At 40.4% G+C, this 60,215-nt stretch overlaps 3 protein-coding genes across 6 annotated transcripts; 2 read left to right on the top strand and 1 right to left on the bottom strand.

Annotated features, from left to right (window-relative positions):
- Window positions 1–5,144: 5,144 nt before the first annotated feature.
- SLC26A4 (solute carrier family 26 member 4) lies at window positions 5,145–29,007 on the top strand. 2 transcript variants are annotated; one of them, XM_053944044.1, is made up of 20 exons: window positions 5,145–5,299; window positions 5,636–5,775; window positions 7,896–8,006; window positions 9,633–9,823; window positions 10,262–10,426; window positions 12,981–13,133; window positions 13,245–13,327; window positions 14,287–14,434; window positions 16,653–16,766; window positions 17,522–17,599; window positions 17,792–17,887; window positions 19,344–19,450; window positions 20,776–20,845; window positions 21,154–21,246; window positions 21,349–21,444; window positions 22,300–22,530; window positions 24,020–24,074; window positions 24,394–24,539; window positions 25,683–25,766; window positions 28,856–29,007. In XM_053944044.1, the coding sequence occupies exons 1-20, from the start codon at window positions 5,145–5,147 to the stop codon at window positions 28,886–28,888; spliced, it is 2,349 nt and encodes a 782-aa protein (XP_053800019.1). In that variant the 3' UTR covers window positions 28,889–29,007. The 2 variants fall into 2 exon arrangements, with proteins under 2 accessions (XP_053800019.1, XP_053800020.1); XM_053944045.1 differs by lacking the exon at window positions 28,856–29,007 and adding an exon at window positions 26,255–26,525.
- Window positions 29,008–29,963: 956 nt separating this feature from the next.
- CBLL1 (Cbl proto-oncogene like 1) lies at window positions 29,964–36,338 on the top strand. Of its 3 annotated transcripts, none has more exons than XM_053943400.1 (6): window positions 29,964–30,011; window positions 32,572–32,739; window positions 33,088–33,185; window positions 33,428–33,511; window positions 34,321–34,394; window positions 34,892–36,338. In XM_053943400.1, exons 1-6 carry the CDS (start codon window positions 29,999–30,001, stop codon window positions 35,931–35,933), a joined length of 1,479 nt encoding a protein of 492 aa, XP_053799375.1. In that variant the 5' UTR covers window positions 29,964–29,998; the 3' UTR covers window positions 35,934–36,338. The 3 variants fall into 3 exon arrangements, with proteins under 3 accessions (XP_053799375.1, XP_053799373.1, XP_053799374.1); XM_053943398.1 differs by having other exon boundaries at window positions 33,085–33,185; XM_053943399.1 differs by lacking the exon at window positions 29,964–30,011 and adding an exon at window positions 30,489–30,538 and having other exon boundaries at window positions 33,085–33,185.
- A 7,833-nt stretch (window positions 36,339–44,171) lies between these two features.
- SLC26A3 (solute carrier family 26 member 3) lies at window positions 44,172–58,205 on the bottom strand. Its single transcript, XM_053942895.1, has 20 exons — window positions 58,075–58,205; window positions 57,140–57,279; window positions 56,917–57,027; window positions 56,668–56,825; window positions 55,749–55,913; window positions 54,902–55,054; window positions 54,065–54,147; window positions 53,115–53,262; window positions 52,870–52,983; window positions 52,680–52,757; window positions 52,171–52,266; window positions 51,341–51,447; window positions 51,014–51,083; window positions 50,833–50,925; window positions 49,274–49,369; window positions 48,427–48,660; window positions 46,628–46,682; window positions 45,981–46,126; window positions 45,152–45,217; window positions 44,172–44,561 (listed from the first exon to the last, which is right to left on the bottom strand). The coding sequence occupies exons 1-20, from the start codon at window positions 58,203–58,205 to the stop codon at window positions 44,538–44,540; spliced, it is 2,268 nt and encodes a 755-aa protein (XP_053798870.1). The 3' UTR covers window positions 44,172–44,537.
- Window positions 58,206–60,215: the final 2,010 nt, after the last annotated feature.

Raw genomic sequence — 60,215 nt, 5'->3', positions numbered from 1 at the left:
CTCTATTCTTGGAAAGAAAGCAGGTTTTGTAAAATTATAAGTCTAAATAGTGTATCTGGAAATTCTAGTAGATGGCAAATCCCTGTGAATACTTTGCATTTGCATTATTTCGCATTATATGCTTTCAGGGCTTGAGAGTCTGGGTTGATCAACTTTAACTATAGTTCTCTCACTGTTAATGTTTTAATTTATGCTTGATATACAGGGAAAGAATTAATGAAAATTTCATGCTTTTATCTCCTGATTTTTCAGGCTGTTGGGTTACATTTTGGTCACTTGTGCATGTGTTGTGGGAAAGAAGTGGAAAAAAGTTAAATCTCCACTAATATTGGTGGAATCAAAATAACTTTTGTACTCATGTTGGACAGTTAATTTATTCTGAGTATGTCTCGAAAAGTAAGAATTTGGAGCTCTTTATACTCTAAATAATGTCAAAGTAATTGCCTGGTTGCTTCAGAGCCTTTTTTCCCTCTTTACAAAAGTATAAATGTGCATTTTCCATACTTTGATGAGGAAGCATGGGAGAGATTATTCTAAAAATATTTGCACAGGTTTAACTGACAGTAGCGTTCGAAAAAAATTTGAGGGGTGTTTCCATATTTTTTTCATAAACCCTTTTTTCTGCTGAGTCAAGAAAGCAGTGAGGTCATGGTGGGTGCATGAGAGCTGACTTGAATATTAATAGACCTGGCTACATGCTTTGGTGTTACCTTAAATGAAAGCACCTGTAGCTAGGCAGGATGTTTTTCCCTGTTTTTATTTTTGCAACAAACATGCAACAATACATCTTCCTTAATAACAAAAATTGTGCAGAGTCTTTTCTGAAAATGCACCCTTGCATTAGCGCACTCTGTGTGTTTGCTGCCACAGTAGTCCCTGGCTACATAGCCTCATTGAAAAGATTGTGCTTTCCTAGCTTCTTGTAAAGGGTGAAAGCTCAGCTTTTCTCTCAGCATTGAAATAACATTTGTTTTTCCAAATGTGAAGTTACTGTAAAAGTACTACATGACTGCCTCAATTCTCAAGTGCTTCTTGAAATTCTGAATTTATTCTCTGGGACAGAAGCCCTCATTTTGCCTTGCCTTTGGACAGTGCTTATCCTCCTGTCAGCTGTAATCTGTGTCCTGTTACAACCTAAATACAAGTCATTTTACAGATAAGTTGGAAAATCAGCTCAGTTACGTCATTCCTGTCCTTCAGTACTCTGTGCTGCCTATTGCTGTGTGCATTAATTGTGGAATGTCTGAAAGCATAGTTCTAGAACTGAGCATCCTCAGTTCAGGAATAATGTGGAATGTTTTTATTTTTCTATTATAAAATGTAACACTTGTGTTTTATTTATGAGGTAATGTACAAATAGGGACAAGCATTGCAAGGTGTGTTTGTGAGGAAAACAAGAGTCCCTCTAGTTTTGTGTCCACTCTGAAATGCAGCTGTGGTCCAAAGGAAGTTTTTCTGCCACCTGCAAGGGCAAGTGCCCTGAAAAGATTTTGCTATTCTGTCTCTAGCTTTGGGAGAGCTAAGCAGAGAGGGAAGCAGACAATACAGCCCAGGACTGTACATGCTAAAAGATTCCCTGCAGGACTGTGTGAAGGTGTTCTTGATCTGCATGAAGAGCATCTGGGATGTTTGGATTCTAAAACATACTTGGGTGCACCAGGGTTTAGCGAGTGGGAACCTGCCCACTATGTTTAGTGACTAGGAGGAGTTAGATATTAGTTGTAGTGTGTCTGTTGGAAGGGAGATGCCAAAACCAACTACCAGGGAACATGAATATGGGAAGGATCTTCCAAATGAAATTCAAAAAATTTGAAATTTTGTCTGGAAATTGGACACCAATTACTGTTGTCATAAAAGCATGTCTGCAAGACTCCTGACATAAATAACTATTGCTTTAACCCTTTATCCTGCTGCTTGAGGTCAGACTGTCTGTGTAGCCTGACTTGATTTATTCTTGTTTTTGAAAACACGGCCAGAAGAGGCAGTAGCTTTGGTGATAATTGCTTTTTGCAGATAGTGTAATAACTTCTCACCTAGGTGGTGAGACCATATGCTACATCTTACTAAGTATGAGGTTTAAATCCCTGTTCCTGTGACTATGGAAGAAGAAGGTGCTGAACTATTCCTTTCTTTGTGAGTTTAACAGGGTATGGAATGGACAATGTGAGAGGAAGGAAGAGAAGAACTGTTATTCTTGGCTAGTAAACGCAAAGTCTTAGGCTTTGATTCTTCTCCAGACAGGACTTGGGCATTAGAGGTCTAAGGAAACAGAGCATACAGTGAAATAGGGTCCTGGAAACAGGCTGTGTATCTGTCCTAGGTTGTTTGTTTCATACCTAGTACAAAGTGAACATGAACTAATTGGAAAATAATAGCAAATAATGAGGTAAACAAAAGGATTCAGAAGACTGATGCAGATTTTAAGCCAAAAAACACTTGAACACCCTTCCCCCCAAAAAACAAAAGACCCTCCGCAAAAAACAAACAAACAAAAAAAAAAAAAACCACAACAAAAAAAAACCAGAACAAAACAAAAACAAACCAAAATAAAACAACCAAATAAAAAAGCTAAAGTTGAAAAATGAAAAACTAAGAGCCTGTCCTCTGGCTTGAAAGGTAAAAGGAAGGGAGATGCACCCTGAGTGGGGTCAGGAACATCACAGTTCAGAAACATGTTGCATCTGACTTGACACAGATGTGTCTCTGTGTATAGGATCCATTCTGAGCAAGGGTTTTTAGCCTCTTCCTCAAATAATTGTTTTTTCAAATTCTGGTAAATGCATTGTGTTACACAGATGGAGGTTTTGTTGGTTTGGGTTTTTTTTTTTTTTTTTTGGTTTTTTTTTTTTTTTGGTTGGTTTTTTTGTGATTTTTTTTTTGTTGTTGTTTTTTGTTTTTTTTCCTTGAAACCTCTTGTCTTTGAACTTGCATACTTTTGCCCTGCCAATACTCATGGTCCTACAGAGCTCTCATCTATACAACACCTGCAGGTGCTTCTACCACATCTCATCACCTGAGGTGCTGAAGCTTGGAGTACTGTTCAGGCAGATGTGCTGCAGGAAACAAATTTGCAAGGAGTGTGAGTTACAGTCAATTCAAATTCTTCTGACTGTACCCTTCCTGTGTTAATTACTTGTTCAGTACTATGCCTTTTCCTCTTGATAGCAAGCAGTTCTCCTCCAAAATCATAGTTATATAAGTAATACTTTTGTGGATATTCTAGGAGAAAATATATGTAATAAACAGCCAGTCCTGAAAACTGAGTTTATGTAATAAGTGTAGGGCATCTACATTGGGTTCCTGCAAATGATTTTGCTGATGCTCTTTGCTTCTATGTTTAGCCTAGAAGCCATTATACCTGCTGGAGTAATTTCATTGTCTTTGTATTGTATTAATTGTATTGATTTTAGAACTAAGCATTTAGTAACTAATTGATACTAACTTGTATTAATTTTAGAACTAAGATGATCTTACCACAACAGCTTTTTAAAGTTAGTTTTCAAAACTGCTTTTTGTGGTGCTCCATTTTTATCTGGCATGGATTCTAACCTAATACATTACTCAGGTTTGATGCTAGCTCAGTTTTCAGTATGTGCCTTAGAATATGTCTAATATGTCTTTTCCAATATTGTCTCTTTCCCCATACTATTATCTGCTGATAAGAAAATCTGAAAGCTTTCCTACCCTGGATTAAATAACATTTACATCAGACCACTTTCCTTGCTCCTCTGGAACAAGGCATCTTTTACTGACTCGAGTACCATGCTTACAGGTTTCTACAAAACACTGGTACTTGTTTTGGGAGGCTGGCTGCTTCACTGTGGGATACAACATTGCTCAGATCAAAACAGTTCAGCAGTTTACCCAGATTTCCTTACAGTGCAACAGAGGGGAAGCTAGTTGCAGAATTAGGAAACCTGAAGTGTGTTAACCCTACAAAAAATATTTCAGCAAATAGCTTCTTTCCATTTTAGTAATGGAATGAAGTTAGGACTGTACTTAATTGCTTTGAAACCAACTCCATGCCTGAGTAGTTAATTGGACAAATACTTTGGCTTGATGCTGTACCCTCAATGTGTGCCCTCAGCACCTCTTTGGTGTTGGCTGAAACACTGGTACTGATTCTTACTTCAGGAAGAAGTGAGGTGAGAAGGACATGTGCTTCACTTCACTCCTGCAAGATCTGTGCTAGATTGTCTTCCATATGTAAGGCAGAAGAGCTGAAATGTAGCCAGCAGTTATTCAGCATGCAGGACTGACTTTTTCAGCCCCAGTCCTATCTATGATCCTAAATTACAGCAGGGCTGCCAAGAAACTCATTCCCTAGGAGCCTCCTTCATCAAACCAGAAGCTGCAGCCCTGGGCCGCCTTCTCTCCTTTCAGGTGTGACGCAAAGAACCTGTGGGGCCTGAGCCACTTCTTCCCACCAAGGCTCCTGCGTGAGCTCGGGGTGGTTGGAGAGCAGGTGCTGTTTATTAGGCATTTATATTTATGCATGGGGACGACTCCAAAAACTTGGGTCATGGGATACAGCAAGGCTGTGGGAACTCCAAAGATGCTTCCGTGCGGGCCAAGCAGTGTGCGAGAGTGTCTGGTCCTATCTCGCTCCCTCAGGCTCGCCTTAACAGCGAGCACTTTGGCCGGCCGCCGGCAGGCAGGTGGCTCTGCGGGGCAGCTGCTGAGGGGCAGAGGCCATCACCTGTCGGCCGGGTTCGTGTGCGTGCGGCAAGCCCCGCTCCGCAGCCCCAGAGCCATTCCCCCGACGCCTGCCCGCGGGCCACCGCCTTTGAAGTGCAGCCCCCGCCCGAGGGGACGGGCCCTGTCGGGGCGGTCGCTCGGGAGCGCCGGCCGGAGCAGGGCTGACGAGGGGACACCGGGGCGACGGGGGGAGGGCGGACGGAGGCGTCGCCCGGGCCGGCCCGGAGCCGGGTCTCTCTGTTTCCCCGTAAATAAAGCGTCGGGCCGTGGGCGGCCGTATAAATGCGGCTGCGGCGGGGCCGGCTCGCCCTGCCCCAGGCCGGGGAGCGGGCGCCGGCAGAGCCGTCGGAGCCGCGGTTCAGGACGCGGACAGCGCTGCGGGGCCGCGGGCGCGGCGGGGCCTGCAGGGGGGGCCGCGCTCGCCGCCCGCCGGCTCAGGCAGGGCCATGGCCGCGGGCGGGAGGGCGAGCGAGCCGCTGGCCGAGCTCAGCCACTACGTGGTGGCGCGGCCCATCTACAGCGAGCCCGGCTTCCAGGAGGAGAACGAGCGGCGGCCGCCGCTGCCGCCCACTCTCCGCGAGCGGGCGCAGGCGGCCTGCAGGTGGGTCCGAGCGGCGGGAGGGAGCCGGGGGGCGCCGCAGGGCGCGCCGTCCCGGAGCCCGCAAACTCCACCCGCCGAGGGATGAAGTGCCCCACACGCCGGACTGCGAGCAGACACATCCCTGCTCCCTGCGTATCGCCGCTGCCCACGGCGTGCTTCTTCAGGGAGCGCGCTTGACACCAGTACGTGCCCCGTCCCTGTCTGGAAGACAGGGCTGTGACAGTCACTGCCCCTTAAATTTAAATATGCATCAGCTCAGCTCTCTGTCACTTCGGGGTTCTTGGGGCGTTCCAATTGCAGCTCCGTGGGGTGTGTTCATCACTTGTTTTCTCGCAGATGTTCAAGGAAAAGGGCCTTTCAGATTGCCAAGTCCTTTCTGCCCATCCTGGAGTGGCTGCCCAACTACCGGGTGAAAGAGTGGCTGATCAGCGACATCATCTCGGGGCTGAGCACCGGCCTCGTTGCCACCCTGCAAGGTAAAGCCAGGCACGCCCGCGCTCCGCTCCCCAGGACGTCCCTATAAGGGAGCCGGCTGAACACCGGGACGTTATGCAGATGGAATTACAAATCTGAGGCTTGTTATTTAATACTAGATATTAGGTATTATTTTGCAATAAATAATTTATGGTTTTAATGTATTCCTTTTTCTTTCCTTGGCTAGAAGATTTAAATTTCCTGTGATGTGCTATAAAGATGCATTTAACTTTTCTTCCAGGCGTTTTACCCAAAAAGTATTTATTTTGATATTTAAAATTTTAATTACATAGTGATAAATCAGATAGGTTGTGTGGTCTTATTTCTCTTTCTTGGTTGCCTAAGCCTATAGTTCTTCTGCAACTGCCTACAAAAATCTAGTTATTCCCTTAAAATAGTGCAACCTTGATATCTACTCCTCTTTAAAATTAATCTCATAACGTTGTTCAGGTCTCTGCAGAAGACAACCCTCAAGGAGGTGGTGATGTATTCACATTTTTTTAAAAATTAAACTTGATGGATATTTAAAGTACATGGCTTGCAATATTAAGTTTTCCTTACTTCCTTATTCCATTTATTAGTAAAGCTTTCAGTAGATGAACAAATATGAAAGGGTCAGAAATAAGCAGAAATTAGTTCAAATAAGCTACTTAAGGAAGACTCAGAGAGCAGAACCATCCTGCCTGAGGAAGCAGTCTGAGACAAGACTGACTATAACCCTGATACATCTAGTAATTTTAACCTCAGTAGAGTTCTTACACTATTTTCACAGTTTTTTCGGGACTGCAGCAGGCAAAACTAGCTGTGTCAACCCCACATTTTCCCCCAGTGGAAATTGTTTGCAGAAGGGGACAAAGATTTACATTGGGAACAAAGAAAGCAGTTTACGCATTCCCGATTAGACACAAGTACTCTCTCCGGTCTGTTCCCTTGGAGCATGCTAGGAAGGCGGAGACTGGCACAAAAAAAGCATTACAAATTTGTGCCCCAGGCAGGAGGTGACCTGAGAAATAAAGTGATTCTTTCCCAAAGAAGAGTGTCATAGCTGGAAGATCTTTGCTGAAGGTAGTGGCACAGTTACATGATCCTGTACCTTTTTAAAATGAACTGGGCTAGACAGACCTTTCATATTACTTATAACAGCTATTGTGCTCATACTATAACCTCCTTAATTTTTTTCAGTGGCCTGATTTTATCTTAATTAGAATCCATTTGTAAAACAAATTTTTTAAATATACTGTCTAGTCTCCCACCTGTGCATTAAAAAAAAAAAAAAAAGAAAATGGAAAAAACCCAAATTAATGTAAATCTACACCTAACTGTAATTTCAAAAAATCTGAAATTTTAGAACATTCATTACGGGAAAAATTGGCCAAAATATTTGCAAAAGAAGAGGCTTCTGGGATCTTGAGGTCCCTGAAGTCCCTAATTCCCAGCAACTATGTGTGTTGCTTGCAGTCCTTCAATCAGTCACAGTAGTATGACCAGCACTTCAGTTGTTTGAACTCTGAGAGGTTTTGGAGAATATTTGAAGGAGAACTCTGGCTAACTAGGATATGATTTTGAAGGCAATTTTTTTGTTGCTTGCTGGATTTGACAGCTTGCACAGGTATGCAAAGGAAGAAGAACCAAGATTCTCAAATTTGTGTGACTTACTATTGGTAGATTAGATTTTAAACTGCTGCTGGGAAAAGAAGTAGCCCTATTTTCACAAGAGCTGAAGATACTGAAGCATGTTTGTTGTGCAGTAACTCGGAGTCCTGTGCTTGAAATGTCTGTCTGAAACTAGAACCTTCACATATCCTCCTTTTCTCTCAAGAAGCACACACTCTTGCAACAATGTTATCCACTTAGATTTCCTATCTCAGCCTGTGTATTGGGCTACCTGTGCAAACATAGGAACATCTTTCAGTACTTACTCATTCAGCCACCAGCATGGGATATACAGTCATTTACAGTCTTTGATACTCACTCACATGTGTGCCTGCAACTGACTTACAGACAAAGCATTCTAAATTGCATCTGGACCACAGCAGTAAATCGTTCTGAAAGTCTATTCTAGACGGGATAGTAGATAGCTGAGAGATTTTAAATGTGATATTTTGATGATCTATCATTTCAGGTTTGGCATATGCTTTGCTGGTTGCAGTCCCTGTTGGATATGGTCTCTATTCTGCTTTTTTCCCCATCCTGACATACTTTTTCCTGGGAACATCAAGGCACATCTCAGTTGGTAACTGCATGTATTCAAGTTACAGTGAATTATCTATTACAGTGTTAATCCTTACTTTAGACATTCATATTTTATACAATATAACTACTTTCTGAAACAAATTGTCTATGGCGAATATTAATATTGGATCTCGGGAAATTAAGGCTTATTTCTTCTTTATACAGGCAACTGTGCATAATAGCTAACTTCAGGTATGCCAGTGCTTTTTGCTTGCATTTGTGCTGAAGTTCAAATCTTGTAATTTCTTGCATAGAGTGTAGCCAAAGACAAGATCATACTGCCTCAGTAGGCAGTATGAATGACAAACATTTTGTCTATCAGCTAAAGCTCAAGATGGCTAAAACAGAGCTCCTTAAAGTCTTCTCTACAAGCCTTATTTGCTGCATCCTTTTTTCATTACTGTGGACAGTATCTTCTTGCCTGTCGTGGAGACCCAGAACTTGTGTATCCACTCCAGCCTCACTCTAGGTCCTCACATCAAGGCTATTGGTAAACCTTGTTGATTCTTCCTGAATACTTTCTTTAAAATATGAGGTTTGTTTCCTGTCAGTTCTCGCATTTAAAATTCTTGTTACAGCTTGGTCACTGAAGTTCCTTTTTCTTCATTCTAACAAAATCTAGTCTTTCCTTGATCATATCTACCAAGAACACATTGTTTTCCCCTCCCAGAGCTTTGGCATGATACTACATTTTTTCATCAACTTTCTTCTCTGCTGCATCAAAGGCTCTGTATGTTTTCTCAACTTTGTTAGCCTCTTCCTACTCTACCAAGCAACTCACATTTGCTATCCAGATCTGATTTGTTATGTCAACTTATGGTGCCATTCCTACTTTCTAGATTATCAAACACTCATTTTTTATGCTTTTCCCAATGCTCTTATTCTTGAAGTGTCCTTTAAGGTATCTGTAAAATTAACTTAACCTTCTCTAAGACATTTTGTGACATTTTTCTTTTCTGCATAATTTTAGTAAATAACTGCAACAAATATGATTACTTTTAGATTGTGTTTTACTGACACAATGATCACTTTCTCTGTATCTTGCCCAAAGTATAGTTTCAGTCATCTTTAGCTAATGTAATAGCAGAATACTGCCAAAATATATGCTCCTACCCATTGGATCATGTTCCTGCCACAGCTGTGGTGTTGGGAAACCTGATCATGTGGCATGCTGGATCAGCTGCAAACTAACCATGACAAAGAGACCCAAAAAACCAACCAACCAAAAAAACACAAGCAAACAAAGAAACCCTAAAACTTAAAGAAATAAACATTGCTTTCACCTGGATTGGTGATCTGTGTTGTCTGGTTGTGATGCTGATGCAAGGGAGATGGTTGGAGCGTGTTGAACATGTTGCCCCTTTTGACCTTGGTACAGCCTTAAATTGGCTCAAGCAAAGCATGAAACTGCACTTGTATGTGTATGTACAACATAAGTTATTTAAAGAAGGTGCAGTGTTTTTGTCTCATGTATGCAGTGCCTGTGGCTCTTGGCCCCCTAATACTACCAATGTACCCCAATTACAATATTACATGGCTTTTCTGACCTAGAGTTTCTTGTCTAGTCTGATAAATGCTTTTTTTTCAATGTGTGTTAAACTTTAGTGTGTTCTGTTTTTCATTACAGGTCCATTCCCAGTAGTCAGTTTGATGGTGGGATCTGTTGTATTAAGCATGGCCCCTGATGAGAATTTTCTCATAGAAGGCAGTAATGCTACAGGAACTAATGTCACAGGGGTACTGATAGACACCGAATCCAGAGATGCACAGAGAGTGCTGATTGCAAGTACTCTCACATTCCTGGTTGGAATTTTACAGGTAAAATAGTTGACTTGAAGACACAAGGTTGACACTGCTTTAATGTTAATGGCAGAAAAATACCTACTAGAGCAATCAGACATTTTCCTGTAGTAAAACACAAAGATGAAGGAAAGTTATCACAAACTTTTAGGAGCTTCATATCCTGTGTAGAGTCTCTGCCAGCATGACTGGGAGCAGAATAGCCCTGTGATTGCAGACCAGAAGACATGAAACTGAGTACTAATGATGCATAGCCTGGAGCTTCTTTTCACACTTTCACACATTTCTTCAGGTCTCCTTTTTTTCCTTGGATGGACAATACTAAGCTACACTAGGCTGAAATGGGGGAAATAAGACTTGCATCAACAAAGAGAGAAAACAAAGCATAAGAAATCTCCAAATAGAAGTGAACCTTTTTTTTATTTAACAAGCTGATAGTCTTCATGATTTTTCCAGGTTATATTTGGAGTTCTCCAGATTGGTTTCATTGTGAGGTACCTTGCAGATCCATTAGTTGGGGGATTCACAACTGCAGCTGCTTTTCAAGTGCTTGTGTCACAACTGAAAATAGTTCTGAATGTTTCAACTAAAAATTATAATGGTGTCCTTTCCATAATATATGTAAGTATGCCCTTCTAATCTGTTTTGGTATTATGACAGATATTTTTATATAATTGCTTATCTTCTGCTTCCATTTCACACAGGGATGGTCCATATATATATGGTGGTAAGTATAGGGCATTCCTTTAGTTCTCACTTTCATTAAGATCTGCAGCTGTTCATTTATAGCTGTGGGGCTCTAAATAGCTGCCTTTGGGGTTCCCCAGTCAGAAAGCCTAACTGCCATCTTCATGTCTTTTTCAGACAGAGCACTTCTTCACATGAAGTTTAAATGCCAAGCAAACCAGTTTTTCACTTCTAGAGACTACAGTTTGTCCCATCCCTTGCTTTCTCACTTATTGTGAAGGACATTTGATCATTTATTAACCCTGTCAGGTCATCTCCCAAACTTGGCCAGTCCCAAGGCTCTTAAACCAGCAGGTCATTCTGGTAAAGGGCATCATTCTCCATCTCACACTGTAGCCATGAATTCCTAAAGGATACAGATTCCCACCCTTTGGCCAGATACCTGTTGGTTAGCAAATGTGAGGCTGACTGTTACAACTCCATTTGTTGATTTGATAGAAAATGCTCAAATGAGAAATGTTTTGGCTGTGTTATAGAAATACTGAATTCCTAGAGGTCTTGTATTACAGAATAGTATCCTTTCCCAGGAAAATTATTCAGTTGTGTCACTGACTTCATCAGGAAACTGTCCAGGTTCACAGTATTTTAGATGTTCCATAGCAGTTCATATTAGAATAACAGATTTCTAAAAGAGGCTGTTCTAGGGAAAAAAAAGCATTTGGAGATTTTGCATGCCAGTTCTGGCAACCAGACTAAGAAAAATACAGCAGACATCTAGATTAACAATAATAGGATGAATATAACTATAAACAGCAAAGAAAAAATAAAAAAGAGTTCTGGAGGACTATTTGTGCAGGTAAAAAATCTATTATCTTATGGGCCTCTTCAGAACTAATGAAAACTCTTTCCCTCAGAACAAGGTAAGTTAGATGAGACAAAGTACTTACTGTATAGTAGACCTTACAGCAGACCTGGCAGAATAATGGATTTGTTAATCCAGCATTTTTTTCCATCTGTTTTTTTATTGAATGAATGGTATTTAGTATAATACACTTTTTGAAAGGACTACATGGTTCTTCCAGCCCCAGCAAGGCTGAGTGGGATACTGACATTTTAGGTTAAAGTTCAAAGCTTCTGTGTTCTTGCAGGTGAGTCAGGTCAATGTCTTTGCAGGTGCATGTAGAGCAAAGAAATTGTTATTTCTGGTCTGCTCAACCATGATTTGCGGTGTCTGCTTCAGCAAGTTTTGGACTTGCTTCAGTAGTGTTGTTTATCAAACTGCAACACCAAGCATCCAACCAACATTAGCGGAATCCACAACCAAAGTTAGGAAGTTACTGTTCCCTTGTGAAGTGAAGCAGTGCAAGAGGTGCTCAGCCAGTCTTATGGGATCTGTGGTAAATGCTAGAATCGGCAAGAAATGGCTTCAGTCAACCAAGGGAAGGTGTCTGATTCAGTGTTTCAGGAAGCCTTCTTTAGTTTAGAAAACATAGCTGATTAAGCACTTAGATGTTGTATTTCCAAACCAAAGTCTGTTCAGAAGGGTGGGAGTGGTGGTGCTGCTGCAAACCTCCTCTTATGTTTAAACCAAAAGCTCATTACTGGGGGAGCTAACGAGGATGCAAGAAGTCTGTTTCTAGCCCCTTCTCTACCAGATCGTTCTGCTACAGCTACTTCACTATGCATGGGATAATTACATTTTCTTGGAGACAGGAGGCAAGTGAGAACTACCCTGATGCTCAGGAGGAGAACAGAGGAGTATTCGTGACTTTTTTGTAATCATATCTTCATGTTTTCTTTGTACAATAACTTGTAATAAACAGTATGACCAAGCAAGGGCAGAGGAAGGGTAAAGAAGGGAGCTGCCTATTGCAACCCGGTTGTGAGTGCTCCAGTCTAGAGCTGAACTCTGCTGGGAGGGTTAATCTACTGTGGATTGAGGTTTTCTGCTGCTTTTCTGAAGTGCAGGATTCTCCACAGCCTGGTAGGACCTGTATGTTCACACTCATTCTCTGTTTGTCAGCAGTGGAAATAAGATCCATGTAAGGCACAGACCACATGAACTGGGCATGAATTGAACCAGAGCTTTGCCCATGGGTCTGCTCGCTCTCTTTAGAAAAATGAGGCTCTCCCTTGTTATTTGCCAAAGTGAAGATGTTCCAGATCTTCCCTTCCTTGCTCTGATACAGGCAGAGGTAAAACACAGGTAGAGAGTTAGCTCTTTTTACTTAGTGTTAATTCACTAAAAATTGGGAAGCAGAAGCCCCGTATGTGGACAATTCTTGCAGTTATGCTTTTTCCATTAAATTCACTATTAAATCCACTTACTGATGGCATCTTGACAATACATTTTCCTCAGGCTTCTCTAGGCTTGAATGAAGTTACTTGGCCTTCTCCAAAACCCTATGCATCTGGATCATCTCATGAGTATTTGCACATCCTTCAAGTGGACATGAACATGTTTTATGTTGTCATTTTTATTTTTCAGACTCTTGTTGAAACATTTGAAAAAATTGGGACCACCAACATAGCAGATCTTATTGCTGGACTCCTCACCATTTTTATCTGCATGGTAGTTAAAGAAATAAATGATCGGTTCAAACACAAGATACCTATACCTATACCAATAGAAGTTATTGTGGTAAGCGAAGGGACATAACAACAGCTGAAAACAGATTAAATGGATAGGTCTAGCTACAGGAAGACAGGAACTCTTTTTAAGTCTTAAAACTGTTGTTTTATTCTATTACAGACAATAGTAGCCACTGGCATTTCATATGCTGCCGACTTGGAAAAAAAATACAATGCAGGCATTGTTAAGAGCATTCCAAGAGGGTGAGTGTCTTTGTTTTGTGGGAAAAAGGTATTATTTTAATTGGCAAAAAATGACTGTAGTAAGAGAAAATGCATAAAAGAAACATTGAGAGCTGTAATCTGAGTTTAGAACACAGATCTGGAGATTTTCTGAGTTTTACTTCTGGCTCTATCAATTATGCCACCTAAATGTGTTGCCTAGCTTTCCTTCATCTGTAAAATGGAATGTCTATCTAATTCATGAATGTCTGTCTAATTAATGAAGTCCATCTGAAAATTAATTGCTTCCAGCTCATGAAGTGACTATAGGACTATGGAAAATTGTTTTAAAAAATAAGAGTTTTTAATAAAGAAACTGCATAGATTTAATTTCTGTAATCCTGAGTTATCCCACTGTGGTTCATAATCATGCTGCTACTGCTATCCCAATCAACTTTGTCACTTCCATACTCATAGGAGCAAGGATGTTGAGGATTACACTGGTAGAGACTTCCACTTGAAAGATTCAGAGCACTTCACAGTAGTAACCTTCACATTCCATTTAGTATTCAGCTTAATTAATTAAAATTTGTAGAAACACAGTAGGGGATAAAATGCTTCTGAGATCTTACTGAAGAAGTATTTTAACAATAGTATGAAGTGTCATTAACATATTTATGTAATTCATAATACTATTCAATACATTCTTTATTCAATACTTCAAAAAATGTAGTTTTTCACTTTGCTATCATAAGGCCAAATCTCAGTCGTGCTGAGAACAATGGGAACTTTGTTGCTGACTAATAGCATCAGGATTTGGGCTGGGGTGAGCTAGATAAGCGTGTTCTGTATGTCAACGGGCTGTTTCCACCTTTTTATTAACTTGAAACATTACACTTCATATTATAAGCAACCCGTATGCCTCTGCCTCAAACTCCTTGACAGTTCTGGTAAGAATAGAATTCAAAGTTGGTAACACAAATATATTTTCTAAATGCTAGATTTTTGCCTCCTGAGCCTCCAAATGTCAGCCTGTTTTCCCAGATGATTGCAGCCTCCTTTTCCATTGCTATTGTTGCTTATGCTATTGCCGTGTCTGTGGGGAAGGTGTATGCAACCAAGTATGACTATGCTATTGATGGAAACCAGGTATGTATAACCAAAATAGTTTATAAACACAGTGAATGTAAAACATGCTGATTTACATAGCCAAATGAAAGAAACACCATTCACACACATTTTTCAGACAAGCACTGAAGTCTGACAAGAGAAATTCTTTCAACTCTTAAAAAAAATATTTGAAATGATCACACAGAGATGAGCCAGATCCAGCTTCAGTATGGGCTTTTCATACTATTTCATTCCTTCTGTATTGGTTTAGTGACTGCAAGGGCATATTTTGAGGAGGTTATTTTAGCTCTGAAAGGGCTGAGCACTGTATAGGGGAATTTTCTGGTGATGCCAAGTTGACATGGCCTAGCAACCTACTTTCCATTTCCACTTGTAAGGCAATTTGAGGTGGGTCGCTTAGGCAGATGAAGGCAATGTCAAGCTAAGAAGTTGCTCTGGACAGCTTTATTTAGCTTTAGTCTTCATGCAGGATTTGAATCAGCTGAACTTTACATTTAATAAATTATTATACTTCTCAGCATGACACCAGTTACATCAATATAACTATACTTGTAACCTAATAGATCAGTCCTGCAGCTTCACAAAAGTTAGTGCCTACAAGTATGTGAATGTGCTGGAGTAGCTCTGTGCACTAAATGGCTGAACTGCTTTAAACATTGGTTTCTAGGGGCACAGAGCTAGAATGTGACATGAGCTGTGCATCACAAGCTCTTACAGGATTCCTCCATTTGTTCAATGTCTTCACCAGGGGTTATGTTGCTTGCCCATGGTGTAGAATTAAAATCTCAGAAACCTTCCTCATCCTGCATCTACGCTAATTTTTAATTTATCCTTTGAGCATATTAGAAAATGCCCTCAGTACAAAAAAATAGTAAGATGAGTACGTTGTTTACTGAGTCCTTTATTTTAGTAGTAATGGATTACATGAAGTTTGACTTTAGAAACACTGTTTTGCAGTATATAAGAAAATTATGCTTCTGTTTGTCAGTTTACAATCCTGGTAACACTTGGTCTTAAAGTTGACTAAAAATGCACCAACTTTCAGTTTAATAAATCTCAAAGAATAATACATAATCCTAGAAGTGCTGTTTATGCTGTTCTGTTGTTGAATATGTTGTTCTGCCAGCAGTGGTGTGCTTCAAAGATACTGATTAAATATTGTAGTAGAAGAATTAGTTTATAAAAGCAGAGTGCCTTCCTTTCAGTACTATGTTATGAATTTTACATGTAGCAAAGGTTAAATGTAGCCCAGGATGATGGGCAAATAGTTCAGTTGACCTGGACGAGTTAAAATAACATCATAAAAGCAGGTAGTAAAATAATTTTGAAGGACAGGTTGATACTGTTATCTACCAGTGTCTATATTGTCTTCATAGATCCAGATCATTAACGCCTTAGAACACTGGGAGTTATACCTCTAATATTTTCTCACTGGTCACAGTGGTTACATGGGAATAGGCATTAATCATTTCGTTCTGTTCCTGCTCTTGTGGTTGGAGCTAAATGAAAATTTACAGGAAATGAAATTTTGTACAAAATAAGGGAGACAGCCAAAATCAAAGCAGAGGAATGGCCCAGATCCCAGGACATAAAGCTACCAGGGTCCTTGTCACTTGAGCAGAAAAACCAGCATCAATAGGTGCTGCCATCTGTGATCCTGGGGCAAATCTATGAGAATGCTGCCTGAGACTCAGCATGAGTTCATTGGGATGCTTAGAGTGAAAAACTTCTGACTAAGCAAACTAGAAGTTTTTAGTGAAATTGTGTTTTATTGCAAAGTTCCTTAATACTTCTACTAATAATAGAGTGCTTTGCATTAGTTAAAGGCTTGTCTAAATTCAGACTATTGTACTGATCAAAATAATTTGCTTAGCTTATGATACTTGGGAGTTAAATTTATTCTAGTACCCCCTTCTTGATGCAATTATTCTAGTTTAATTCTTAGAAATGTTAGGTTTGGTAACACTGGTGGAAGTAAGCTTTAAACACCTTTGTACTCAGACAAGTATGTCCACTTCAGGGGGAGTATACCAACTTCTTTGTGTTGGTTTCCAAACAGAGCTGCACTGGCACAAGAGGCATTTGTATAAACATTTAACTGCTATTACTAATTCATACTCTTCTTAATATTATTGTGCTACCTACTTTATCAACTACTGCAGAAGCAACTGTCTTTCTCCATTGAAAAACTATCTTCAGGCATCTTTATTTACAGCGTTATCCAATTATCTTACAGGAATTTATTGCCTTTGGGTTCAGCAACATTTTTTCAGGTGCCTTTTCTTGTTTTGTTGCCACTACTGCTCTTTCACGGACTGCAGTCCAAGAAAGTACTGGTGGAAAGACTCAGGTAATGACCTCTTCTTACTGTGCAGGGGTAAATTTAATTTTGTGTAATGCATAGATTTCACAGTGAGATGAAAATAGTCCTAAAATGATTGCGTTGCTGGCCCATGGAAAGCCACGTTAGCAGCTCAGCTCTAGTAGTGAATCATTTCTGTACCTCTGCCAGAAGGGGGCAATCGAGTTTTACATAGCGTGAGTTACCTTAGGGGTGGGAAATCTTTTAACTCTATTTCCCCAGAATTTCATTTCCAATTAAAGGACTGAGTTTATCACAGTAGGATGTGGGAAGAAATCTCTCCCAACTGGCTATGATATCTTTAAGCTCCCATGTGCTGGCCTGAGCAGCTCTGCCATTTGCCATTCACCATCAGCCATGGAACATCTTTGTCATGTTGAGTAAACTACTTTGTTCTACCAAACTATAGCTGTGCAGTTCTTTACAATGAAAAACTACAAGTTATCCAGCAGCTCCTTTTCCAGCTTACACACAGACTGCTCCATTCATCTGTCTTTGTAACATAACCCCTCAGGAGCTACTACCTTGCGTTTGTTTAACTTCCTGCTTAATTGAATTCCCTTTGTGTTAGCTGAAGTGCATAATGGTTGCCCACATATGCCTAAACACAATGACACTTTGGCAGGTCTCCCTGTTCCTAAAGAAATGTAATGTGCAACTGTTTGTAATTTTTTCTTTGTAATCCTAGAAACAGATGATAGAATCATAGTAAGTTCATTTCCTATAAACTCTGTTCTTTGCAGGTTGCTGGTCTAATTTCTGCTGGGATCGTTTTGATTTCTATTGTTGCCCTGGGGAAATTGCTAGAGCCCTTACAAAAGGTACTGTACTCTCCTGCAGCACAGCCACATCAGATCCAAATGCTCAGCTATGATGGGCAACATTAATATCCCTCTTTAAACTGTGGTATCTGATTCCAGACAGGGCTGTGGTTTGTAGTGTGTCATGTTGAGCACTATCTTAATATGTATCTTTGCTTCTGAATACCACTTTTTCATTATTTTTCTTCGCAGTCCGTGTTAGCAGCTGTAGTCATAGCTAACTTGAAAGGGATGTTCATGCAAGTGTTTGATGTTCCCCGTCTATGGAGACAAAATAAAGTGGATGCTGTAAGTAACCTATTTTTTTTTCCTCCTGAATGTTTTTGTCCAGTTTTGGGGTTTTTTACCTTTTAATGCCATCAAGTTTCTCTTCACTACCACATAAGTAGGATTTTGAAGTCTTAACATCAGAAATCATTTATGTGTATCCTCAAAATGCAAATGCCATGAGGTCAGTAAAAAATTCCAGATTTATAGGTCAGTAATCTGCTAATCTTCTTTATTCCCTAAACACTGCAGTAAGGGTGCCAGTCAGGGTATTTGTGTGCAGTGATAAATCCTTCATAGCCATTTCCATAGTATACAGCAATCTTAGTGTTGATATGGCTTGAAAAGCAGATGGCCTGCTGCCACGTTTACCATTCTGATTTTATCTTTTGCACTGTTAAATGAGTGCAAAAGTGCACATTTAATTCATGTACATATATTTTTGTTGTTACCACATGAACATCCCATTTGTCTGAATAATCTCAGTTAGTCTTCAGAAAAAATGGTTTTCTGTTGTGGTAAGACTAATCCAAGCAAGGATGTGGATTCATTTGGCATGCTAAGGGATGTATGAAGAGACTTTTCTTATGAACCACTATAACCATATCTCAGGATATTTGCTCACATCTCCCACTGTGTATTCTGTGGAACAGACCTTCACTGTAGCTCTTAGGGCAGGAAAAGATTGCATGGAAGACAATATTCCCATTACTGTGCTTAGGTTTTACAGTTAGTGTAATTGGGCAGTACCTGTCTTAGATCTCAGATATTTTAGTCAGTCATTTTCTGATTTATAGACAGAAGATCCCACTGACTTCAGTAAGAAGTGCAAGCACTCAGCTTTTAAAAAAAATGAGTCTACTGCATGGGCAGTGATGTAGGAAAGAACTGAGGAGTGCACTTCAACTGTTCTGCCTGAATATTCAGTGGAGATCTTAGAGAAGTGCCATCAACCTGCTAATATGAAATACCTCTCTTTGCAACAGTTCTTTCTGATTCTTAAATGTCATTGAGGAGCCCCCTTCCTTCCATATATGTCTGCATGGGGGGCATCTTACAGTATTTTACATCTTGGTAAAATAAAATTCTTTCCTATTTTAAGAAAGATTAACAAAGATTGCCCTCATCAGAAATAAGTAAATGCAATGTTTAACTATATCTCATTTAATTTCACCAAAGGAATCAGATCCTTAAAAAATATTGTTATGTTGAAAACCCCCCTTCTTTCCTAAAAAGCTAACTGTGCCTAACTATGCCTAATAAGATAATGATGGATGAAAGCATCTTGGAGGAAGAAGACTTTTGTCTTGGACAAAAGTCAAGACAGGGGATTGGAAGTCAGGGGATTGCTAGTGTGCTACAATCAGTTCCAAAGCTAAAATATGCTTCTCATATTATCTGGTCTAGTGTTTCTTTGGTGTGACCAGAAGTTATATGTTAAAATTAAAATACTTTACATTTGTTATTTCTTCTCCAGATGATCTGGGTTTTTACATGTATAGCATCCATCATTCTGGGACTTGATTTGGGATTACTTGCTGGCCTTTTGTTTGGATTGCTGACAGTTGTGCTGAGAGTTCAGTTGTAAGTAATACACTATCAGAAATAATTCTTAGTTTTATATTATGAAAAAGGAAGATAATATGCTGAAATGCAAGATGATTTGTGGCAGAATATCTGCTTGGGTTTACAAAAATTTTGAAATGAAAAAAATCTGTTTCTTTTAGAATAAGACACTCTCTGTGTGCTATCATTTAATTACACTGATAACAGAGAAGCTGCATTATTTGATCAGTATTTTATATCATGTCAGCTCCTCTGGTGGTACTTAGCCATGTTTTATATGCACCCACATAGCTGAGTTCTGAAAAGGGACAGGAACATTCTAGATCAAATATAAACAGATGTATGGCTGTTGTAGTGAATTGATCATTATAGTAACTCTCAGCAGGTAATATTACTACAGTATGTTGCACATGCCAATAACTCTTTCATTTATTGCTTATACAAGTCTGATTGTATGGTTGTAAAAGAAGAGCAAGAAAAAGCATAAGAATAAGAAGAAAAATTTGTGCTTCTGGCTGATTTGTTGCTGCTTAAAGAATATATGGGAGTGGAATGGTGAGAAAAGGTGGATTTGGAAACATTTTTCAGTCATCTCGTTATTTTTCATTGACCTTTTTTCTGAAAATACAACATAACCTCTTCAGCTTGGAGTTCAGAGAGTATAGTAACTAGCATTACCAAGGTATAGTTGCACTGTCAGCAAATGCATAAAAATAAAGACTTGTAAAAATTGTTACACAATAGTAGTTTATTAAAAAATTAAATTTGAAGAGCCTCAAAAAAGCATTCCCAAATTCAACTCAGATAATGTTACCAAAATATAAAGGGGAGATGAGGCCTTACAAACTTCAAAACTATTTGCTTTGGCTGTTAAATATATATCTGGAGACTGCAAAATATTTTGGTTTTGTTATTGACTAAAATAAAAATTTAAAAGGTTGGACAAAAAGATTTACATAATCTGAAAATAATGTAAATGAATTTCAGTTGATTTGAAATGAAAAAAAGCCATCAAATTTTTTTTGGGTGTAAAAAAATTGGTTTTCTAAATTTCAAGCAAACTAATCTGCTTTCAAAATATTCTTCTGGTTTGGGAAACCAATTGAACAAGTTGTTCACTCAGCTCTTAAATCAAAATGGTGCATTAAGTAGGCTGAGGCCAAAGTACCTTGTTTTTATAAAGGCCTGTTCACTACAGTGACGCAAAATAGCTTTTGCAAGTCTGTTACTTTGGCATTAGAAAGCAAACTGCAGGAGTGAAAGACACTTTGTATGCAGCAATCCCTTCAATTCTGTGAGTGCCCATGTATGACATTTGCCTTCACTGTCTTTATTTCTGTTAGTCCTTCTTGGGGAGGCTTTGGAAACATTCCTGGCACAGACATCTACAAGAAGGTCAAGGACTACAAAAATGTGAGTCATGGCTGAATTGTTTTCCTTGAGTCTGCACGTCAGTGTAAGAAAAGGTTGTGCCTTGCATATTGTATATAACTTGAATTTGGAAGTGGGGTCTTCAAAAATAACAAATTTCAGCACCCTCTTCATCCAGATGGTTGGTCCATCTTGCATGCTGGGGCTGTAAGCTTCTAAAAACAGAATTCCCTCAATCATCAACAAATCTATGATTTTTTTTTTATTAGATATGTATTTGAAATAGTTAAGCTGCTTCTTATTGTCAAAATATGGCTGTTGCTTTTTAACCTTATATTCTTTGGCAACAGGTTATAGAACCAGAAGGTGTGAAGATTCTCAAGTTTTCAAGTCCAATTTTTTATGCTAACATTGATGGACTGAAAAGCAGCCTCAAATCCACTGTAAGTGATAAGTTATGGGTTTGGAAGATTCTTTACTATCCTTGAGATATCCTCAGAATTATATCTGAGTTAAGTGAAATAATTTTGGTCTGTTTTCTGTAGGTGGGATTTGATGCAGTCAAGGTATATAATAAAAGACTCAAAGCACTGAGGAAAATACAAAAGCTAATCAAGAAGGGAAAATTAAAAGCTACTAAGGTAGGCCTTTTTAAACTTATTTATGTCTATTTTTTCTCAAAGGATTACTGTTGGAGCTTTTTAGTTAAGGTTTAATTATTAATTACTCTGTACTCATCTTTAAAATAGAGATGAAAAGTGTGACTTACTACATGGTAATACAGTTTATAAGTAGCATACAGAATTTATAATACAACTTAATTTACAGTTTAAATCACCTAGACCATAACTTAGAGTTTCTAACTACCTGGACCCCCTGCAGATCAGATGAGATCTTAATACATGGTTTAATGTAACAATATAACAATCATAATCTAGACTTAAAAATTACATGAAAGAAGTTGAGTCACTAATACTCAGAGAAAACAAAAGATGGTGCAGGCATCCCTAGCCCATGGCAGTGTCTCACTGTCAGCAGCAGTTTTGGTCCAAATTTCCCACACAGGACTTGCCATAGACAGTGCTCTGTGCACTGTTACACCTTCCTTTTCTCTGATGGGGTCACCAACTACACCTGATTGCCCATGTGCCTGGGACCTTCAAGGCCAGCAAGGAAGGGAAAGATCAGCCTGGTGCCCAGGAACCTTGAAACTGGTAGGGAAAGAAGAAATCGGTTTGGTTTGTCTAATTGGTTCACAGGACCTTCAGGGCCTGGGAATGAGGGAAAAGGGAACAAATACACGACTTGCTCAGCCATAGAGAATGGCTTCTTGCCTTATAAAATGGCATCAGTTATGCTAACCACAGTACCAGGATTGGGAGCAGAGGATACTTGTCAATTCCTTCAACAGAAGGTACCACAGGGTGGTATTTTCTGTAACTCCCAAACTTTCCCCATGATTAAATTCTATATTCCATATATTATCTGTGCATTAGAATGGCATCATCAGTGAGCCTGGTATTAATAATGAAGCTTTTGAGACTGATGAGGAGCCTGAAGACAACCAGGATTTTCAAGTTCCCACCAAAGAAGTAGAGATCCAGGTGGACTGGAATTCAGAACTCCCAGTCAAAGTAAACATTCCCAAGGTGCCCATCCACAGTCTCATTCTTGATTTTGGAGCAGTAACCTTCTTGGATATTGTAGCTGTGAGATCAATAAAAACGGTAAGGGTGTTTTTTTCTGATGTCCTATGAAAACGAAACTGGGCAGTAGTATGTAAATCAAGAGCTGTTAGCTGTAGTTAATTTCTGAGTTTTTTAAAAAGTATGTTGTTGAAAAATACCATGAAAATATAAATGTGAAAAATACCAGCAAGAAGTAGAATATTGGTGGTGTGTGTATTTTAAGTGGGAAAAAATGCATTAAAAGAACAATATGAAGGTTGCATAGTCAAGTACGCAAAATAATTAACTGCAAAATGTGGTCCCCCTATATGAAATATAGTTATATTCTAGTTATATATATAATATTCTTGAATATATAATATTCTAGTTATATATTTTCTTTCCACATGCCTCCTGCTTTAATCTGGGCACAGGATGATGCTTATTCAACACAGAGGTAGTAAAACTTTCATCTTACCATCCCAGTTCAGTTTTTAGCCACAAGATTTATTTATTCATTCCTTCATTTATTCATTAATTTTAATTATGAAGGAAGAATGAGTCATTTATTTACAGTATTTTCTATGGCTAGTATCAAGTGCTTCATCAACATTCATTAACTAATCTTCAAACTCACAGTGCATAATAAGGAGATTATATTTCTTCCTAGGAAGAAGGAAATAAGGTGTAAAGATTAAGGCCAAGTATTTCCATTATTTTTGGTGCCCAGTTACAAGTGTGTAGGACCAGATTGTTCAGTCTTCATTTTTTTCTGATATTTTGTACATTCAGATTAATGCTTTCACTAACTTAATTTGCAGTTGGGACTACTTAGCCTATCTATAAAACCAGATCTTTACCATGACTCAAGTTCATCAATTAACAGAAATAGAATTAATAATCACCTCTGAAAACTAATCTAAGAGACTTGTCTGCCACCAGGGAGCCAGGGGTTGATTCTAGTTTCCTGCCTTTTAACTAAGTGAAACACAAGAGCAGTGTGTGCCTTTCATCAGCCTCCTGCCTAGATACATGGGAATATGGGGTTCATTGACACGACTCTCTCCATATGTAGCTTTTTCATCCAAGGGCAGGTCCATCTGGTGCACTGCATGAGGGGAAAAATCTGTGCAAAAAATCTGCATGTGCCAGTGAATGAGTGTATCATATCACACATACATGAGGGAAATAAAACATGCACAGGCCCATGTGGTCTCACTTGGAGAGATGATTATTTGAATTTTGAGAACAGAATGACAATCTTAATTGGCAGCGATGCTTCTGCATTTAAAATGAGTAGTTCCACTAATGTAATTGAAGATAACCTTCACTTCAGCAACCAGGTACATAACTAGTGGATCTTTAAGTATAGCAAAGTATAGCAGTACCTTAATTATGATGAATAAACAAAATATACTATGTGGAATGAAGACAATCAGAAAAAAATGAAGTGTATGTGCCTATACAGTACACAGCTGTACAGACATATATGTATTTTCTCCTTACAGACTTTATTTATTGATGTCCTTGTTGCAAACTTTTTTTTTAGATAATTAAAGAGTTTGAGAGAATTGATGTGAGAGTATACTTTGCTTCATATCAAGGTAAATATCCAAGTATTCCTACTTTCATTCATGCAAAAAATAAAACGAAGGTGAGAAGGGATCTCTAGATGTGTCTGTAGTAGCATCCACACTAATAAATATGTGAACTGTAACACTGATAAGCATTGTTGGCTCCACTGGGACACAAAAAATGGTGGGGTGCAAAGGAAATATGGAAAGTAAAAGTCAAGACTAAACTATAATGATGGATTCATTTGGTTGTCCACTTAATTTCTGACAGTTTCAACCATGTTTTTTAACATTTATTTCTTAAATTACTTCATATTGTATAAACCTGTTCTGGCATTCTTTTATTCAGACAACCTTATATCTCAGCTGGAACGGGGTGCCTTCTTTGATGACACTGTCAGAAAAGACATATTTTTCTTGACTGTCCATGATGCTGTGCTCTACATACGGAATCAAATGACATACAGTGACAACCAGGATCCCATATTTGAGAAGGTAAGGATATCCAGCAGTACATTTCCCTTCCTTACATCATCTAGCACTCATTCCTGAAGTTTCTGTGGCACATTTGAAAACTAGACCTATAACTGTAGTACAAAAAAAGTGGGAGTATAGTAAATTGGATAGCTTCCGTAGTACATGAGTATTTTTGTAGATCAAAGGAAGGGTCTGTCAGGTCCAGGAGCTTGTTAGTGAAAAGAGCATGAGAAACATCACATATGGAACACACTTCATCCTAAGACATTTTCTAATTTTTGACTACTGGCATCTTAAGAACCTCATCAGCTGGAGGTTGCATTTGGAACATTATATCTAATTGTTACAGATGGAGTTTTCTTCAGTGTGTCTGTAATGCTTCTTTTAGAACCTGTAACACTATGCTGTGGAGATGGGTTCTCTAATTTTAGATTATATGACAAGTATTTCCTGCTTGGTTTAGGCCTGCTGGACTTCTGGATTGTTAGCTGCAAGGAATAATCATTCCCTGCTCCCATTCCCAACACTCCATAGACTTCTGATCAAAGCTATAATCTCACACTACTTGGCATGGATGTCTACGGAAGCTGTTCCACACTAGTGTTAATTCCTGCTGCCCTTCTCTGTGCGTTTTGTCATTGTATTCTGTGTCTTTTTTTTCAGATAACCAGAAAACTCAGTAGCATTTAAAGATTTGCTATGCTCTGTAGCATTTAAAAGGTCCTCATTAGGAAAATGGTCCTATAATGTCCTCCTTTCTTTTCACCACAATTCCTTTCCTAGCAATCACCGTTATAGTATTATGAATAAGTAGCAATTAAAATTAATATTACTGATAATTAACTAGGATAGGACTCTTTTATAACTTCTTCTTACTAATTTTTATGGTAGACATCAACATTTTCATACACCAATTTAAAGATAGATTTTATTATTTTTACAAAGTCATAACTAGTCATGTGAGCAGAGACAGGCTCAAAGGCTCTGCAATTTATAAGTTCTTCTCAGCTGAAGTAAATCATAATATTTGTCAAGGAACAGTAAACAACAGACTCTTCTAAGTTGTGGATGTTATTTTAAGGTACTTTAGAGTAAAAAAATGAATTTTAACTATATAGACAACATGTAACTCATCATGTTTCTTAATTTCTTTCTACCAAGATTTCACTCATGCAGGAGTCTAAGGAACCCATAGAGTTCACAGAAGCCAGCCAGCCTGATGATGAACTTGATGTTCAGGAAGAGGTATGCACTTTAGAACTGAATGTGTCTATCCCTCTGCCTGTAGCCTTCAGTCATGCTGTGGGAGTATGGCCCTCAACAGGTACCTTCTCCATAAATACATACCCTCTCTGGGTACTGAATGTCAGTGCTAAGTGGAGGAAGTCACATTTTTCTTGAGATGGTAGTAGATTATATCTGCTTAAGTATCTCCTCATCTCTCTTGCTTTAGGATTACTTTTGCCTTATACAGGCTAAACACAAGCTGGGTGCCTAAAAGAAGACTTTGTAAGGCTTGAGGCACCAGAGTCCAAAATGATGATCAACCTTTCATTCCTCCTTTTAGCACAGCAGACAGCTTCTTGCACAATCTGCACAGTTTACAGAAGATACTTTCTTTGTACTTTCACTGAGTTTTTTAGTTTACACAAACATGTAATTTTCCCAGATGGTGTATACTGAGAACTAACCACGGCCTGTTTCTCTCCACCTTTCAAAACCCATTTCTCTAGGCTATGCGCCGCCTTGCTTCCTGAAGGACTGCTGGTACCGTCCTGCCTGTGAGTGCACAGCAATACCCACACACCAGTACTATCCATACCAGCATTTTCTGCTATGAAACCAATCTTTGCACTTGAAGGAAACCCTGATTGTTTGTCTGAATGATACAGATCTCTATAGCTCTCCAAATTTTAGCTAGCATTATCCCAGAAATACTCTGGACCTTGATTCTGCAAGCACTTTCTGCTATGATATATATTAATAAAAAAGAAAATCAGAAGACTATTGTGAAAGATGTACTCAGTTTTGGGACTAGTCAGGCAGAAGTTGCACTACACTTTTATCAGTGTGTACAGGATGAAAAGCTGCTCTGCGGTCTGCCCAGGAGAGTGGAAGAGACCAAAATCTTTGGATAGCAAGCCTTTTGTTCAATATTTCTATAAAGTCTAGTGAAAGGGCTGGAGTTCTTGCTGGCCAAGGCTTTGAATTCTAGAACATTAGTGTGAGAATATGTGCTGACAAGCCTTGAAAAATGTATCGTGATCATTTTTTTCAAGCAATTGCTTAAATTGCTGCAGGTAGTTAGATCACTGAAAGCGGTGACAGGTGAAACTGTCACATGAACAGGAAACAGCACTGAACTACAGTAATACTTCAAATAGGAAAAGTTTCTAAAGACCCTTGGATATGGGTTCATTAGTTCTGTATTAATCCCATTGTAGCAAGTCCTGCATTACTATTAATGGTTGTCCCTTAAATGAAGGACAGACAGAAGATTATTTTGGTTAGGTTACATAATCTTCATCAAGACACAGATCATGACATAAATTAAGGAAAACCTTAGTCCCTGGGTACGTAATGAAATCTGTGAAACAGGCTGATACTGAGTGTAAGCAAGAAAGTCAGAATGTGACCTAGTATTGACGTTTGTTGGTTTTTTTTTTAATGGAATATAGATGTATTTTTTGTTTAATGATGAATAGTTATATTTTTTATAGAGATTTTTTCTTTTAATAGTCTACATCAAACTGCTGCTGTTCTTTTACATATGAAAATTCATAATGCACAAGTGCAATAATTTACAAAATATTTGAGTAGCAAAACTTTAATCTTTAACTAATGTTCTTACTTTTCATGAAGAAGAAATGTATTTTGATGGAAAACGGACTGCTACCTTAATTTTTTTTATCATTACATTATCTTTTAAATGGGAAAAAACCCTGCATTGTGAGGAAACAGATAAAATCTGAAGTGTAAGAAATGTCCAGGTATAAAATGTGTTTAAGTTTAACAATGTGGAAAATTACCTTCAGTATATTTAATTCTTCTTACTTGATTACATCAGAGAAATTTTCTCACATTACACTGCACAGAGATTTCTGCTGCAGATATCAGTGGAAAAGCTAAACACTAAATAAATTATCCAAGTGAACTCTGTTAACATCAGTGAAAAAAAATCCTATAAACTTCGGCCAGTTGAACAGTATCTTACACAGTAGGTAACAGCACCAAACTAAAATCTCTATTCTCTCATTAAGGCACAGACTTCAGCCTTCACAACAGTGAAGTTTCTCAGTACAGACACTTGAACTTAGGTGATGTTGGTGCTCCAGTCCAAGCCAGCAAACAGCAGGATTGTATTCACAATGGACATGGGCCTTTTGTCTGTGGGGTGGGCATCTCCACCATGGGAGAATGGAGCAAGAGGCAAATGAGACCACCTGTTCAGATGGAACCATTAATTTCTATTGGCACTAATGCTTCAGCCCAGCCTGTGATTTGACAATTCATGCTTTTAACTCTACCTGTCCTCCTTCTGTCTCCTTGCCAGCCTCTCACAGGAGGTTGGCACTTCTACCCACCTTACTGGCCTGAAGTCCCCATCAGGCCATGGCCCCAACTCCTATTAACCTGACTACTGGAACATTTGCCAGTGCACAAGGCCAGTAACATGTTTTTAGAAGCTATACTGCTTCTCTGAAACAGATGTACATTTTAAGTAAAAAGTAAAATAATCTACCTAGTAAGTGAGCTTTCAGCTAATTGTTACGCAGGACGCAGTCTATGGAAAAGATGGTTAAAAAATGGTAGCAGTGACTTTTTTTTCAAGGCAACATCTGCACTGTGAAGTTTGAGTACAAATTCTTACTTAACAGAGATGTCATTACATTATTTTTTGAACTTTCTCTAGTTTCTTGTCTGTACAGTTATTTAAAAAGCAATTGAATACTCAACAGTCTTCCAGTTATTTTCCAAATATGACATCTGATCTGGGATTAATTATGATAAAATATGATAAAATGCACTTATTCTTGGCCTGTGTATTTCTTCCAGGCATGGTTGTTCTAAATTTAACAGGCACAAAATATTAAACTTTTTCTGAAAAACAGCATTTCTCTCAAAGCCTACAGTGGCATAGAAGAGTAAGAGGTACTATGCAGAATGCATTCAAATGCCTTTCTCATTGGTTATGTGCTTAATTTTCTATGTGTCCATCAAAATTAAGGATACCAAAATAATGGATTTTGCAATGAAGCTATAATTCTCTACAGTTTTGTACTAATTAAAGTATCTTTAAGTAGTGTAACTAGATGTGTTTCTTTTTCCAGCAGGATGAAGAAGTGGTATTTTTGTATGCATTTTGAGTATTACTGTTCTGTCTTTGCATGTCAGATATCAAATCTGGTGATACATTTTAAGTTTTTTTACACTTTTAAAAAGCTGCATTTGAAAAGTAACTGTACCCATCAACTAGAAAATAAAGTTGTGCATACTGAAAATGTGTTCCTTTTGTCTGTATGTTTGGGGGTTTCTTGTTTAGTTTTGGGTTTTTTAAGTCTTCTCTTTGAGAATTCCTATTATGGGGAGATAAAGCATATTATGAAGGGATCAGTGTCTGCGCTTCCCTTGGGTCTCTGTTTTGAGGATATACAAAGACAAAAAGGAAAACCTGTTCCCTATGCCTTGTGCAGATAAGACAAGAAACGTTAGACTTTAATGGTAGCATTTAAATGTTAAGGCTATAAAGATAATGAGAGACATTGTCTGTAGGAGCACAAGATCCCAATCCGGGAGGCTTTTAGTGATACAATCACCAATCTGAAGTGCATGGAGTAGAGTTACCCAGTACTTTAGTGTTGTGGAAGGACTGCTCGGGGCCATTTTCTACTTATAACCTACGACTTTGTTGTATTTTTATTTCTTTCCTTTCTTCAGTGCTAGTCTTCAGCATCGCACTGAATTACACAGGAACTGTGTAAATGTAAACATTAAGTCCTAAATGTAACATTAAGTCCTCTCCTGAGCTAGTGAGCTCTATTGCTGTGAAGCTTCTGAGCGTTCTGCAGATTCATTGTTCCATCACTTCTACAGCGTGTTAGCAATCTGCTATTTCCATGCTAGAACTTAAGGCTGACCATCAGCAGCCGAGAGCGCGATGCGGCGCCAGATCTTCCCGGTGTGTTTGAACCCTGCACAGCACAGGCGGCCGGACGGGGCCTCTACGGCTCCTAACTGAGAGACCCCGCTCATGTTTTCACTCCATCCTAACTCCAAAACCCAGAGGGGCCGCCTGCCGACCCCCGCTAGTTGCGGCTCGCACCCCGGGGCTGCCGCGCTCCCGCTCCGCCGCGCCCGGGCGGGCCCGGAGCGCTCGGCCGGGGCTCGGCCAGCGCGGCTCCGCCGCCCGCGCCCCGCCCGCGCCCCCGCCGCTTCCGGCCGCGCCCTTCCGCTCCCACAGCGCCCCGCGCCGCATCATGGACCACAATGGTGAGCAGGGGGAGGCCGGGGGCCCGTCCGTGCCCGGTTCGCCGGGCCCGTGCCCGCCGCCGGACGGGGAGCGGCCAAGCGGGGCCAGCGGGCGCGGGGCGGCGCAGGGGCGGCGGCGCCGGGTCCGGCCCGGCCCCCGGGAGCGCCGGCGGGGCTCGGGTGCGCCGCGGGGCCTGCTCCCTGCCCGGGCAAGCGCCGCGGCCCCGGTGCCACCTTCGGCTCGGCGGTGCCCGGCGCTGCCCCCGCCCCGAGGGCGCTCGGCCGGGCTGAGGGGCCGCCGCCGGCGGGACGCCCCGGCCCGGGCGGAGCGGCGGCCGCTGGTTGCGCCGGCCGGGCCGGAGAGCCCGGGCCCGGCAGCACCGGATGCAGCCCGTGACGTCCCGGAGGTGGGGGAGAGACGCTCGTTTGCCCGCGGCGTTTCCCGGCATCGGTGCCCATAATGTGTTTCCTGATTCCGTGGTTGTTGCCCGAGAGGAAACTTCCTAGTGTGCTTAAATTGGGTTTGGTGGTTTAAATGTCGTTCGCCGGTGAGCGCGCTGGCGTAGCTGTGATCCTTTGCTAGTTAATGCGCTGGCGTAGTGCAGTGAATAAATGAATGGACGTGGGCTTTGTGCTAGGGTGGTTTTGGAGGATTTTTTCCTTTCCCTTACAAAAGATTGCGTTATGACTCTATCTGTACAAAGTATTTGTTAATTTTAATAAAGCTTGAAATGCAAAAGTAAAACTTAAGTTGGTGAAGGTGACATTTCAGTAGGTTGCATCACCTCTAATTAGAGCTTCTTTAAGTAGTCCTAACAAGTTTGGTATGTTTGTCGTAGTTTTTTCTGGACATAATCCCACAAGTTATGCTCATGCAGACTGGAATTTACTATCCTTCTGTGAAGCATGAGTGACTAGTAAACTTGCTAGTTTGGGTTAGTTAAGCAGCTAGCTCATGTAAGTATTCCTGGTTTGAAAGGGTATAAGGAGGAAAAGTGACAATGTATTGGCAGTTCAGTGGACTAGCTAATAAACAACTTTGATTTTTAAAATTTGTTTTAGTTATCCCTATTTGCAAATGGACTGAGTTGCAGCAGAGGCTCTTTGTGGTTTATGGTGCTGTGTTTTTGTGTATTCTGGTAGAAAACAGAATCTCCCAACCCATGGAAAACAAGCAGCTTTACCTCTGATGCCTTGGTTGAGCACTCCGTGGGGAAGCCTGATGACATAGTTGAGTGTTGGCAGGTTCATCTGGACAGCTGAGAGAAATAACAAATGACCAGAAGTAAAAATAAGCTTTATTGCTTTTGCCTTTTTGTATATTTCCTTTTAGAGTGAAACTGTCAACCATAGTGCAAAGAGAAGTTTGATTTATCTAAGGAAACTGAGGGCTTTTGATTCAGAGGTACAGAACTGTCAGGGCAGTCCCAGTTTGAAACTGACACATTTCCTAGCTTTGGTGGTAGCTGCTGAAAAAGTGAGAGGAATCCCATTTTTTCTTGTTACTCCTTCTACTTGTTGCATTGTTATGGTGCCGCTTGTTGTGATTATAGGCTTTGAGAGACAGCAGTTGGTGAGGCATTGTGCAGAATTACATTAATGAACACTAATTTCAGCGACCTGCACTGGAATCCTTTGGGGCCTCTGCAGTCATTCCAGGGCTGGAGTGCCCTACCCTGTGGAACTGCAGGGCTGTAACTGCTCAGGGCTCACCCCTTCCAGACTGAGTGTGCCCTGCTTTGAAACACCTGTGGCATTTTCAGTTAAAATCCCAGTGAGCTGGGAAGATTTGTGAAGGATGTAACTTCATTTTTGTATGGATGAGATGCTGTGGGGTGGTTTCAGATAAACTCGTGGGAGGTTGAGGGAGTTACGCCTCCTCATTTGTGTTGCTTCTTGCATTACCTGCTCTGTGTTATCTCTTGGAGACTGTACCTGCTGATGCATGTGTCAGGCTATTTCTTGCTTTGTTCACCCTGGTACTTAGATGTAAAGTTGGTTAAGGAGAATTTTGTATATAGCCAGAAACAGTAATTTTCAGTTTAGGAAGGATACAACTACTTATTCCTAAGTACCAGTATTTTTGTGATACTTTATTATAAACTTCTAAGTGATATGTCAAGATGTTAATATATGAACTAGTTTCCTTCCTACTTTAGTAAACAATATAAATACAATATAAATACAATAAATTGTAAAAAATAATTTTCACATGAGAAATTCTATGTAGTCAAGGTTCTACAAAGAATTGACTTTCCATTGCTCTTCACACTGTGAGAAGAACTATAAGGTTAATGTTTCTGTTGTGGAAAAATGTGTGAACTAGCTAGATTATTTTAATAGCTTTATTTTTAAACTAGATTTCCTAAATTCCTTGCTGTTCCCAATACAGTTTTGTGACGTGACTTCTGGAATTGTCTGTGAGGATACCTGTTTTCTAGTGATTACATTTTAATATGTTGTAGGAGTCTTAAGCAAGCTTTAAAATTTATTTTTCTGAAAACATTTCTGTTAATATTTAGCCTCTTTAGAGACTATTAGATAAATAAAAAAGTATACTTTTTAAAATTTTCTTTCACAGACAATGATTTGCAAGGAACAAATAGTTCAGGATCATTGGGTGGTCTTGATGTCCGTAGAAGAATCCCTATAAAGCTTATTTCAAAACAGACCAATAAAACCAAACCTGCACCTCGAACTCCAAGAAATATGAACAGGATGCCTTCGAAGACACAAGCTGGTGATGAAGGTAAATTCATATAAATTCCCTGTAATAGGGAAGTGTATTATTCTACAGCATTGTTTGAGACTATTATCAGAGACTTAAGAGTCCAGGGTTCTGTCCAAACACAAAACAAGTTTCAAATCTCCAAGTTCTGCTGCACTGTGGGGCTTCAGTAGTGCCCATTTCCAAAGCAGGCTGTTTTACTACTATGGTTCTACCTTTCTGTAGAATGGACTCAGCAGATTGGAAGTGCTGTGGCATTTTTTGATGATTTCAGTAAAAATGACCCATGCTCTTAATAGCGGCTGGTGTCAATTACGAAAGTGTTGTGGTTGGCTCGTGTCTTTCTTCTCTTTCTCCTTTCCACAGAAGAATTTGATTATAATAAGGAGGAGCGATATGAATGTAAAGGAGGTGAAATGTTTGGCAATCAAAGGAGATTTCCTGGACCCATTTTTTGGGATTATAAGGTAAAGTCATGAATATCTGCCTGTGTTTCATACCAAGTTGTAGATAGTCCTGGTAGATACTTTGTTAATTAAAAGTTTTTCAGTTATTTTTGTCTGACTAAAGATACATCCTCTGCTTTCTCCTGTCTGTGGTATTCTTGCTTTCTTTTCAGCTAATTCAGAAATAATGGGTATGTTGATGCTAAATGAGAAGCTTTAGTGATATTGGGGTCTGTTTTCTCATCTCTTCTGTGTCCTACCAGATAAACTTGTTGGGGGAAAAGGATGATACACCAGTCCATTTCTGTGATAAGTGTGGATTGCCCATTAAAATGTATGGACGCATGGTGAGTGAAATTACCAGTGGAAGATGCAGCCATGGTTTCTGTTTAGATAAAAATATGTTTTACTGTGTCTGTATGAAGCTTCTCAAGATTACTGATTTCAACAGGCATCTGAATAAACAGCAGAATAGTACCAGGATGGACCTGGGGGCCTTCACTGCTCAGGTGTTTTTGTTCCATCTGTCTGACTGATTTTGTTTTACCTTCCGATTCAATAAAGTAAGCCTGAAAATGTTAAACAAAAAACAGAACACAATCACAAAGGAAAAAACCTTCAGGTTCTAGGGTTTTGACCTTACACTGCTTAACTTTGAAAATAAGCTTTTTATCTCAGTTGAAGACTTGCAGTGAAGTTAGAAAATGTTGTTCACTTTTATGTACCTTTAAAAATCCCTGAGATTAATTTAGATTTCTAAGTGTGATGTTACAGGCTTCACATCTGACTTAATGACAGTTAATGCTTTTAAAACTTTGCTTCTTCGCCAGCAAGACAAGTGTAATCAGATTGCGTATGCAGCTTCTGTGAAAGTTCAGTGTTGGTAATAGTGCAAAACTCAAACTTTTGCCAATGTTTTTTACCAACACTTAACCCCAAACACTACCCAAAAAAACTCCAAACTCAGCATAAACTGTTCTAGAAGATTTCTGTGCAAAGATGCTGTAAATTGTTAACCACTGCTATGCTTGTTCACCTCATAGGTAACTTAGTTACTTTAATTATTATAAACTGTGTACTGGAGGGAGGAACTGTGTTCTGCAGAATGACACAGATATTTATACATGATGTCTTAACAGCAATTTTTTATTTCTAGATACCTTGCAAGCATGTTTTCTGCTATGACTGTGCTATACTACATGAGAAAAAGGGAGATAAGATGTGTCCAGGGTAAGTTATCTCAAGATTTGTTATTAAAGAAAATGTAAGAAAGTAACTTAGATACTCTATTAGTATGACTCTTAAGTACATTTAGCAGCGGCAGTAGAGTACTCTGAACTTTCTAGTTCCTATTCCATATTTTGGGATTGTAAGAGATCAGTGTTTACTTTGTTGGTTTTGGGTAGGTAACCTGTTACTGCTGTAATTTGAAAAGGAATTAATAGCAGTTTGATTTACTTAGTGAAAATGACCCAAGTTTTAATGCACAGAAGAATTTGCTTGAGAGATGCTACTTAAAAAATTCTACCTCATGAAATTTTTATGTTCTTTCATAGTTACATTTTGAGATGTATAAACTAGGTAAACGTCAAAATCATTGAAAAGTTTCTTTCATTGCTACAGTGGGGCAAAATTGTCAGATCTAATTTGGCTAATTACATTAACAAGGAAGAATGCATGGTGAGCTCTCTGTGATGACAATAAATCAATATTCTCTTTTTATTTAGCTGTAACGAACCTGTGCAGCGAATTGAGCAGTGTGTACGAGGGTCTCTCTTCATGTGTAGCATTGTTCAAGGATGCAAGAGAACTTACCTGTCACAGAGGGACTTACAAGCTCACATCAACCACCGTCACATGCGAGCTGGGAAGCCTGTTACTCGTCCTCCCATTGAACCCGTGCATCCTCCTATTGCCCCACCGCCGGCCGAAATTCCCGAGCGTTTCATAATGCCCCCTGAGAAGCATCATATGAGCCACATTCCGCCAAAGCAGCACATCATGATGCCACCGCCTCCTCTGCAGCACGTGCCACATGAGCACTACAACCAGCCCCACGAAGACATCCGTGCTCCTCCTGCAGAGATGTCCATGGCTCCGCCGCCGCCCCGCCCGGTCAGTCAGGACACCTTCCGCATCTCAACGAGGAAACACAGCAACTTAATAACTGTCCCCATTCAGGATGATTCCAATTCAGGTGCTCGAGAACCGCCTCCCCCAGCACCCGCACCCGCTCACCATCATCCCGAGTACCAGGGTCAGCCAGTGGTGTCACACCCTCATCACATTATGCCTCCCCAGCAGCACTACGCGCCGCCCCCGCCGCCGCCTCCGCCCATCAGCCACCCGCTGCAGCACCCTCCGCAGGCGGCAGGCACCCCTCACATGGTGTACAGCCAGGCTCCGCCGCCCCCGATGACCTCTGCCCCTCCGCCCATAACCCCGCCGCCCGGACACATCATTGCCCAGATGCCGCCCTACATGAACCATCCTCCTCCGGGACCTCCCCCTCCTCAGCATGGAGGCCCACCTGTCAATGTAAATGCTCCCCCTCCCCATCACTATAATCCCAACTCTTTGCCACAGTTCAGTGAAGATCAAGGAACTCTTAGTCCCCCTTTCACACAGCCTGGGGGAATGAGTCCAGGGATATGGCCAGCTCCAAGGGGGCCGCCTCCACCTCCAAGGATGCAAGGGCCTCCTGCTCAGGCCCCCCTTCCTGGACCACATCACCCTGATCAAGCCAGATACAGACCCTATTACCAATGATACAAGCAACTATATGAATAGAGAATGCCATGAAGAGGATAAAACTAAATACAGAAGCCTTTTAATTAATTGTTTTGGGGTTATTTTGTTGTGTTTTTTTAAGAATACTGTCATTTGACTGTAAGACATTTTGAGGTTTGAATCTTAAATGATTTTTAAGCCTTGGCCGTAGGACTCTTAACTTCAAATACTCTGTAGTGCTAAAATAAGTGGCTTAGTAGACCACAGTTGCATTTTAACAGAACTCCTGTTGCTAGTGTGGCTAAATTGTCCTAAGATGATCACTTGTAATATTATTTCCTGGAGAAGATGAACATGTGTTGTACCATTCTGAATATTGTTTTTGTTAAACCCGGTGTTTTTGTTAACCTGTGTACAATAATTAAATTGAAATATGGTTGTAAATGTGGTGAGTTTTTATATGAAGTTAACATCACATAGTTCTGGGACACCATTTCAACACGTATACCTTCCAAACAGCAGTGTAGTGAAATATTAAAGGAACTTTAATATTTCTTCTACTGCCATTTACCATTACTCATGAGGATTTCAGGCTGTATGAATTCTTGGCACTAGGATTCAGACTTGCAGAATTGCATTTGCCACATTCCAGCTTTTCTGTTTTTTTTCTTTATGCATCAAAATGAATCTATCAAAGATAGAGCTTTGGGCATGACATGAAACCATGTATTGTGGGTTTTTTTTGTTTGAGTTTTTGGAGTTTGTTTTAAAGCTAGTTTTGATTCAGAAGGTTCTGTTTACATGTAAGCTACTGAGTGGAGTTGAATTCAAACTACTGTGTTTACTTCTGGCTGTATTTGTGTGGAAGTGGCTGTGAACTGGCTTGCCATGGCCCTGAAAAGCAGCTTCTTTTAGGCAGGGAAGTCACGTTTGCCTCTCTCGCTTATTAATATAATGTGTACAGTAGGAGGACTTCCCATTTGGATAATGTGAGAAAAGTGGTCTGAAATCCCATGTGTAGAAATAAAAAGGTATCCATTATTTATCTGTTTTGATTTTGTGATACGGGTTTAGTTGAACAGTCAGTCATTAGGTGTTTTGCTTTTCTGAAAAGCTAGCAATATAAGCAGGCTTTTAGGTCTGTTTTTGTCCAAAATTTTTGTTTTATGAAAATACATTTAAAGAGGAACATAATATAAAATGAGAAGGTTCCTTTTTAGTGCAGCTGGTAGCAGAAGCAGACACTAACAAGACAGTATTGTCTGTTGTTTAGAGTGTTTCTCTTTCCATTTCTTATCAGTATTTGCACTGAACCGTTGTTTTTCCAAATGCCACATTTCTGGCAGTGGTGCTTTTAGATGAAGTCCTTTGGGATTTTCTTAAAATTTGTAGTTTCCTACTGTTCTCAAATAATCTGAGCCATCTTAAAGCCTCAGTGTTACTTTATTTTGTAAAAATTATTTTCCAGAATCATAAGTGTTAAATTTATGAAAGAGCTGTGACAGTGCAACATTCCAAATTTTGTACTTTTATGTCTAAACTTCATATTTTTAATTGGTAGAGCAAGGGCTCCTTAGATTTATTCTGTTCTTGACTGCCATTGATTTCCTTGTGACCACGGCCAAATCTTTTAGACTGCCTTTCAAGTAAATACTTCTTTAGAGACGGGATACAAATAAATTCTGGGGTATGCAAATGGCCAGTAAGTGTCAACTGCTTGAAAATCTGCTTAGCTGTAACATACTTCTTTCTAAGAGAGAGTTATTTGGTTTGGTTGCTCTGAAAACTTAAGTAATTTTAAATCAAATACAGTGGTGAAGAAAAGAGGCTGATTGTGATAGTGTGCTATGAAAGGGGCTGGTTGAAAATTTACTGTTTCTATGCATGTGAAAGCAAAAATGGCTCTGCCAGCGTTCTTTTCTTTCAGTAGCTAACAAACACATGAGGAACCTTTGAGGACCCCTTCTGTCACTGTGAAGTTGACTGGGAGGAGGCACATTTATGTTACAGCACGTGGCTACATCTGGGAGGAAAGTTGCATGTCTGATTCTTGTCCTTTGCCTCTGCCAAGCCAAGCTCAGGCCCAGCACAGCGGTGTCACAGCCCTCGCGGAGGGCTCCAGCTGCCAGCTCGCCGTGCTGGGACACGCGCGGCTTCCCGAGAGAGGGCCACACATCCACTTCACCCGTGCTCTGGGTTTGGGAAAATCAGACATTCTGGCATGAGCTACTACCCACAGTCACTGGTGATGAGGAAATGAGGCAACTCTTTCCACTGGGCTGAGTTTTTGAAGTAAGTTTTGAAAGCTTCTGTTACATGTTCTCCTATCTCTTGACCCAGATGAAGAGTTCAAAATATTTCTGTGTCCAAAACTATTCTTGAAGTTACTGTTAAAGTGCTTTCCTGAGAATGCTGAGGCAGTTGAATGGATTAAGGGAAAACAGCAGGTTTTGCTCTATCAAGAAGCCTGGAAGATGAATGTATCTCTATCATTGTCACTATAGACAGTGCATGAGAATTTTTTTTCTCTGTATTTGAAAGAAAGGTGACATATGTCATAGGGACAATGTTGTATTATCCAAAAAATCAGTGGGATCCCTTGAGCTGGTTAATGACCATGGATCAAAAGTCTGTGATAGAGAACTTAACCTGAAAAGTCATCCTATGTAAGCAGGTCTTGGACCTGAGTCAAATTTCTATGTCGTCTTGTATGAGGAAGACTTAAATATATTTTTTTAATTATTAAATCTGGATTAGATTATATATATAAATCTATTACTTATGTAACTAAGGGCACTGTTGATGTTTCCATATTTACAAAGTTTAAAAATGCTTCCTCTGCTTGAAACCCTGTCTTTTATATTTAATTTAAATTTAATTTAATTTAACTGTCTTTTCAATTTGTTTATGGGTTTTTTGTATGTTTTAGGGTGTTTTTCCCTTGATTTGTTGGTTGGGTTGGTTTTTTTTTTAATACCTGGTCATTTTACTGAGAGGTTACAAAATTCATGCTTTGTTTTTAATTGTGTAATTGGCAGTGTTAGAAATGGTGAGATGCATTTTCTTTGGATTCCTTCTTACTGTAAAGACAAACATTTTAATTTAATTATTTATGTTTATTTTGAATAAATATCCTTGTCTGTGGCAGTGATCTCCTTCCTGAAGCATTGCCAAGCAGATCTCAGGTTTTAAAGAGAACTCTGACACTTAAATTTGTCAGCCATTGCAGGTTCCTCTAACAGTGTTGCATAAGCAATGAAAAAGAGTTCCACGATTGTGTTCACCATGGAAAGAATGAAAGGACACCAGCAGGTGGCCTGAGAACATCTGTGCTTTAGATGCTTGTCTCCTTACACTTTATCCTTGATTCTATCTCTAACTTTGCTTAAAGAGTTGCCTGCAGCCATGCATACTTTATAACCAGGGGACCGATTGTGTGAACTATACTTTCTGTTTGTGGTGGAGTTTTTAAAATACTGTTAACAACTGGTCGCCTACATGTGATGTCATATTTTTCTTCCAAAAAGAAAAATTAAAACTGTGAATTACTTTTTAAAAATCTGATCCAAGAGAATTATAAAACCTTACTGGATGAATTTTCCACTTCTTTTCACTTCCTACTCTCAAAGACTGTCAAAAACTGTTTGTTACAAACTGAAGTGGAAGTAACTCCACTATTACCTAACCCCACTTTTGAATTTGCACACATAGCAAGGGAGAAAACTGTGTTCCCCTTAGTGGAAGTCAGGTGTTCTCAAAAACATGTTTGTGGATATGTTTTCCCTGTGGATCAAGTCTGAACACACCCCTCTCTTCTTAAACTGTTTTCTGCTCTGTAAAACTCATGTCTGAGTTTGAGTTGTTTCTCTCTGTGTGCATTGCTGGGCTGCTGACAAAGGCAGGCCCAGGTTCACAGAGAAGGTCCTGTCAAACCTGGGAAACTGGAGGAGCACTGTGGATTGGAGCTGCAATGGAATATTGAATGTATGGGAAATAAGTCTGAACTTCTTGTATGTATGACACAGAGTGCAGTACAGCAGAGAAATATACAAGGTTTGGATTCATTTTCATCCTGATTACATTTCTAAAGTAAATATCAGTATTATACAAGTTGTATTTCCCTTCGTATTTATTTTATGGTGTTAAAAACAATTCTTAGCAATTCATAAATCATCTTGATACAGTAATTGTTCCTTCACAGTTGTGAGCTTTTGCACTGTGTTCAGATACATTATACTCACACTAGTGAGTCACACTGACCAGTTTGCAAACTGAACTGGCTGAATTTGTTTGGGCAATGTGAGTGAAAATAATGATGTTTAAATCCCCTTTTAGTATTGACTTAGCCATGAGACACCAAGTTTAGAAATCTTCTCTACTCTAAATGGGATCTCTTTATTCTCTTGAGTATGAGACATTAATTTGTTGGTTTGTGTAGACTCAGTTCATGAGTGCAAGAGATTAAAGTATTAAAAAATGCAGCATACATCCAGAAATGTGTGGGTGGAATAGCAGCAGGAAGCTGGTAAATTAGCTCAGTCATTATGAAACTTCAGTGAACGATTTTGATAATACATTCAAGTGATTCTTGAGTGGCAGTAGGACTCCTTGTAACACACTTCTGGTAATGGGAAGAGTGGTAATGTCTGCAGGCAGGCAGGAATGTTTCTATTTTTATGTAGTAATGTTTCACAAAAGAACTTCAGTATAACTGCCTAGGGAAAAACCCCAAATGAGTAACTAAATAGAAGTAAGTATGTGTCAGTTGTCAAGGGTTTTCTTCAGTTTTATTTGTAAAAGCCAATGCTTGAACATGCCTTCAAGATAATTTATGATGAATTATTTCCTCCACTAAATAAAATCACATAAGTGCTGATGATTGCTGCTCAACTTGTCCTTTGCCATTTCTGGGCCATGTAAATTTTCAGGCATCTTCTTAGGAAGCAGAAGGGAGCAATACATACAGCCTGAGAGAACAGATTCTCCACATTCAGCACAGGGATGAGGAATAGGGAATTGTGAGTAACATTTCAGTAAAGAGCTTAAGGGTACTTCTTCCTTAATAGGAACTCAGTTTGAAACTGAAAAAAAATCAGGTTTGCGTGTTGTAATCCACTCTCCATTGGCCCTAAGACCTTGAATAAACACTTCTAATTTTTTCTTTCTGTATTTCACATTGCACCACAAAGTGATAATCAGGCTTGAGAGTAGGCTTGAACATCACTGGCTCTGTGGCTTCACCATTTTCCATCCCTCTGCCTGGCTGTAAAATTGTTATTTAGTTACAAAGTGTTTGTACTGTGCTGAAGAGAGATAGGCTCAGGATATGTGATGAGGAATTAACATGATACCTGTCAGCTCTCCAAAAAGCAGACATGGAATTTGCCTTTTTGCTTAATTCCTGAGTAAAATACTAAAACACAGTATATGGTAGGGTTCTAACTGAGTAGAAACAGCACCCAATGCAGGATGTTTAGAAACCTAAATAGCCAGGTTTTTGAAGGTGCCTGTCTCAAAAATAAAGCAGTAAATCTGCATCACCACAGTATCCCACAAGATGTTATAATCTGCATGAGAGTAAACTGCCCAGAAAAATGCTAGTATTGGAATAACAGAGAGTTGTAGAAATAACCAGTACCTGGAGGGACTATCTCATAAAGCATCAGAAGTACAATTGCTACTGGTATCAACATTGAAAAATAAGGAGTAGGGTGATTTAAGAACACAGCAAGTAGCTGGTAGGGATGTGTGACATGGGAGTGCAAAGCTCTCTGGCCAAGGCTGACTAGGTACCATGTCCATTTAAGAAATGGTGAATACTTTTGGAAGGGGGGGTTTATCCTCTGTGGCACTGTGCTGTGTCAGAAGAGTCATTAGTATAGAAATTAAATGTTCTGCAATGTGCAATTTAGAAAATAATATTTTTTATTAACCTGAAGCCTGTCAAAAAATCCCATATGGTTTTGAAGTGCAGTATGCGGAATTCCACCAGATACTGCACATATTGTCTTTGATAGGGATGCTTGCCTGGGTCTGTATAGGTGCATGTGAGCACAGGACTGAAAAGAACAGCTTGAGTCTGACAGATTACACTGGTATGATTTGTTATCATGATTTTCATGAATATGTCTATGTCTCATCCTAACAGCAGTTTAGTTTTTTGCTCCTCTTGTTCTAGCTGGAAAGGATCTCACCATAGTAAAAATGAGGAACTATCTTTAATATCTTGTTTGTGTTTCAATTTGGGCAGTTCATATTTTCCCCTTACAGGACAATATTACTTTTTTTTTAATCTTGCATAACTTTTCCTCTCTCCTAGGTTAAATCCCTGTATCTCTTTCTTTTTTTGTCATTTTACAAGGCTCTCCATTTTACAAAGCTACTCATAACAATTTTCTTCATTTATATTTGAGTTATCTTTCTTGAACTGGAGAGCTCAGTCCTGAAGTTCAGAGTATTTAGTGTTAAATTTCCCCTGTGCATTGCACAGTAACACAGAATCCCAGAATTTGCTGAGTTAGAAGAGACAGGGATCATGAACACCTGGCCCTGCACAGCACCATTCCTGCAAGTGACTCCATGTGCATGAGAGCATTGTCCAAACACTCCTTGAACTCTGTCAGGTTTGGTGCTGTGACCACTGCCCTGGGGAACCTGTTCCTGTGCCCAACCACCCTCTGGGTGAAGAACCTTTTTCTAATATCCAATATAAACCTCCCCCAACACAACTTCAGGCCACTCCCTTAGGTCCTGTCATTGGTCACCGCAGAGAGGAGATCAGTGCCTGTCCCTCCTCTTCCCCTCATGAGGAAGTTGTAACTGCAGTGAGGTCTCCTCTCAGTCTCCTCCAGGCTGAACAGACCAAGTGACCTCAGCTGCTCCTCATACAGCTTCTCCTCAAGGTCCTTCACCATCTTCATTGCCCTCCTTTGGACACTCTGTGATAGTTCAATGTCTTTTTTATATTGTGATGACCAAATAACTTCCTTTTTCTGGAAACATCTGTTGTGTCATACTCTGTTTTTCGGAAGACTGCATTAGAAGGGCAATTTGGCAGTGTGCTAATTGTACCTGTCTTCAGGTACTGCTGTGCTGATTATGTGGCACATGACACGTACTTGACAGAGGCACTCAGAAGAGCAGTGGGTCGGTATGAGCAGCTGCTCACCATCCCTCTGGTGTCTGCAGGAAGCAGCATCTCTGTGATGCCACCAAGGGCCACTTCTCCCACACGAGGTCAGGCACATGATCACCCACTGCAGAACCACAGCTTGTTATTCATTTGCAAATGCATGAGTGTTTCCTGAAAGCTGAACTTGTCTACTTCTGTCTTCAAGTCCACCTAATTCTTTCTATACTCAAAATCTCCTTAATTTTAATACTGACTTCTGGCTTGGTTCATTAGCAGAGTTCATCAGGTAACGCCAGATTAAAGAAATAATAAAAAAAATATTTAACAGACTTTGGTTTTAACACCTGCATACTCTGAAGATAAAAATTGTAGTTCTGGTTTGCAAAGAACACTTTCTCCTTCCCTTCAGCCCTTCTTCAAGTCCAAATGCACATTTCTGGCCACTCCAGCTTGACTGAAAGTGAAAACTAAGTTTTGAAAACTAAAAACTCTTGTGATTTCAGAGTGCTATTTCTTTCAAACTCCAGGAATAGTTCAATTTTCCTCTAGGCTGAAGATTTTTATACCTCTAGCACTTGTTATGAGAAATTAAAAGTTATGTCACTATGGGCATTGGGTGTTCTTCTCTGAAAGTTGTGATGTAGCTTATCTTCAAACCTTGGACTTCCAGCAGGGGTTAATTGACAGCAGTAGTGCAGAGTATCAGAGCAGATCCTTTAAGCTGAAGCCCTCTGCTCATCTGTCCATAGATCCAGGCAATTCAGCCTGCCCACCTGGCAGCTCCACACCCACAGCTCCTCCAGCCGATTTCTGGGGCCACTGTCTGTCACAGGCTGGTCTCACTGACTGTGAGCTACCCTGATGGTGCATGGACAAATGCAGCCATACAGTCACTGAAACCATGGTGATTCACTCTATATGTATATACAGTGGTTCACTATAAATGTATCCTCCCTTGTGCACTTTACACAAGCCAAATCCAAATCAACAAATCATGTTTTGATCCGAAAATCCTGTGTCTTTCCTGTACAATCTTCATAATTAGATACATTAGTCACTATGTACACTGTGCTTATGCTTGTGGTAGTAAGGTGAGAGCAAGTTTAACTCAGTATACTAAATATCTTACAAACCATCAAGAAAACTTTATTCAAGTTATATACATGCTGAAGATAAAATATCAGTCCTAACTATTATTCTGTGGTATCCAATACAAGATTTCAAATATTTATAGGTTCTCAAGTAACTGTACAGGTTGTTTACAAACTGTGGTATGAAATAAGAAAATCTGTGTGATTTTAGCCTCTATATATATACATAAATACATTTATATATACAGAGACACATAAAGACCAAGAAACCCATTCCAAAATTTGGAACATAACCATATGTAGTGTAGATAAATACCTTCTTAAGGTATTTATCCTTCTGTCTTTGTGCTCATCACAGCACCCGCATTCATCTTCTGTGATTTTGTGTTGCTGGAGGATATTATACTTAGGAAGTTAAGTCTAAAATTTTGTTTCTGTTGGAATCTGTAGAGAATAAAAAAAAAAAAAATCCACATTCTGTAAGGAATAGCCAGGGTAGGTGTCATCTGGTAAACGATGTGTACGTATTTGATCCCCTAAAGCATTTGGGTGGGAAAACCGGGGTCTGACATTTCCTCCTTACATGGTTGCTCTGTGCTGGATACTGCCCTTCTCTCTATGTCTGTGCTGAAAGGCTGCATTTCTCCCTTCCTTATCTCTGTCTCCAGACTCCCCTTCTGCCTGAAACATTTAGATAAACTGGACTAATGCTGACTTCTCTACCACAGGGCTCTTCTGCCAGTGCCTTTATAATGGAGGAGCTGTGGTGGACAGGCGAGGAGACCAGGTGAGGCAGCCTGGCCAGGCTCAAGAGCCAACCCCATCCCTCTTACTCCAGTAAGGCTTTTCTGTAAGTCAAATCCCACCAGTAAACTGTCTGGTGGCTTTCTGCCCTGGGCTGACAGAAGAGGTATGAAGCAGGTATGAAGATGCTTCAGGTATGAAGATGCTTTTGTTATCTGACCTAGCCATTCCATGAGCAGCTTTTTTGGGCTGCATTTTCTACAGCTGGAGGGCCATAGCCAGAGCCTTACTGTGCATTCTCGGCTGCGCAGTCCGTTCCTGGGGATGATGACACAGTCACTGCTTCTACCCTTCTCCTGCAACGAGCACAAGAAACTGTGGGTTAGGAAATTGGTTTGTTTTTTTTTAATGTTTATCATTTTTCACATTAAAGAAGGTCTTGATTTTTAAATTTCTGGAACATGTCTGGGATGCTGACATAGAAGAAAGGAAGCTCCCACTTGTCAGGTTTTATGACCTCCACTGCATCTCTGGGGGAGTGCAGAAGATCTGGACCAGTTCAGTTAAGTGGGATTAGACAGTTTCCAATGAGCAGCATTCCAATAAGCATACATTTGTTGTATGCAGGATCCTTTCTTGCTCTTGATTTAAGAACACTCCCAGAAAGGCATCACCAAATCTGGCAGTGCTAATTTATCCACACTACTTTAGCACTCCTTCTGAAGACAGACAGGGCTGGAAAGCTTATATGCAAGCAGCATAAAGTCTGCCTTTCAAGAGCCACTGCAGCAAATTGAGCAGTCTCTGCTGGGTGGGTGACCACAGAGGACTGCTGGTGGATGGGCACTGTGTTCTTCCCAAAGAGGTGACTTGAAGTCCACAGCCAGGCCAGCCACCAGTGGGAATTATTCTCTCCTTTCACAAATGGTTTTCCACACACCCGAACCAGGATTCATTCTTGTTCTTCAATTTGATTGGAGACCAGCTGAGTTTTAATGACTATCTTTTTGGAAATAGTGACAGTGTAGCACACACAGCTATAGCTGTGCAGGGTGCTGCTAGGAGCCTAGCAATACTTAAAGGCACTAAAGTAATGAAAGATGAAACCTGTAATGTTACCTCAGCAAGCTTTAATTTGGGAGAGTTGGCTATGTCCTTCTTCAGCAAAATATGTAAAACTGCATCATGAATGGTGAGGAAAAACATGGATGGCTTAATCTCTTCATCAAAAAATGCACTTCTCTCCAGTTTGTCCAGGAGGCCTTCTGTGAGGGAACAAAATCAAAGAACAAGTGACCTGCAGGCCTTAAAAAGGAAGAAATTGTGTATCCTGAGCATGCCCACTTGAGTGAACACGGGAGTTGCTGGTATAATGCACTGTTTTATTTTTTAGAGCGGATGGCTTTACGTATATCAAGAGGCTGGAACATAAGTGCCCATCAGTAGTTCCCTGCGCTGTGCCAGGCAGGAAGGCATTTGAACCCCTTTTCTTATTTAATGCCTAGCCCAGGGTGCATGATGGTGGGTCCTACAGCCTAGAGCTGTACAACACAGCAGTGGCCATAGGTAAAAGGAGCCATCACACATGGTCCCAGCCTTTTGGGGACAGCATGGGAGGGACAACACCTCCACTTAATGGGACCTGTTTGCTATCCAAGACTGGAAGGTAAAACTAGGTGATCCTCCACAGCCATACTCAGTGGTCAACAGGGAAGGCAGCGGTACAAGACGTCTGTGGCGATGCCAATGCAAAGGCAAGTACTCACCATATGCCCCAGCAATGTAAATGTCAATGTCGAGCCGGACAAATTCTTTCAAAGTCTGTTAACCAAGAAGGAGGCACCTTTTAGATTCTGCTGGGCTTGCTGATTGCCATTATAGTGATTAGCTACAGCAAATATACCAACCACTCTATGATATTTAAGATTTGTGATGGTAAGTGGATCTAAACTCAAACTCTGTTGCACATAGAGGCAGGACAATCTCTTCACATGGCTGCAGACAGGGATGGCCAAGCCTTTTGAAAAGAGGCAGTATTGAAAATGTTTGGCTCACAGAGAAGTGGGTGATCTTTCATAAATTGTATGGCTTTGTCTTTGTTGTATCTACAGGATACATTATGAAACTAAAAATATTACTTCACAGTCTTCTGGGGAAGATTTTTATAACTGGGAACTTGAGCAGAACTACAGTTCCCACTGTCACAGTGGGCCTTTAGTTCCTATGGAAATAGATTTACACACCCTCTGTGTCTCTAGACAGTTAACTGTAGCTGCTGCTGTTGAAAATGTTGTGTCTTTTGCTTTGCTCAAGGTCATCTGGGCAAGCAAAAGCAGGAGAAGAAATGGAACTCCAATGTTCCAATTCCAGCTGGGTGTTTAAAGCTATAGTTCATATCTACAGTTCTGCAAAGCTTCCCAAAATCTTACCAGGTGAAGAAAGGGTACCACATTTTAATTCCAAGGCAATTTATATTGATTAATTAAACTATTTCCCAAACATTTTCTATAGAAACATCTATCATCTATAGATGTTTCTATAGAAACATCTAACATCTATAGAAACTATTTCCCAAACATTTTCTATAGAAAATGTACATTCAAATTCACATAAACTCGAGGTTTGCCACTGGCCTTCCACTCCATGTGCTAATGCCTTTAAGAAGCAAACTACAAACACAGAAAAGAATCATAGAATGGTTTCGGTTGGAAGGGACTTAAAGATCATCTTGTTCCAAACCCCTGCCCTGGACAGGGACACTTTACACTGGAGCAGGTTGCTCAGACCATCATCCAACTTGCCATTGAACAGTTTCAGGGATCTAGCAACCACAGCTTCTCTGGGCAACCTTCTTCTAATCTGGACCTGCCCTCTCTCATTTTAAAGCCATTGCCTCTTGTCCTATCACTGTATACCCCTGTAAGAAGTCCCTCTCCATGCTTTTTTATAGGCTCCCTTTAAGTATGGAAAGGCCATACTTAATAGTATATCTTTCATAGCCTTCTCTTCTCTAGGCTGAACAACTCCAATTCTCTCAGCCTTTCCTCATAGGAGAGATGCTCCAGCCCTCTGGTCCTTTCCGTGGCTCTCGTCTGGACCTGTTCTAAGATGTCCATGTCTTTCCCATGTTGGGGACCCCGCAGGTGGTCACCTACCTCGGGTGAGGTCTCATGAGAGTGGAGTAGAATCTCTCATGAGAGTGGGGAAGAATCACCTGCTGGTCGCGCTTCTTTTTATGCAGCCCAGGTTATGATTGGCTTTCTGGCCTGTAAGCACTCATTGCCAGGTCATGTCCAACTTTTCATCCACCAGTATCCCCATCTCCTCCTCTGCAGGACTGTTCTCAATCCATTTATTCCCCAGTCTGTATCGATACTGGGGACTGTCCTGATCCATGTGCAGCACCTTGCACTTGGCCTTGTTGAACTTCATGAGGTTCAGGTGGGCCCACTCCTGTCCCGGTCCCTCTGGGCACCATCCCTTCGCTCATGTGTATCCCTCAAGTGTAACTGCATGCATAAGCTTTTTCTTTCTTATGATCACTGTTTGTCTTTTTTGTGATTACCTTTCGGAGGACTGTCATGGCAGAAAAATCAAGGAAGGACACTGATGAGAAATCCAGAATGATGCTGTGGAGGTTGACCTGGGGCACAGTGATGCCAGGGGGGAGGTCAGTGCCCCAGTTGATCCTAATGGGTAAGTCTGTCATGATGGTGGGCTGGTCCAGCTCCTCTATCTTGTTGTTGTCCAACTCTTCCTCTGACTCATATGTAGGATTAGCCATGCAAATCAAGCCCTTCTGTGTTGACACAGAAAAATGTCATAATTAGTTTTCTTCTTTAATACCCAGCCAGGGTAGTGGTACTTTTCACACAAGGGCAAGAGTAATGGCAACGCACAACTGATCTTCCCATGAGACAGAGCAGGACCCACCTGGAAAGTTCTGTCTCTCCCTTGTCTGGAGAAGTATGGATATTATTTAATCATCATCATAATCACTTAATGATGGCTTTTTATTGTTTCCTGAAGCCAGTTGCCAGACACATTTTAATTCAGTAATTTTGGAACAAGTCAACAAAAGGCATTCAGGATTTGAGCTGGGAGAAAACCAGCTTTATCCTACCATTAATGCAGAAAGATATTAATTCCTTAGTGGGATCTGATCCTGCTGTTTGTTGCCAAACAAAGCTCCAGTGGACATGCACAAGCTCTGCCCATGGTAAATCTGTAGGTCTCTTAACTATGAGAGCCATTTAAATTCTTGGTTTTTAAATCTGTTTATGTCATGAAGTGGCAACTTGGGGAATATTGTATCTAATTAAGAAGGGAGGCTATGAGATCCTTCTCTGCCATGCAAACAGGGAGCTTGGTTGCTTAACTCCCCCCTCACCCCAAGGGGTTGCCTTACATACCGGTGTCACTTGCAGCTCTCCTTTCTTCAGCATCTTCCTAATCTTCCTCAGAGCTTTATTGCGTTTCCTCAGGACTCTCAGTGGGTTGAAGCCAACCTGCAAAAACAGCACTTTGAATAATTAAACAAAGAAACACCTCTGTGACACCAGGGGAAGGACAAAGCATCTCATAAGGTTTTTCATTACAGTCATGATGACCATAGTTTGAACTTGATGTTGTCTACCGCTTTTCACAAATTCAAACAAGGGCTCTTTCTAGGTTGGAAGGATGTCTACAGGAATGGCTACAAATGAGGCAGGGCTAGCTGTACTGCTTTAAGACACCAGCATGGACAGCATTATAGCAGTGACAGTGCTTAGCACAGGCCAGTAACTGCAGCAGGCTGGCACATCTCCTACTCATCTGCATTTTGAGATGGTCACCCAGGTGGCCAAGAGCTGAGAGTTCATGACTTGTATCTGCTTTGTGCCTTCTGACTGCAGCATGGGTCATTCACCCACTCTTCTTCCTAAAGAAGAAAGCCAGATTTTATCATGTTGCCTGCATACGTCTCTTGAACCTCTGAGCTTGGTTGTAACAGAATTAGATGGCAGGTAAATTAGGTAAATTTTATTGCTATTAAATTAGGCTAAAATACTAAATTCCTGCAAGTCTTCTGCCTCATCCATCTAGTGTGTAGAGGCGGAAGGTGTTAGAAGTATCTGTATTTGTAGAGAAAGAGTGGTGTGAACATCTGCACTCACAGAAAAAAAAAGCTTTAGGCTCTTCTGAGGTGAAAGCCAAGCACATGGAGAACCAAATGTGTCAGATTCCCTCATTCCTCTGCCAGTTTCAGTCCCTCATGTGAAGAACGAAGTGCTCATTACGAGTGCTCAGGGGAGTCACTGCTTATCAACTCCCCACTAAGAGCAGCAGGAAGGGGAGGTTATGGTGCAAGTTGTGATTGGGCTGGAGATGGTGGGCCTCATTCACACAGTGGGGGCTCAGGGGCCCTGGATCTCTTTGCTGGTTATGGAAACACTGGCTGCATTCACCAGTTTGTTATGAAAGATGTTAAGACCTCTTTGAGAGAATGATTCCATTTGGCATTCTTCTGACCGTTGTGGTTATGTTCTTGGGGTAAGACGAGTAAACTAGAATTTATTGTGTGTAAATAATACAAGAGAAAATAAAACAAAATAAAACAAAATAAAATAAAATAAAATAAAATAAAATAAAATAAAATAAAATAAAATAAAATAAAATAAAATAAAATAAAATAAAATAAATTTCCCTCTATATTATCTATGTTTACGCTCCTTTCTTCTTGAAATATGTATTGGTATGGTATAAGTATACATATGGTATAAACATTGCTATGGTGTAAGTTCAGCATGAGTCAGGCTGTTCTCTTTCTCAGAGGTGTGTGCATACATGTTATATTACAGTAGTGGCAACAGTATAAAGAAAATTCAACCTTGAACTGTAGAATGACTGCATATATAGTAATTATTGGGAAACTGTATCTACCTTAACGTGTCACACAATTCATATGTTCAGAACAGCCCCGGACACTTACAGCAGTGATGAGTTTCTCTCTGAAGAATTCAATATTAGCGAAGAAGATCGGAGAGGAGCATCTGAAAATCTTCACTCCCTCTGGCTCATAGATCTGTAAAAAGAAGCAAAGGTGTCAGTGGCAATGTTTGCTATAGAAGCACAAGTGCAGCAGGTGGTAAAAGAAATGAGACATTTCTTACATCAGTGTAATCCTTCCTGTTTCTGTAGATGTTACTTCTCCCAACATTGGCCAAAACAGTGCAGCTTGGACTGTGAACAAACACACACACAGTTATTTGTGTCCCACATCGAAACTTGGGGGATGGGAAGGATCAAATTAAACTATCTCAGCTGAGGTGGCATACTGAGGCAAGCCCCCAACATCCAAAGGTTGCCTGTAAATTGTTTTTCCATGCACGGTTGCTGGACAGACCAAGGCACAGACAGGGCTGTTGCCCTTCTCTGTACAGGGGGAGAAACTTATAACAGGAGGCCCTGGGTTATCATTGCATTCAACAAGTACTCACATCTGGGAGCGGATCACCACAGTCAGCAGCTGGAATGCCACAGCTGTTGCTAGTCCAATGTCCAGGCCAAGAAAGATGGCAGCTAAGAAAGTCACCACCCATATAACCTGTAAGGAGACAGTGGATGGCAACATCACAAACATGTCAAGAGCCTGGGTCATAGGCTCAGGGTGGGAGCAGGAATAGATCTCAGATCTGGTCCAGGATGTCCATCTGCTTTTGGTGAAGCTTTTTTTTCTTGTTTTTTTTCTGATAAATTACTAGATAATACAGAAAAACTTTTAGCCACAAAACTCAAAGCATTTTCATGGGACAAGTAACTGTTTGATAGCTGGGAAAACTGAGGCCTGGAACCATTTGTGAGCCTAAATTTTCTGAGAGGTAATGAGTCCTGCCCTCTAGCCACAAGTTTTACCATTTGCAGTAAAGCCTTCAAGTCCCAGTTTCCATTTGTTTGTTGCTGTGTATCTTCCATATGACACATTGTGTGATTGTGAGAAATGTCCCTGAATGCTTAGTCAATGCAGTAGATATTGGGATATTTTCTGTCATTTAGGCATTTTCTGTAACTGTCTTCTCTATTTGACTTTATATTGCATTATTTTAATAGATTTTGATGAAATGGATGAAAATGAAGTTAAGAGTGAGAATCAACTCAAAATAAATGGGACAAAATGGAAAACATTAACAAGGGATATATCAGTTAAAAAGGCATGCAAATATTGTACTTTACTTAGTGAAATAAAACAGGAATAAAAAAAAATAACATTTGTATGATAGATTGCTTTTTCAGAGCATTTAACTTCTGATGCTTGTGAGACTCAACTTACACAGTCATACTTGTCCTTTCTCCAGAGGATGCCTATTTCCTTGAACTGCATGAGCATTCCTTTCAAATTGCCAAGAGCCAAAGATGCAAGGACTGACTGTTAAAAAGACCAAAACACATGTTCGTGCTTAAGTAAGCAAAGAAATGTAAAATATTAGGAATGAAAAGATCATACAAATAGGGCCAAAGTGCAGGTGAAAGGCCAGAGAGCTGCTCCTAGAGTACACTGCTGTTGGAACATCCTCAGCTATGGTGCAGTGCAGGTGTCTTATTTAGGCTGTAAATCTCACTTATTTTTGGCACCTGAAAGTTGTTTTTTGGTGTTTGGGTACTTGTGTTCCCTTTGAGGGACCAGATGTAGGGGTCCTCTCTGGCATAACATGGGAAGAAGAACGAAGCTTTTCAAACCTTTTTGGCTTCCACTGAAGTCTATGAACACTCTCAGTGTGCTCATAGAGCAGCCCTGTCTTTGGGAAGCAGGAGGAAGCATTAGATGAAACCAGTGAATACCTTCTGTAATGGTGCCAGGAGAAACCCAATGGCCAAGATCACAACCAAAACAATGACAGATGAGATAATGCCAGCAATCTGCATGAGAGAACAATTCCACAATGAATAAGTGCCCACATGCATGATGGTTAGCTAGGAAAAAAAGAGCTGTCTTTCATTAAATGCCATCTTGACTTGTTGTCTTCTGTACCTGTGTTTTGCCTCCTGTGCTCTCCTGCACACCTGATCTTGACAGAGCAGTGCTGGAGGCAAATCCCTTGAATGATCCACCAACTATATTACCCAGCCCAAAAGCAATTAGTTCCTGAAATACAAATAAAAGAGATTGTTCTTAAGAGCAGGTTTCTGACAGTTATTCACAAGGCAAAGCCTCCCTAAAATGACTTATTTCCCATTGATAAATGCAGTATATTGATCTCTGTGTTATTTGCCTACCTGGTTGCCATCTATTGGGTAGTCATGCTTGATGGAATACACTTTAGCCACAGAGAAGGCTACTGCAAACCCAACGATTGCAATGGAAATGCCATCACCAATACAGTTCTGGAGGATGCCTATGTCAGGTGCAACAGGCGCATGAAACCTGAAAGACAAAAAACTCAACTCATTAAGGAGATGCCTAAGGGTCTTTTGCAGATCCTAAGGAGAATTCCTCTCTGGATGTCTTTTTCCCCCTTCTTTTTTTTTTTTCCAGTGAACTGAAATCTGAAGAAAGGAGACTCATGAGCAGAAATAGCTGTTGCTCTGCAAGCTTCACCTACTAACACCCCTGGGGCTACAGAGGCCACCCCAGACTCACTCTGCTGTCCTAGTAAATGTCCTTCTCCCTATTTTTAACTTAACTTAATGTGCCACCTGATTCTTTATGCCAAAATTCTGGCATAGCTAGATGAAGGCTATATGTGGATAAATAATCTTTATTTCTGGATGGGCAAATGTTGAGGCCTCTGGAGGATGATGGTGCTGAAGAGATGCTGATGGCTGGTCTTGGGAACAGGCAGGAGAATTGTGCAGGGTCCTGGTGGCTTCCCAGGGCTGGTGGTGGCTGCTGAACTGTGCAAGTGCTGTGAGGGAAATGGAGGAGTTCAGGAGTGAATAGTTCAATAAAAAGGACAAACATCAACCTCCTGCTCACCAGCTGTCTCAGAAAGTGAAGGACACAATTATTTCATGTCTCAGTGTACTCCCTGATGAGTAGAAGATGTGCTCTAGTGTGTAACTTCTGTGTACTGAAAGTGTGTCATATCATTGAGATAAAAATGTTTATTTAACCTACTGAAAGAAGATGAAGCAGATAATTTTAATCAGAAACATAGCTGAACTCATTTATCACTGCTGAACTAAAGAGAACGTCTTGCTCCACTGGTGAATTGTAAGTCACTTACCCTTCTTCTAGTTTTCCGACGACAGCTACTTCAAATTTTTCTTCAAAGTTGACAAAATAGGAAATCAGTGCTGCTAAGATTGTCTGAAAGACAATAAACCACACCTCCATTAGGCACATTAAAGCAAAAGTGTGAAGAATATATTAAGCACCATTACCCTCCTTCTCTTGCACACTGTCCAGCCTCATCACTAGTGGCAGAATTATGCCCCAAATTTTCACATCCCTTTGCTGTGCAGATGTCATTCCTGGATGACCTTACAGGTATGGATTTACATTCATAAATCACACAGATTGTAACAGAATATCTTACTAACAACAGAGATCATCCCACCCAGTAAACCAGGTATGTTCTAACAAGGTGCTGTAATGACTCTGGGGGAAAACAAGTGCTGCTTGAGTCTGTATAATATCCTCCAGGATTTTAGGGGCTTGCTGCCTCTGTGAAGCTTCCTCCACCCCTCTGCTGCTCAGAATGGGCAAAACCTTCTGCTGCTGGAGAGCAAAATAATTTTGTGTGTGGCCATAGATAGCCAGGACTTCAGTGGCTGCTTGCAGGTGTGGTGCAGAGGGGCCTCAGCTGTGAGACTGCAGCTGGGTGGTGTCAGAGCCAATTCTGTCCAAGGAAAAAATTCATAGTTTATAACACCAAGCTATTCAGTTAAGAACAGCTATGTGGAAGTAAAACATCTCACAATAGCTCCTGAATGCTGTAAATGTTTCTTTATAGGTAAAATGATAACGCATCACTTAGTGGATAACAGAAGAAGAAATAGTTAAAACTCTGCTTCCCATGTCGTAACATGGAGCAATTGCAAAATCAAAGGAAGTGACTCACCATAAGGAGTTCGATCGGGATGGGAGCTGGTAACTTTTCCTTGTACCGATCATTCATTTCTTTTACCACAAACACAATAAGTAGGACAACCAGTGACGTAACAAGGTCAGCAATGTTTGTTTTTGTGATCTGGCTGAAAATGCTCTCCAGAGTCTGCAGAATCAGGAAGAAACGTGGTGCTTTAGAAACAGTTGTGCCCTGGCACGGTAGCACTATCCCTTCCGGAAGAACCTGTATCTGAGCGGCTCTAAGGATTGCGCTGTTTGGGATTTATTCCCTGTGGTATCGTGGGGACTGAAAGCCCCCCTGAATGTATGTGCATCTGCCAAATGACCCATCTGCAAAAGACCCTTTCCACTAACTTGTGACCCTCTCCTCCAGATTTGCCCCTGAGGGAGGATTGGAACAACAGGCAAGTCCAGGATAGGAAATGTGAGCAATGGCATTGCCGGGCAGGTGCCTTTCTCCACTCCTTCCTTCCTGTTCTTCTTGTCCCTCCTTTCTCATCCAACAGCCCTCACAGAGTCATATGCAAATTAAATATGTATTATACCTGTCCAGAAAAAATGAATAATTAAATCCTTAAGGCAGAGTTGAATGCTTAATTGAAATACGCCAACACAAAATAGTAAATATTATCTAATTATCCCAATGGCGTAACTTGGTGCTTGGTAATAAATTTAAAGATAGGTCAAATACTAATAACATATTCTCATTTTTCTTTCGTTTTTCCTCCTGCTTTGCATTTTTTTTTGCTGAATTGTTATTACTGCCTTGTAGTATGCAGTCAGAAATACATCACAGGTACATCGATAGCATTAGCAAATAATGAACACCTAGCACTTACGTAGATGATGCCAAATGGTTTATTAAATCCAGGGACAGGTAGCTGAAACATGAATTTCAGTTGAGATACCAAAACGTGGATAGCTGCAGCAGTTGTGAAACCACTGATTAATGATTGTGATAGATAAATAACGATGAATCCAAACTGGAAAATTCCCAGAAGCAACTGAAACACAAAATGAGCATAGGTCAGTGGGATTCATTTGTGTTTTTAAGCAATTTTTGAAAGAAAAACAGCCATATTTAATGAAAGCAAAGATTTTCACCTAATCCCATCCATCCAGAGATTAAGGAATGTACCGTCACCAGACTTGCAACAAAAGTTGACATTTAGCAACAGAGGGCATAATACTAGTAAGAGTAACTGCTACAGCAGTTAAAACCCATACTTTTTATTTTATAGCTAAAATATACATCCTTATTTCTAGGGTTTTCAGTTCCTATATTTTCACATGGTACAAATGTTTTATGAAGCAACATATATATTAGTATGTTAGGAAGAGAGGAACTATAGGAATTCTTTAAGGTAAGTAAGGATAAATGGGTTTTTTTAAGAAACAAATCCAAATATTTTACTATTGCAAGGCAGAGCTTTTACTCCCCTTGGTGCATCTGGATAATTCACATTACTTTCACAGCTATTTTTTTCCCTATCCAGCAGGTTGTTTTTTTGCTGTAGGTGTAGGTTGCAGCTGTGTGAACTGTGGGCTCAGGCCTGTGCAAAACCAAGGATTTCACAGCATATGTGAGTGCCTGGTCACTGGAGGGAAGAGATGTCTCCTAACCAGTGAACCAGGGTCGGTTACATAGAAAGTGGAAGAGGATTACTTTGGTGACTACAACAGCAGAAACCAGAGAGGAAGGTCAGGCCACCCTCCATCTATTCACATAGATGTGCCCACACACATACATTTACCAACCTGGAAGACGCCAGAAAGGAAGGTTACAGATGCAGCCACCATCACCCTCTCATCGTTTATTGCTGAGGTATTTGTGGAATTTCCATTTCCAGCACTGTCATTGGGGACCAGCCTGGTGACGACTCCTCCCACCATGAGGCTCAGGACAGGGAAGGGACCTGAGCAGCGCAAGGCACTTGTTAAAAGATCTGAAGAGGCAGCATGTAGCTCTTCATCAGTGAGGAGGGTAAGCGGCGTGCCTGAACTTACCCACTGAGATATGTCTCGATGTGCCAAAGATAAAATAGACCAGGACAGGGAAGAATGCTGCATAGAGTCCGTAACTGGGGGGGACATTCACCAGCAAAGCAAAGGCCAGACCTGTAGAGACAGAGGCCCGGGGAAGGTGACGTGTGTGTTGCAGGCTGAAGCCAGCAGTGCCTTGGCACCTGGCTTAGCAGGCTGTGTCAGGACACACATTTCCTAAAGGTACCTTGCAGCACAGCCACGAGCCCCGTGTTGATGCCAGAGATGATGTCATTCAGGACCCATTCCCTGAAGCGGTACGCTGGCAGCCAGGAAATGACTGGAAACAGACCCAAAGCAAATTTTTTGGCCCTTTGTGGGGAGCAGCTGCAAAGGCACAAGGGGACAAAATCTTGTCAGTGAACAGCTTAGCTGGATTGCAGCCTGTTTCAGAGAGGTGAGGAAAGGGGAAGAATTCAGGTTCTGGCTGCCAGAAGTCAAAATCTCATCCAGACACAGCCCTGATCCACCTGCACTGCAATCTGTGCTTCAAGGTATATCCAGTGGCCTTCAGAGGTCCTTTCCAAACCAAATTCTCATAGAACCCTAGAATGGCTTGGGTTGGAAAGGAACCTCTGTGGCCATCTAATCCAAACCCCCACCCCAGTAAGCAGGCATGCCATCCACTGGGTCAGGTTTCTCAGAGCCCTGCCCAATCTAACCTTGAACATTTACAGGGAGAGGGCATCCACCATGTGTCTGGGCAACCTGTGCCAGTACCTCACCACCCTCATCACAAAAAAATTATTCTTGATATAATATACCAAATATACCTTCTTTTAATTTAAAACCATTATCCCTTGTCCTGCTGGTAAAAAGCCTGAGTATGTTTTTCTCATAAGACCCCTTTAAGTACTGAAAGTGTGCGCTATGGTCTTCCTAGAGTCTGTGCTGCCAAGGGCCCAGAAAAAGAGAAGCTACTTTAGATACAGCTGTAGGAAGACTTCTAAAGGTAACAGCAGTCAAAATCCATTAGAAAAATCTGACACTGAATTTAGTTAATGAATTTTCACTTGCTATGTTGGAATGGGAGATGGACACTGTCAAGATGGAGTTCATGCTGTCCAAGAGCAGTCAGGACTGTTTCTTAGATCTAATTAAAAAAAAAAAAAAACTCCTTACCTAAAATAGAGTTTCAGGTGATCCCAAAAGGTTTTATGGTATCTGTGCAATTTCTCATGCTCTTCATTGAATGCATTCTCCGAATATACAGGTCTGGCTATAACATAATGGTTACCCACAGGTTCAACCATCTCTCCTGAAATGTCAGGCTAGGATGGTTACTTGTGTGTTCTCCTCTCTGCTCCAGGCACTTAAAAACCTGAAACAAAGAACAGGGTTAGCTCCTTATGTACTGTGGGGCGGGCAGGTATAGCATAGCTGAGTGAGCTCCAAACTGAGCGTTACCACCTTTGAAGATCAAAAGAGGGATGGTTGAGACACCCACTTCACTTTGCCAAGGTGATCTCCTGCCCTGCTCCTCCTCCCACTGCAGAGCAGTGTTTCACTGGAGCATGAAGTATTTCTTTCTAAAGATGCAGCCAAAAAGTGGACAAGATGGTTTTTGAGTTAATTTATCTCTCACTCAGCCATGTACAATCAAAAACTTCCTCTCTCAAAGGAAATTAATTTCCTAAAGAACAAACAAGCAGATCCCAAGCAGTTTCTCTTTGTGGCACTGCTGGGAGGGCTGGGAGCTCACTGTAACCCACACATGAGGGGAAAGGCAGAGCCCAGGCAGGGCTCAGCCATCCTCTCTTGGATTCAGAGACAAGGCTGAATGTATTGGGCTGGGTTTGTGTGACAAGGAGATCAGGCTCAGTATTAAAAAAGCATGATATTGCTGCTTGTTATTTGTAAGATTTATTTCTACAGATTGTCTGGACTGCTTCTCCTCTGCTTCAGGTTCATGGACAGTTGTTGCAATGTCTTACCTGAACGCCATTTTCTGCCTTGTCCCAACCCACATTTGCATGTTTGTGCTGAAGAGAAACTGTCCTAGGTCACTCCAGAAACGACCCTTGGAGCCCACATTACACATGAGAATGAATCTGCTCATCACTCACTTCAGTTAATACCACTGGGTATTTTGCAGCAATTAATTGATGCCATCACTGTGCTGCTCGCTGTGCTGTTATGTTTCTCATTATGCCACACATTCTTCCCACATTAAATTCACCTTAAACCTGTACTATGTAAAATTATTTCTCTCAGTTGAAGCCACCATTAAATGTTTAATATAGTACTAGTCCCAGACAGAAGCTGTGGAACTTGCTCTTTGTAGCAACAGTTGGACGAGACAATCATTGTAAGATTCTTCCAACTGGAACTAATCTGTTCAATCCTGTTCTCTTTTGTTTTGACTCAGAGATGAAGATGTGCTGTAGCAAGCAAGTCTTTTGGGACACTGATAATAGAATTTTTAAATTTAAAATATTTAAATTTATTTTTTCTCCCTTAATGAAAATGCTCCATGGTGCCTTGGTGCTGGCTGGTGGTCTCTTGACAGATGCCTGACCAGCACCAATTCCTCGCTCATGTCTATCACCTGACTCTTGCTGAAATACCCTACATGCATTTCTAATTCAGACCTGTGAGTATTCAACATTTGGAAATATCACAGCACAGATTTTAATGTGGCACAAAGCTGTTTGCATAGTTATGAACAGATGAAAAGCTTTTAATCTATGACAATTTTAGCATTAAAATATGAATCCCATCTTGAAACTTTACAACAGCTCAGAGTCTATTATTGACCTATTTGAAGTGATTTCATTTTAGTTTCCTTGTTGTTCATTCTGTGGAAATTCATAGACGTGTAGAAGTCCAAACAATGTCGACAAACATCTTAGATATTTTGTTGACATACTATTCTTGCACAAAGGATTCACTATTTTGACAATGGGTTAAACATTTTTACTCCTTGTTTTAACATAAAAAATTTAATCTGTAATATTTTTCAAAAACTGTCAGGCAATTATTCTAGCAGGCAAACGCGCAAAATCTAAGCTCATTCAAAACACCAATCCAAAACCAGTTAAAGTAATACTCTGATTTGTAATTTTACACTGCTGTCCCTCCCTCTGTTTGGATCAGAGCTCCAAAACTGAAGGTGATAGCATTTCTATGAAAAAATTAGTTAGTTCCGTTTATTCCCTGATAAATTGTGGTTACTTAGATTTGCAAGAAGCTGTTTTATCTATTAAAGATTTTAAAATTTCTCTGTTTCCTGGTCTGTGTGTCTGCCTTTTAGACTTCATGTC

The sequence above is a fragment of the Vidua chalybeata genome, chromosome 5 (genome assembly GCF_026979565.1).
Source record: "Vidua chalybeata isolate OUT-0048 chromosome 5, bVidCha1 merged haplotype, whole genome shotgun sequence".
NCBI lineage: Eukaryota > Metazoa > Chordata > Aves > Passeriformes > Viduidae > Vidua > Vidua chalybeata.
Note: the sequence above shows the minus strand (reverse complement) of the source record. Positions and strands in the feature narration are given on the sequence as shown.

Bases quoted from the DNA above. Each gene is read 5' to 3' on its own strand.
- SLC26A3 (XM_053942895.1), bottom strand. From the start codon at position 58,205: ATGGTTGAACCTGTGGGTAACCATTATGTTATAGCCAGACCTGTATAT. The intron at 57,280-58,074 runs GTAAGGAGTTTT...GTGCCTTTGCAG, and splicing joins CACCTGAAACTCTATTTTAG to CTGCTCCCCACAAAGGGCCA. The intron at 52,267-52,679 runs GTATTCACTGGT...TCTTTTTAACAG, and splicing joins TCCTGGCACCATTACAGAAG to TCAGTCCTTGCATCTTTGGC.
- CBLL1 (XM_053943398.1), top strand. The intron at 33,186-33,427 runs GTAAAGTCATGA...GTGTCCTACCAG, and splicing joins CCATTTTTTGGGATTATAAG to ATAAACTTGTTGGGGGAAAA. The intron at 33,512-34,320 runs GTGAGTGAAATT...TTTTATTTCTAG, and splicing joins TTAAAATGTATGGACGCATG to ATACCTTGCAAGCATGTTTT.
- SLC26A4 (XM_053944044.1), top strand. From the start codon at position 5,145: ATGGCCGCGGGCGGGAGGGCGAGCGAGCCGCTGGCCGAGCTCAGCCAC. The intron at 13,328-14,286 runs GTGAGTGTCTTT...TCTAAATGCTAG, and splicing joins GTTAAGAGCATTCCAAGAGG to ATTTTTGCCTCCTGAGCCTC. The intron at 16,767-17,521 runs GTAATGACCTCT...TGTTCTTTGCAG, and splicing joins GTACTGGTGGAAAGACTCAG to GTTGCTGGTCTAATTTCTGC.